Source organism: Bos grunniens, chromosome 20 (genome assembly GCF_055505025.1).
Source record: "Bos grunniens cultivar Pamir isolate PY7600 chromosome 20, Bosgru_T2T1.0, whole genome shotgun sequence".
Classification (NCBI taxonomy): Eukaryota; Metazoa; Chordata; class Mammalia; order Artiodactyla; family Bovidae; genus Bos; species Bos grunniens.
Genome location: NC_141184.1, coordinates 61,360,788 through 61,421,735, shown reverse-complemented (window position 1 = coordinate 61,421,735; position 60,948 = coordinate 61,360,788). Strand labels below are relative to the sequence as shown.

Below are 60,948 nucleotides of genomic sequence, written 5' to 3'. Positions count from 1 at the left end.
TAAAACTGGTAAAAAAAAAAACTACAAAAAATAACAGTATAAGGACATTATTGAGAATTATGACTGTAAATAGCAGATCACAGAGCTACAAAAATAGAAAATGGTTCTTTTTAGAGAGCAGGAATGGTAGACAGGGGTGTAATGATTTTGTTATCAGTTTTAAAGAACTATTTGACTTTTTAAAACAATACACTGTGTAACTTAAAAAAAAATTAAGGTTAGGGTGGTTGATATATTGACTGAAAATTGGGGACATTCACACTAAAATGTTGATAGAAACAGGAGTTGAAAAAGATGACAGTATAGGGAATCCCCTGGAAGTCCAATGGTGAGGACTCTGCATTGTCACTGCTGAGGGCTGGGGTTCAATCCCTGATCAGGGAACTAAGATCCCACGAGCTATGTGGCCAAAAAAAAAAAAAGTATACAGAAAAACACCATAAAATAATTTTCTTCAGTTGTATATTGACCATAGATTTGTAAAGCTGATGTATACTTTAACCCCTTGCCATTGTCCCTTAAATTTGTTATTTTAGGTTTTGGATACTGTGTTTAATAGTCATGGAGGTTATACAATAAAGAGTTGGTCCACCTCCACAAAGGAAAATACATTAAAAGGTTCTTGGGTATCCTTCAGGAATATTCTGTGCACATATAAGAGTACACAGGTTTTTTTTTTTGGAAATCTTAGCTCTCCGACCAGAGATTGAACCTGTGCCCTCTGCAGGGGGAACGCAGAGTCCTAACCGCCCAGACCATCAGATAAGCCCCATGTAAAAGTACATAGATTTTAAAGCTGCAAGGTACGTCTGCTCCTATTTCTATCCCACAGTGGATATGTGGGTGTGTGGCCATGGGGAACACAAAAATTGGTTTACAGAAGTAAGGGTGTTAATGAACTGGTACTTGAGAAGGAAGTGAGAAACTTGTTTTTAAACGTTTTATTTAGAATACAATTTGTTATATTTAGAATATGGTCTGTATATATTTCTTGAATTGGTCTCATGCAAAAACATGTTACAGTTGAAGCTCTATTTATTGTGATGAAATAGTGTTTACATTTTAAGGCAGGGAAAGAAAACTTAAACATAAAAGTCTCCCTCCCCATCTGTCTGGGTCTCCCCCTTCCCTAATATCCAGTGTTCATCTGCATTACACATTAACTAGACCTTCTTAAATACAGAAGTGTTTGCTTAACTGTGAAGATCAATTTGTTCTTTCTTCTGATGCTAGCAATGTACTGTCAAAAAGGAACAGCATTCTTTCCCAACTCTGTAGGAGGTCACGGTGACTTGCTGTTCACTTTGTACAAGTTTGTATGTGTGTGTACTTAGTCACTCAGTCGTGTCTGACTCTTTGTGACCCCATGGACTGTAGCCCACGAGGCCCCTATGTCAGGGGATTCTCCAGGCAAGAATACTGGAGTGGGTTGCCATGCCCTCCTCCAGGGGGTCTTCCCAACCCAGGGATTGAACCCAGGTCTCCCGTATTGTGGGCAGATTCTTTACCAACTGAGCCTCCAGGGAAGCCCTTGTACAGGCTTATCTAGTCTATGTATCTTTGGTGAACTTTGTGCAAAATATCTGTATGTCATTTTGATGTATAATCTGTTGTCCTGAAAATGTATATGACTGTGCCTTCAACTTCTAACTTTGAAACAGTTCTAGGAGCTGAGAGTCTTATCTCCCAGGTTATGATCCTTAGTTTGACTTGAATAACATTCCCTTTTTTCTTCTTGATTATTAATTGAATTTTTGTTGAAACTTGTGATTAGTTATAGCAGTGTCCAGTAAGGGAAATATTAATACATTTGTTTTTTCCTATAGACATTACTCTGGGAATAAGTTATGCCCTGTGTGGTGGTTTAGTTGCTAAGTTGTGTCCATCTCTTGTGACCCTGTGAACTGCAGCCTGCCAGGCTCCTCTGTCCATGGGATTCTCCAGGCAAGAATACTGGAGTGGGTTGCCATTTCCTTCTTCAGGGCATCTTCCTGACCCAGGAATCAAACTCAAGTCTCCTGCATTGCAGGCAGATTCTTTACCAACTGAGCTACAAGGGAAGAGCTAGCAAAGTGAGGTGAAGTATTTTACAGCTAAATGTCTCACACATTTGAGAAATCTGTTGTAAAGTCAAACTTCACACCTCGTAGGGCCTTCAGTTTGTTAGGTTAAGTTGTGGTAAGGAGATGGACTTCCCTCATACCTCAGTTGGTAAAGAATCTACCTGCAATGCAGGAGACCTTGGTTGGATTCCTGGGTCAGCAAGATCCCCTGGACAAGGGATAGGCTACTCACTCCAGTATTCTTGGGCTTCCCTTGTGGCTCAGCTGGTAAACAATCCATCTGCAATGTGGGAGGCCTGGGTTTGATCCCTGGGTTGGGAAGATCCCCTGGAGAATGGAAAGGCTACCCACTCCAGTATTCTGGCCTGGAGAATTCCATGGACTGTATAGTCCATGGGGTCACAAAAAGTCCGACATGACTGAGCAACTTTCACTTTCAAGGAGATGGAGGAAAATAAAAGGGAATGAAGAAGAAAGGCAAGTAATAAAAGAAGCCCAAGAAAAAACGGATGGAGAATGAGAGGACAGTCTACTGGTCCTGGAAATTGAAGAAAGGATTCTCTTCTGCAAACCACTCCTGCTATATCTGTTCTTACTCTGTTTGCACAGTAATGAGTCTTTGCACAGTGAGTAGTCTTTCTAGAAGGCTGAGTAGCCTGAGACTCTTAAGACTGGGGCTGAGTAACATGGGGTACAGTACAGAGCGAAATTAAAGCACAATTTAATAGTCTTTTGTTGGTGCTCAGCTATACTTTACAGTGGCTGTTTCATGAGGTCAGAAGTGGGAGTAGGTGAAAGTTGCCGCTGATCACCCCAGAACTCACTGGTGATCCTAGCTGATGAACCTAAGGCTCAGAGTTTACGCAGATTCAAATATTTACATAGCCAAGATATGGACAAGTCAAACTTCAAAATCATAACGAAGTGCACTGATCTTCCCTGATTATTGAAAATGTATGCCCTCTCCTCCATAACGGTTTTTGCAATCTTCCAAGAGGAATGGTTCTCTTCCTCCTCTGAACTCGGAGCAGTGTTAAACTTACCTTTCTCTCAGCATGTATCTCTTTGATGCTTTTACATATTTTTATATTTTTATAAACTGTTTTGTTCCTATGAGGGCACAGACTGTATTACTTCTTTGTATCATGCACCCTGCTTTGTACACTTTAGGCTTTTAATGCATTTGTTGCCTTTAACAAAAATGGTTCCTGTAGATGAATTTAGGACTATTACCCTGATTGCACAGGACTGCAAGGGCTTGATCACCTTATATTCACTGGATCCAAACCCTATCATTTTAGGTCAGAGATTAAGTGACAGACACTTGGATCACAGCTATGGGCAAAGTCTGATTCCTAGGCCCGCCAGTGTCCAGCCCACTATCAGTCTACAGTCTTTCATATTAGGCATTCCTGTCCTGCTCCTGTGAGAAACCAAGGCAACCAACAATGGAAAACCCTACTTGAAATAAGGCATAAGTCACTGTAACTTAGCCCTTTTTACAGGGCTAGCGATGAACACCTATATGATTACCTTATCCTGGAGGAGGGCATGACAACCCACTCCAGTACTCTTGCCTGCAGAATCCCATGGACAGAGGAGCCTGGTGGGCTACAATCCATGTGGTTGAAGAGTCAGACACGATTGAAGCGACTTATCATGCATGCATGCGTGATTACCTAACAGGTCTGTGGTTAGCTGTAACCTGGTTTTCAGATATCCTCAATGCTGTGCTCCTAACCTTCCTAATCGTAGGACTGCTAACCCCACACCCACACCCACAAGCCGTGATTGCACAAAAGGGAACCCCTAATGGGATTATACACTTTACTCCAGAGGAAATTAATCCCCTTGCCTTCTGTCTCCAATCCTATTGGTCCTTTTGATCTATCAAATGCCACCTCCTTTGTGAAGACTCACCCTTGTCCCTTCAGCTAAAAGTAACTTCCATTTTCTGAACTTTGCCACTCCCTCATGGCACCAAATTTCTCTAAATCTTGAATTACCCTTATGTACACCTTATTTTCCTTGTGTAACAAACAGTGAAGGCAGGGTTTGTGTCTGATTTATTTTTTACCTTAAACAGCGAGCTTATGAATAAGGGGCAATGAACATGCTGTTTAGTCCGCCCAAATCTCTCATTTGGGCTTTGGCAAAGGCCACTGTTCCCTGGATTCCACTCTGGTTTTCCTGTCCTGATCCTTTTGAAACTAATCAGCTCAAGTTGCCCCTTACTCAAAGCCCTCCACAGATTTTCCATGTCCTCACTATACTGCTGCTACTGCTAAGTCGCTTCAGTTGTGTCCAACTCTGTGCGACCCCTGAGACGGCAGCCCACTAGGCTCCCCTGTCCCTGGGATTCTCCAGGCAAGAACACTGGAGTGGGTTGCCATTTCCTTCTCCAATGCATGCAAGTGAAAAGTGAAAGTGAAGTCGCTCAGTCGTGTCCAACTCTGAGCGACCCCATAGACTGCAGCCTACCAGGCTCCTCTGTCCATGGGATTTCCCAGGCAAGAGTACTGGAGTGGGATGCCACATGCTAACCACCGCCTGCCTCAAATGCCGTGCATTTGATGTTCTTTCAGGGTAGAATAGGGGCTATTAATAGAATACAGTTTAGGATACTAATATTGTTTGGTTCCTTATTCAAATCTGGTTCTGTTCCCTGCCATGGAGATCCTCTTTGGCTAGCTCTAGCACCTCTCTTGAGTGAAACCAGACTGCCTGGTTTGGAAAGTTGGCTTTACAACTTATTAGGTGTATGATTTGGGGCAATTAACCTTTTGCTTCCTCAGTTTCCTCATCAGTAAAATGCGAATAACAATTAAGACATATCGATTGCTTAGAACAGTGCCCACGTAGTACATAACAAGGGTTCAGTAAGTTATTGCTCTTCCTCATACTGCTTATCACAAACTGGTATTTTTACATATTGGTCTGTCTTCTACATGTAGAAGTAAGTTCCTCTAGGGCAGGACTGTTTTATTGGTGATTTTACCCCTAGCTTCTAGAGCAGTGTCTTGCTATAAAGAACTTCAGTGAGTTTTGTTAAGAATGAATGGATTTATTCAATGTTAAAAAAAACATAAACTACTAAATTGTATTATTTCTTAAATGGGCTTTCCATAACTGTGTGAATACTGACAGATCTATGTACTGTACTTTGCTTCGGGGGAAACCTCCTTAGCCTTTATATTCAAGAGGAATACAGCCACAAAGAGGAACAGTGTATCTGGAAAAAAATCTAGTCCATTATACTGTGTTATTGAACTAGATCAGTTAAAGCTAACTTATTATATGGTAACACTAGAGTACTAAAAAAAAAACTGGATAATTGTGTGCCTACCATATAGTTGCTTTGAGTAATTACTAGCAAATTAGTAATATAAAAGCACTTGAAAAAAATGCAGTAACAGAAGTTAAATTATAACTAAGATTCTGACTCCTGTATATACCTGTGTAACCACCACTGTGCTCTAGGTATAGAACACTTCTACCACTCCAAAAAGATCTCCCTGCCCTTTTGGAACAATTCCCTGTCTTCCCAAGGCAACCGTGTGGCAGGCAAAATAACAACTCCCTGAAAGATGTCCTTGTCCTCATGCCCAGAACCTGTGAATATGAACATACCTGTGACCATGTTACATAGCAAAAGGGACTTTGAGATAGGGGATTATTTTGGATTACCTGGGTGGGCCCAATGTAACCACAAGAGTCCTTAAAAATAGAAGAGGAAGACAGAAGAGTGGGTCAGAGAAAGATGCTACAGTGAAAAAAGAGGCAGGAGAGATCTCAAGTGTAAGAAGCACATGACCTACTCTTGTTGGCTTTGAGGATGGAGGAAGGGGGTGGTCAAAAAATATAGGTGGTCTCTAGAATCTGGGAATAGCAGCAAAGAAACAGTGACCTCAATCACAACTATAGGACTGAATTCAGCCAGCAACTTGAAATGAATGAGGTAATGGATTCTGAGAGCCTCCATAAAGAAATGCAGCCTTGTGGCAACTTGATTTTAGGCCACTAAGTCCCATCTTCAGCTTCTGACTGCAGAAGTATAAGATAAGTTTGTGTTAAGTAATCTTCTCTGTTGTTGGACTTTACATGTATGGAACCATATAGACCTCTTTTGTGCTGTGCTTAGTCGCCCAGTCGTATCTCTGACTCTTTCAGACCCCAAGGACTGTAGCCCACCAGGCTGCTCTGTCCATGGGGATTTTCTAGGCAAGAATACTGGAGCAGGTTGCCACGCCCTCCTTTAGGGGATCTTCCCAACCCAGGGATTGAACCCAGGTCTCCTGCATTGCAGGCGGATTCTTTACCAGCTGAGCCAGCAGGGAAACCCAGCCTTCTTTTGTAGCTGGTTTCTTTCACTTATTCTTTTTTTGGCTGCACCCTGTGGCATGTAGGAATCTAAGTTCCTGGACGAGGGACTGAACTCTCACCCCCTGCACTGAGAGCACAGTCATAACCACTGGACTTTCAGGGAAGTCCCTCACTTATGTTTTTGAGATTCACCTATATAGTTTCTAACAGTAATTTAAAAAACTGCTGAGTAGTAGTCTATTGTAAATATACCATAATTTACTTATCTATTGAGGATGGACATTTAGATTCTTTTAGTTTCTGGCTGTCACAAACATGTACATTCTTGTTCCACTCTTTTTATAGACATGTTTCCATTTCTCTTGGGTAAAGACCTAGGAGTGGAACTGCTGGGTCACAGGACAGATGTATGTTCAACATTAAAAGAAACTGTTGAACAGTTCTCCGAAGTGGCTGCATCATTTCATATTCCTACTAGTAGTGTCTGGGTTCCAGTTGCTCCGGAATTTAAGCAGACTGTATTCTGATTTTATGTATGAGGAAAAAAAAAAATACAAACCAGAAGCTGATTTGCCTAAGTCATATCTTCATGCTGCCTTCTCTTTCATCTTGATAGTTGTCAATCACATTAGCTTAATTTTCTTGCTATTTTTATGCCTTCTAAGGGAGATGACAATTTTATTTTTAAAGGGAAATACAACTTAAAAAAATGATGTAATATTGTACCTATCTAAATTTTTTAATGTATAAAAATTACATTAAAACATCCATATGCAATTATTTTCCCACCACTCCAAAGTTTTAATATGTATTGAAGAATCTGGACCAGAAAATGTGTAAAGAGAAGACAAGGAATATCAAAATAACTTATAACAAATTTCTAAAACCTCTCACATATTAAAATTTGTAAGACAAAAATATGATTTACAATACAAGTTTGCCATTATGGTATAGATAAGAAAATAGTACCCATACTAAAATTAATCCATCCTACTCATCAAAATTCCTAGTATAAGAGAGAAAATATTCAGATGCTTATAAATAGGTATTCAAAAGTTCTTTTGGACAACATTCTTTGGTGTTCATAGAACTGCATATATTATTACGTATCTATTTATCATACAGTCTTTTCAGACTATACATTCAGTTTAAATCGTAAATGAAAAAATATAAATTAGATATTATTACAGAAAGTACTTATAGGGTATTTTGATTTCATAGTGCCCAGGGGTTTATGAACAAGATTTACTTATTAAACTTTAAAATAACCACCTAATTCTTTGATGTTTCTTTTATAGCGATATGTTTCAGAAATTTTTTTTTTTTTTAAGTTACATTTTTAGGCAGAAAATTCAACTCTGAGTTGACAGTTATCTATGACTCTCTCCACTGGCTCTTCCACAGTATATGGAGCTAAATGAAAAGATGAAAAGCCTAGCACTGCTTGGATACCAGCTTAATAAGCAACTTGGAATGCCAGATGCATAACAAGGAGTGGAATATTCTACTTTAGAAGAAGACAAGTGAGTGAATAACATGGACACAACTTAGTCTAAGTTCTTTACCCTAATAAAGCAATTATTCATTTGCAAATATTACCAAAAGTAAAAAAAAAAAATTTATTTTACAGAGTGGTTGACTTCTGTAACGCATCAAAATCTGTCATGCTGTCCTTCACATCCCCACTGCTGCCTCCTATCAATGGCTGAGGTCTCTCCCAAGTAATTCAGTTTACATTTAAAGTGGCAACAAGGTTTTACTTAATGGATTTAAGTTATAATTAGAAACCAGTTTTATATACAGAAAGTCCATAAATATAGATCTTTTATTCCTATTTTATCCTAGGGCTATGCAAAAAAGTGACTAAATTTTTTTCATTTGGGTATTTGTAATAAACATGTTACATACATTATTTACAGTGGAGATGCTTTCTGGAGGAAAGTAAACACACAGAAGTAATTCTGGTCTTCACTTGAATCCATCATTATATGTTCATTTTTGAAGATGATGTGATATTACATCACATTCACTCAAATTTCAGGTTTGCTATTTTACACATAATTTCAACAATTATTTTACTTGTACAATTAATGCTTCATTCTATATTTAAATTTCCTTTAAGAAAGATTCCTTGATCCAACTGTAGGGAGCTTTAAAAATTTTTTCAAAAGCAACAAAATGTTTCTGTACAATTATGTGCAATTTTCTTCCTTCTGGTGGTATTATAAATACCCGGCCTTTTAATCTTCATTGTTCAAACCCCAGCAGTAATTCCCAAGTTATCTCACATGATGTAAGTACCATCTTTGTAGTATTTCATGGACTCCATTTGTTTTGTCATAGTCAGAACATCATGAAATCCAGTACTCAGGCCAGACATATGTTGAAAGTATGCTTCTTTTTCCACTTGTATCGTTAAATTGTTTACTCCAGCATCTTTAAGTATTCCTGTAACCTGTTATAAAAATCCATACATTGAAAAGCATTTAGATTAATGCATTTAGTGCACATGGATTAAATAATGAATATCACATTTTAAAAAACAGCCAGTCAGTGATACGTCCTTAAAATAACATTTATTATTTAGCTGGTCAAATATTACATAGGATCTGTCAGGAGGCCAGTAGCTCACTGAATTGACATTCAGAGGAGTAAAGGAGAACAGCGATTGTTTTCAATTTGGTAGGTCCAGAATAGGGATACAGGACCTGTTTTCATCCTTATCGCCACCCTGCCAACTTTATTATTATTAACTTAGGACTATTTATAATAACTTATTTCTTGACCATCTGTTGGTAATCAAGGTGGATTACAAATGAACTTTTTTTACATTAACTTAAGCTTGTCCTCCACATAATAAAGACTGACTTTATTTTTACTATTTTTGGATATAAAACAAATCTAAATGTAAAAAAGAAAGCTGTCCCTGGTCAGCTGTAAGGCTGATATTTAAAAAAAATTAAGTGACAATCGAGCTGTAGAACTTATAATGTGTACAATTTAACTTATGAATTACCTCAAGTGAAATTATTTTTAAAACTTAAGAGGATTACCTGCTGTACTATTCTTTGTTCCAGCACATCAGATGTCACCTGTATATGAATTGTTCCTGCCACAATACTGGCAGAATGACGCCAAAAATGTGGGTCTCGGTATGATATTAATCCTTCAATTTTCTGTAGCTGTCAAATAAAAGGAAAGGTGATACAAATGGACTTGAAAGGCTACTTTACTGAACACAAAGCAGTCTTTCTGGTCCAGGAACCATTATTAAGCTGATTAAAAATAATAACAATAATAAGGAGAGCCTAGAATTTAGAAGGGAACAGGAGGGACAACCACAAGCAAAGGCGTCTACAGTATTGACCTGGCAGTGATGCCAGGAAGGAAGTCTGGAACAGGACGTGAGCAGGGTTACACAGGCCTTTACACACAATGGTGCACACCTATTTTTACCTATGTAACATGCACTTTCCCTGTTTTAAACTGGATATGTTTAGTGAACTACCTCTTTTCCTTTATACTGATACAAACATTCAAGTATTATTTTATATTTGAGATAACACATTCAAAAGACAGCCTTCACGTTCAACAATACAGGCTGGTTAAATTCAATGGGAAAAAATTTACAAAGCAGTACAAAACATTTTTTTGGCCGTTTTTAATATTTTTAAAGTATTTTTACATAGAAAAATAACTCTTCAAAAGTATTTCTCTCCAGGTGGTGAAACTAACTATATATATTTTTTCTTTTTTATACTTTAAAACTTTCTGTAATGGATGTATATTAGTTTTGAAGTAAAATACTTTTTTTAGTAGGACATAGTAAAAACTTTTTTGTAGTAAATACCAATTATGAGAAAGTGAGAAAACTTTACTAATTTTATTTATGAAACCAGTGTGGTTAAAATGTTATATCTTATATATTCAAGATGCCAACTGTTCATCAGCAGATAATATTAAATGGTGAACTACAAGTTGAAATATATTCTATTTGTGTCTGGTTTTTCTATGAATTGCCTGTCCATATTTTCAGTTCATTTTCTACAAGACTGTCATTTTCATTTTCATCTCGTTTGGCCAACTTAATTTCAAATACTATTTTAAAAGGAAGAAGAATAGTAAGGAAATTATACACAGTACCTTTTCTAAGGCAATATGTAGCTCTTTTTCATATTCTGGTGGCAGCCTCAGAAGTAGAACCTGACAGGCATCTTTAATCAGTGGGACAACACTGAGAAATATTAATACAGCAATAAAAAGAGAACAGAGGGGATCAGCAATGAACCATCCAAACTGCTCTATAAGAATGGTGGATACGATCACACCAATACTGCCGAGCGTGTCTGCCAAAACGTGTAGAAACACACCTACAAGTAAGGTACATAAAACATTAAAAATTAAAGCACATCTAATTTAGGTTTTTATTCATTCTACAAATGTCACAAGGTATCTATTATCCACCAGGCACTCTGCTAGGGGCTGGTACTTCCAAATGATTAAACCTCCTCACTTCATCAAGGAATTCATGGCATAGAGGTCAAAGTAAAGATTTGGGCAACTATTAACAAAGTGGTGAGTTTTACGATGGTGTAGTTTGTTTGGGAACGACTCCTAGAAATCATACATGTGCCAACTCTTGACATTACTCAAATTATTTATATTAAAATATCAGAATGGGGAATTCTCTGGGAGTCCAGAAGTTAGGACTCTGCACTTTTACCATCAAGGGTGCAGGTTCAATCACTTGTTGGGAACTAAGATCCCATAAGCTGCATGGCACGTCCAAACAAATATCAGAACAAATATCACATAAATGATAAATACTTCCCCTGTATTTTTTTTTTTACAGTACAATAAACATTTTCTAATTCTTTTACATGAAAGTGCATAATAACACAGTTTCCCTCGCAACTAATATTTATACAAGTGTTACTATGAAAGGGACTTTATAATTACAATAATTCATTTAAAAAAATGGACATTTATGAACATTTGTGGGCATTTTCGATAACAGATGATTTTAGATCTCTTAGCTACAGATTGTTCTTTTTTAAATAAAATTGTACCAGAAGCCCAATTCTTAGTACAGTATCAACTGAGAACAGTTGAAAGGTAGGGCGGTTCTTGGCCAGGACTCACCCCTCATGTTAGCGTTCATGCCTCTGCCTGCAGACCCGTGGCTGTGGCTGTGGCCGTGCCCATGGTCACTGTGGCCGTGCGCGTGGTGTGAATGGCTGTGATCAGACGAGTGACAGCTTCCTTGAGAAGCTCCATGGCTGTGGTTATGGGCATGGCTAAAGGCACAGATACCAATAAGGTTTACTATCAGCCCTCCAACTGAGACTGGCTAGCAAAAAAGAGGAAAGAAACCTTTAAATTTGTAATTAAAAAAAAAACCAAAACAAATTTGTTATCAAAAACTTACTATACAGCTATATGTTTTTTTTGGTTCACAGTTTTGAAAATATAGTAAAACTTCACTAAATTCAATGAGAAAAAATTTTAAAGTGTGAATTTTAGAATATTTTAGAAGCAGCACTTAAGTTTCAAATACCAAAGTGCTGACAAGTAAAAGGATTTAGGTTTGCTTTAATTAAATGATTAAGAATAAAAGTGTACTTGATTCAGGGTTTATGAATAAATAAATGATGCTCAAGTTTTGTCTTGTTTAAATAAGAGTTTGAAAGTACTGCTTAACTAGAGCATGTATACACTGTACCTGAAATCTCATTTATATTACTAGGTAAATTTCAATACTTTAAAAGACAATGACTGTAATTTACTAACGAGTGGACTCCAAATAAACATAGTCTTATTGTGTCTTAACTATAGTAAGATTTACCATAATAAAAAAAAGTGTAATGAAAAAGCATTTTTTTCAAAAACAAAGTAAGCGGGATTATCTTTACTTAATGGTGCCACAATAATACCTCAGAGGATAAACAAAGTTACTTACCTTCATTAACACCTCTTACAAGATGATTTGAAATAGTAGCTCATGGCACTATTTAATTTACATATATCTACAATTTCTCCTTTAGAGAAATCCATTTGTTTTATAAAAAGAACATATAAAATTAAGGGCACAGAATATTTTAATTAATTTTCAAAGCTAGTAAGAGACTAGCTTTGTAGTCTGTAGTAAACATGTATAGAACTTATTTACTTCTTCTCATGATTCAGACCATCTGTCTGTCAGATTTAAAAACTTCAGTCAGCTTTATGATCCTGAAGAGTATTAATGAATTTTGAATGAAATAAAATACTGTTTGCAGAGACTTCATTAGATCATAAATACTCTCCTCTGTTGAGAAATACTTCATTTTTCTGTATTTCATCAGAATGAAAAAAAAATAACAAAGTGAAAGGCCCCTCTAATTCTGCCCTCTAAGAGTTAGTCTCTCCTAAGAGGATGGTGTATATTCTATGCACAATACTAATATACATATATATATATATACCTTTTAAAAATCAGTAACAGGATCATATTCAATACTATTTTATGTTTTTTTCACTTAGTGCATACTGTAAATATTTTTCATGCCAGCATATATTGATACACCTTTCTTTTTAGTAAGTGTGTATTATTCTATTGGATGAGTGCCATTTAACTAGTCCTTTCATTGGTGAACACTGTTTTTCTTTTTCCCTGCCATTGTACCATTATAAACAGTGGTACAATGAATGGTGCACCCCTACACCCTTGTGTGAATATTTCTGTAGCAAATATTAAAGGTCAAAGATATAAGCATTTAAAAATCCAAAATATATATCCAAATTACAATTCAAAAACATTTACTACATGCTTCCATCAACAAGATTCATAATTGTTTTTAGTCATTTAATGATTAATAACAGACTGTAAAAAAAGAATATATATATATGTATTTTTATATATATATATATATCACTGAATCACTTTGTGGTAGATCTAAAACTAACATAACATTATAATAAAAATTCTACTATATTACAAAAAAATAATCCCTACCATAATAGTTGGCTTTCTATTGTAAGCCAGGTGCTAAAATTTAAGAGTTAATATACACAATTCAGGTCCTGAAAATACATCCTAACTGTGGAAGAATGACAAATTAAACAACAGCTTTAAGTCAGTGTTGCTGTAAGAAGACTGCACAGATACAATGGGAATATTCAGAAAGGGAAATCTAACATACTTTGTGGTGCGAAGAGAGGGATGAAGGGAAGGTATCCCACCAGAGGAGACATTAGAAGTAAAGGCTAAAAGGGCAGAATGTGGGAAAGGTACGAGAACTACAAGGAAAAGCACATGTAAAGGTTAAGGGGCACAGGGAGAACATTAAAAGTTACCATAGCACTAATTTAGAGTAATCAAGTCTTTGCAAATTTCCTCAGTTACCTAAAAACACATCTTCAAACAAAAACATTTAATAAGGCAGAAAAAAAATCTGTATTTTAGAATGTCATCTAATATTCTGACAACCAATGTACTGGAGAAAGGTGTATTAATTTCTAAGAGTCAGCAGTGTAAATGTAAATAGCACGATAGGAAGTTATGCTGAGTTAAAAAAAAATAAATAAAACCTTGTTAGGTCAATAATTACAAGTAGTTAAACATTAGTAGGGAAAAAGCTGTATGAGTAGAAACTAAATAGTAAAATGAAAAGACTTACTGTCAACATGTGTGTGTCTAATTCCGGAGGATCAATTAACCTGGCCACCGACTCCATAAACACAAAGAAAGCTATTACCACTAGAAAAAGCCCGTTAATAAATCCAGAGAGAATTTCTATTCGGCCATACCTAAAAATGGAGAATATATTTTTAGAAAAGGAAGTTAACAAATGAAGTATTTTTAAAATATAAACATTATTATGTTATAAATGAGGAAATGAGTCCAGATTTTCAACTACACAAACAGTAAGACTTGAAAATTACCAAGATTTTAAATATCATACTACTGCTGGAAGGTTTATATGTTTGTTGGGATTTTATGTGTTTATCAAAGTCCTTCTTCAGTGTCCCCTTTTATATAAAGATGTCCTAATTTCTTAGCAAGAAGTTACTTTTCTCTCTTTCAAGACTTTGATGTTCTCTGTATCTGTCACAACACACAGATTCAACTTGTATCAAGATTTTTTGTATCTTTGGCTCATTCATCTTTCAAAATATAAACAGCTGAAAATAAGCTGAATTTATTAACCTATTTACAGTAGGTCTTTATCAAAATACTCTGAACAAATCAGGGATTCTAGTATTCACCGAATGATTCACTTAATGAAAGGATACTGCATGCATAATCACTTCAAAGTTTGAATTCTCTTCCTAACAGCAAAGATGTGAATGATCATGCACATTCCATGACCTCAAAGAAACACCGCTGGCCAAATAGCTCGCTATTTAACTGATTTTTGCTACCTATCTATGAGAAGGATTTGTCAGGGAGTATGGTCTTAAGCTTACTGCCATTCAGTATTTATCAAATGCTTGGTTTATTTCCTCTTATCTACTTTAAAGAAAAATTAGGCTCTGAAAAATTAAATTTGTATTCAAGGTAGTAGAATTTTATCCCATGAGATGGAATTTGCTATTAACACAAGCCTTGATAGTCAGTGTACCTACCCATAGGAGAAAATCCGAGTTGCTTTCCATCTGCTCATCAGGGCTGCAAAAAGTCCCATGACCAAAGCAGAGCAGTCAAAGAGCATGTGAAATCCATCCGAGATCAGACCCAGACTATTGGTCAACACGCCATAGAACAATTCCACAAAGGTAAAAAGCTAAACCATGTTCCAAAACAAAACAAAAAACAACAGGGGAATAGTTTTTATTTCCCAAAAGAACAATTGGGCAATACTGTTTTAAGATAAATCTATCAGAATTTGATCATAAGGAATTTAATGCTTAATTACGCAAAGCTTACTTGAAGATATACCGCCTCTTTCATTACTTAACTGATTCTCTCACAAGAAATCTCACTTCATATAAATGGTAAGAAATCATGCTAAATCAGATATGTCCATCTTATAAACTATTTAAAAGGAGGCAGCTTTATCTACATGTCTTTAGAACTCAATAAACTAGATTAGAAAATGTTAGCAATCTGGTTGGGAGTGAGATCCCATAAGGAGTACATTAGAATCTTTATAAGCTACTCTATTGATTTGAATGGCACACAAAACCAATGTCTCTAAAATACCTCAAAAGTGTTTAAGCAGTATGAATATGATCCTGTAATCTTTCTACTAGAGAAAATATTTTGGCCCACCTCTAACTATTAAAATTTTGGGGAATAACAAAAATTACACCAGAACTGTCCAAATTAAAAGATTAAGCCTTCAAAAAGAAAAAAAAGATTAAGCTTTCAAGATATGCCATTAAAACTCTTACCAGATTCAAACACAAGAAGTAAAAGATCTGCCTAGAGTCATTTTCCTCAAGAATTTGTTTTAGTGATTCCTTAATAAACCTAGGGATGGACTGGGAACTATGCTGAAAAGCGTCACCCATGAAGTTATAAAGAGGTGTTCCTTCAGGAGAATATCCAATGAGGGTACCTTTCTGTCCTTTCTTAGAAGGAGATGATAAGATGTTGGCAGCTAAAAAAAGGAAAAAAAAAAAAATATATATATATATATACATATATTACAAAAATTTTAAAAGTTTAACCTACAGAACCCAACAGTATCTCTCAGCACTATGTAAGCACTGAACACACTCCCCAGTTGAATGAATGAGCCACTAGGGGAAATGCTCACATAAGGTGAAGAACACAGCGCTGACCACCACTCCTCCAGAAAGCACGTGCTCCGTGCCCTCCTGGAGTGCTGCTCTGTCCACAGCCCGGAGTTGGCCTGCTATCGGATGTGTCCAAAACTTTCCAAACAGTAGAGCGCTGATAAAAATGGGAAAGGATCCATAGCGGGCACATTTGGAAACTTCCATTTTGACTGAACAAATGGACTCGACATAGAAATCCAGGATCATGACAAAAAAAATAACCGTTGAGAAAGGCATAATGAGAGAAAACCAAGAATCAACTTTACTCTGGAAATTAAAAAAAAAAAAATTGTTAATACCATATGGGTATAAAGTTCACATCTTATATTTTAGTTAATCTGTTTATGTGTACACAAGTATTTCCATGATTCAATACAACTTGTAAAATAACAAAATATGAGTTATAAGATATTGGCACAGTTTCCTAGTATTCCCCAAAGTATTAAAAAAAGAAGCATTATGGTTTAATAATTTTATAAATACTTGGTGATGTACAATCCTTGGGTTTTTGGTTAAGTATTAAATTATTCTGGGTAGTATTTAACTGATTCCTTCAGGCCACAGGGATGGGAGGGGTATATAAATATAATAGTACTTGATTTGTATTTTCTATAAACAATAAAGTTAACTCTAAAAAATTTTCAAAACCTATAAAGAAAATGCAAAGAAATTTAAGCCACTTGCAGCATCAAACTGAAATAAAATATAATGTATTGAACCAAAATCTATAAGTAATAGTTATTTTACTTATTACCAATAAATTCCTGCTCTTACCTCAGTTGTCACAGAAAGAACAATGACCCATGGGCATAAGAGAAGTACAGAAACGATTTGGGATAAAGCTTGAAGACGTTTGGCTCCACCAACATCTATAGAGAGTTTTCTGGAAGCTGTATGAAAACCAACTTTACAACACAAAGCCAGTACTAGCAATAATACTCCACCCTGTGAGAAAAGTAGATAAATCTTATTAGAAACACAGAGTTCAAGAGCTAGCATGTTTTTTTCATAACCCAAATTACTGAACTACTCAAATGGTTGGCAGTATTGTAAATAATTTTAAATGCACTTTTAAAGTTATCGTTGCTTTAACTTTTCAGAATCTCTCATGTTAAGAACAAAGAAAAGAAAACATACCTTGTGATCTGCCACACCTAAGAAGGCAATGGCTGTGTAAAGCATGTGGGTTAGAGCACTGTCATGATGTCCTTCAGCTAAGTGAGTTGGAGTAAAGGAAAAAAATTTAACTCTTTGAATCTTGAAGTCCTCCTGGAATTTACCTACTATTTTGGGTTGACTATTAGTCCGAGGGCCCCAAACCTGACTATCCTCAATAATGTTTCCCTTAAAAACAAAAGAAAATAATGAAAAAATTAATTTAGGGAACATGATTCATAAATTAGAATGGCTTGTGTTATACTTCTTTTGTTGTCTCCAAGACAAGTATAATAGTGCTTAAGGCATAGTTGTTAAATTTTAGTACACAACCTCCAAAAGACATATGCATACATACTAGAACAAAGTGATGAGAACAAGGAACCTCCTTAGACCACTCCTATCTGATTCAATTAAGGTTGATCTTTTGGAATGCCATGTAAAACTCAGTCCTAAATCTGCTTCTTAGTTGTTGATAACATAAGCCTCAGCAAAATAAGCAGCAAGCAAAAGAGGGTAGGGTGGGCAACAGTTCTTTAACAGTCAACCCAAAGTTTTGCAAAAGTCATGCCATTCTCTTTCACTGTAACACAGTAAACTGGTTTTAGTTAATGAATAGGTTTTAGGGCAGTATCAATCACCAGAAGATTCAAAACTGGTGTTCTGAGCCCTGCTAAATGGAGAGGGTTAAGGGTAACTAAAGGGTATGTGGATAGGAAAGAACAAGCCATGTCTGCAGAGGAAAATGAGTAGATATATTTAATTGGAAGCTGGGTTTAGTCAGTATGAGAGAGGAGTGGGGGGCTGAGTTGGAAATAATTTAGAGCAAGAGAGTGAATACCAGATTAAGGAATTTAAACTTCTTTCAAGTAAGAAGATGCCAAAGGTTTTTTCATTTAATTTCAAAAAAGTTTATATTTAATAACTGCCACTGCCTTCTAAAGGGAGCATTTAAATTGTTAAATTACAAGGGAGCAAACAGATTGATTTTGTTGAGTGAGTAAATCATACATATATATGTATACACATACATACATTAGCACCACAACATTCTAAAATATTCTTTCATTGTCCCAAAATTGCTGAAAATTTAGGGTGCTTTAAAAGATATTTAACTTAGAATGAATTTATTCACTATTTGAATACTGATTTAGAATACCTACATTAATCTATGAAAATTTCATTCACGATTGATTAGTTTAATTCAGTTACTCCTTCTTTCCCATTCTGCCAGTCTTCTGTTTTTCTGTAAGACTAAAAAACTCCCATCTTCTGCAAAAGGATACGGTGTTCAGCCATTTTAGCCATGAGATCATCATTGTCGAAAAGCAACAGGCAAATCACAGCAATAATGAAAAAAGCAGCCCCCCTTGTCTGAAAATGAAGAGAATAATACCAAGAGTGGCTTTTTCAAGTGTTGATTTTTAAGACCATGACTATACAAATGCTAAAGAAAATTTTTTCAAATACCTATTTAAAGATAAAATAACATTTGACATTAAAATCTTTATACTATATAATGTAAATTTATAGTATTAACAGTAAGATGAAAAGTAAAGAGCTCCCATAAATTCTGCAGTATGTTTTCAGGGCACTTGAAGACACTTAATAATGACAATTTCAGTTGTGTCTTTGCTACTATGAATAGGGATATTACTATGCACAAACTGTTACATGTTCACAGAACTAATCTTCTTAAATGTTACTTTGCTTCTGTCTGAAAAGCCCAAGTAGCTAAGGAATAATTAGTAGTGACATTTTATTCTGTAACATGCAACAGTTATAGTGAAGGCAGTTGGTTTACAATAATATCAGTACTCTACTTATCATTCTTCTAGGGAAAAAGAACTAAGAGGACATGTTATGAAAATCAGCAGTCATCTCTAATATCTAGTAAAGATATAATGCACTTAAAAGCTGACACACTTCTTAAGTTCTCATTCCAGGAAAGGATTTTGATAAAAGAAAATTACAGGAAGGACATACTATCCAGATTTATGCAAATACTTCAGAATTTTTCATACACAAGCAATCTAAATAGCACTGCTGTACATTCTCTAGTTACAAATGTACAGGTATAATACCAGATACTTTCAGAAAATAAAAATGTTAAGTGCAAAATGAGGATTTTTGTTCATTACAAGATAACCACTATACTTGATAAATTCCCTATTAGTGTGGTGTGTATTTTGACAAAGTCAGTATACATAAGCCATACAATTTAAAATTTCCTAATTTTAATTCAATCAGGACATGGTAAATTAACAATACCCAAACATGGAGACTATAACTTAAGACTTTTGTTGCAAAGAGGGCACTGAGGATTCTGTAGTACTTCACAGTCAGAACTAAAAAAAAAACCACCACAGTTCTGGTTAGATGCCCAGATTCATTACCGACACTAACGAGAGGATATGTAAGATCTATACTCTCATTTTAGTGCAGTAAAATTTTTAATGTTTTAAAGTCATTTGTATTTATTTTATGAGTTGTCTTTGTCCTTAGCTTGTTTATGTTGAAGATCTTCAGCATTTTTTTAAACTATTTGAGTGATCTGAGTATATATATATATTTAATGTAAAATTTTGTGGCAATTTGTTACCATTGTTAGTTTGCACAATTATTTTTCAAATATTTTTATTTATTTATTCTTTTGTCTGTGCCACGTGGGATCCTAGTTCCCCTCCCAGGAAAGCGTCCCCTGCAGTGGGCTCAGAGTCTTAACCACCGGACTGCCAGGGAAATCCCTGCACAATGGTATCTGTTATGTAGATGTTTGTAATCATTATGAAGTCACAAGTTCGGGTTTTCTCTTTTGTGATTTTTTGACATTGATTTTGGAGTATGCTGTGAGTACACTTAAACATTTATTTTGGAATACTCTGTGAGTGAAGGAAAAAGATTAAATAGTAGCATATACTTTAACACCCATAGATCCAATCTGAAATGTACAAGCTGGGCAGACTCACTTCGCTCTATTTGGCACATTGCTTTGGTCACTTTATTTTATTCACTACTGAGCCTGAAAGTCCCTTTCAGAAAAGAGACTATTATAGCTTATTTGCCTTTATTTCTCCTTTCCTGTGTAACACAGGAAGCATTTAATTTGGTAAGTCAAAGTATTGTAGCTGCAAGAACTTTTAATTGCATATTGATAAATTTACTAAAAATAGATTAATACTTAAATTATATAAGATGAATAGGGTTGCCTACTTGGCAAATGTTCATCAAACTTTAAATATAACAAGTTTTTAGGGACATCTTTTCCAAAAATGATGTACAGGAGTTAAGAATGAAATAGGGGAGGGCTCGGGTAAAGCGTGAAGGAGATGTTTGCAGTGATTGATCAGTTCTGTATCTTTGACTATGGTGATGGTTAAACAAATCTAAACACACACACACACACACACACACACGCACACACGCGTGTATGTAAAACTGGTGAAATCTGAATACTGTCTATGGGTTGTACCGATGTCGGTTTCCTGGTTTTGACAGTGTACTTGAGCTGGTAAGAAGCTACTGCTGACACTGAGTAAAGCCACAGGGACCTCTCTGTACTGTATTTGCAGCTTCCTAGGGTCCCAGGTGGCTCAGTGGTAAAGAATATGCAGTGCAGGAGACACAGGAGATGTGGGTTCAATCCCTGGGTCAGGAAGATCCCTTGGAGGAGGAAGTAGCAACCCACTCCAGTATTCTCGCCTGGAAAATTCCATGGACAGAGCAGCCTGGCAGGCTGCAGCCCATGGGGTTTCAAGGAGTCGGACATGACTGAGTACACACACACACACATGCAGGAATTTATAATGATTTCAAAATAAACAGTAAAAAATAGAAGACTTGTGAGAAAAATTTATAATTAGCAAAAAGCCTCTGCATTCTTTTAAATGGGAAAGGATATACTATTTTATTGCCTTGGATAATATTTTACTTGTATACTTTCAATTTTCAAATAACGGAAAATTCTACCTTTGCTGGTCCTCCTCCAGAACTAGTGAACAAAACACTGAGCAGTGAGATGACAACAATATCACTGTGCTCGAATAGCAGCAAGGTCCTACAAAATAAAGCACCGTAATTCATGAAGTATGTCTGATCTGTATCAGGAAGCAGGAATTCAACCGGATTAAGAGAGAAGAAAAAACATCTTTCCCCTTGATTTCATAAACCATTATGGAAAAAATAAACATGTACAGCTGCCTTGGAAAACATTCTGTCATTATGTATCTTAGAAGGTTGTAACTATAAATATCTAACAATACTACTTGTAGGATTATATCATACATATTTCTTATATACATGTACCAGGAAACACTTATAAGATACCAGCATTGTTTGCAATATCCCTAAGCTGGAAACAACCTTACTACTCACTGATAAGAGAATGGGTAATATAATATAGAATGTATCCATTCAAAGGACTATTATACAGTGGTAAAAATGAAGGAAATTCCATGAATATACACAAATTCTAAGAAATACAGAATTGTATACTTTAGAAGTGCTGCAGACTGAATGTTTGTGTCCCCCTCCCTTCCCCAAGGTTAAACTCAATCCCCAACATGATGGTATTAGGAGGTAAGGAACACCTTTGAGAGGTGCGTAAGGTTATGAGGGTGAAACCCTCATAAATGAGATTAAAGGCTTTATAAAAAGAGACCAAAGGGAGCGCCCTTGCCCCTTCTGCTATGTCAGGTTACAGTGAAGAAACAAGACAGCTTTCTATGAACCAGGAAGAGGTCTCTCATCACATATCCAGTCACCTGTACCTTGATCCTGGCCTTCCTGGCCTCCAGAATCATAAGAAACAAATGTGCCTTTTTTTAAGTCACCCAGCCCATGGTATTTTTGTTACAGCAGCCCAAATGGACTGAGACAAAAAGAGTGAATTTTATGGTATATGAATTAGATTTCAAAAAACTAACATAAAACTCAAAGAACTATATACACATATGTATATATATACACACACACTACATGCATCAAAATGAGCAAATCTCAAACATAACACTGAATGTAAAAAGTAGGCTGCACAAAAGTACACGCAATGTAATTCTATTCATATCAAGTAAAAAATCTGCAAAAAAGAAATACTGGTTACATCCGATGGTAGCCAGAGACAGGGATTTAATCAGGAGGGGGATTCATAAGGCACCAGAAGAACTGGTAAGGTTTTATTTGGGGGAACACATGAATGTTCATATTTATTTAGATTTATTGTTTTATATGTATGAAATATTAAAAAATTATTGCCAGCTGAAGGGAGCTTATAGGATCTACAGATCTTGAGCTTCTCATTAAGACAATTTTCATTTTTCCTCTGTACTCAAAAATCTGTAATGAAAACATGGCAGTGATTATTTCACTTCTGTTAACATTTGGGAAATTACAATTAAAAAAATAAATATATCAGCAGAATGACAGTAACTTGAAATAAGACAGGCTATGAAACACCAAAGAAGTCTATGATCAAGAAACTGAATGACAATTTTAGTAAAAGAATGAGAGGGGCAGCGCTGGCAGAGGAGCTGGTGGTACTGAGGGCTGTAAGGGCAGAAACAGATGACTAAATGAGGAGCCAAATAAGAATTAACAATTAACAACTTTCCCCCTTCCTTCCCTGACACTCAGTGATGGTGATTTAGTAACAAACAGACCACAGGCTCACTTTAGGGGTAAGAAATTATCAGTCAGTCATATTTAAACATAAACTGAAAAGGCTTTCCCCAAGCTGAGAAATTCCAGCCAGCTTTCCCACCACTCCAGGATCCTACTGCCGTCGTGGACAGCGATGTGACAGTGGAGTTCTATATATTCCTCTTTCGAAAAGTACAGGGTAAACAAGCTAAAGGGAGACAACCCAGAGCTCCTTTATTCGCTGGGAGAGGAGAAAAGCCTTTTCACAAAGCAGGTCTTACTGATCACTTTCTACTCTGTCCACTCCATCACCCTGAGAGAATTTCTTTAGAATACCCTTCGGCTTACTTGCTTCTTGTCCCCATGTTCCTCCCTCATCAATGGCAGGGTACTTTTTTCTTATAATTTTGAGAGAGAAACATTAAGACTTAGACACAGTTGCACCTATCAAATTCTTATTAAATTAGGTGGCCCTAAAGCATTATTGCCCCCTGAACTGACCAATTTACATAAAAGAATCTATATAGACTTGGGGAATATGAAACGCGAGTTAACGCATCTTAAATCTGACGACCGGCACACTATTTCCAAGGCGTTTGTTTATGACCATGCCTTTCACACATCTTCTGTGGTACTACAGGACTTTCAGAGTTGGGAGGAGAGCATTTTTAAAAGATTCTGCTCTCCTCGTTATCGGCTGATTTTATTTACCATTTTAGACTTTTCATCTCTAAAATCAGCTGCTGAAATGGATATAATCAATGAATAACAAAAAAGCCATTTATGCTAAAATTTTTCTGAAACTGTTTGGTGGACTCTAGTAAAATGTCTATGACAGATCATGAACAATAGATTAATGCTATTCAACAAAGAATGGTCCACAGACTAAACAGGTCCTCAATATACATGTATACTCACTTAGTTGTACCCAATGCTATCGAAGTGAAAGAAGCATTTGTATATAACTGACAAAAAAATTTGACATAAAACATAATGGCAAAAAACTAATATTCAAAATGAAGAAACAAAAACACTCAAAACACGCATTTCTATTTACCTTAGTGGTCCACAAAGCGTGAGGCCAAAAAACCACAAGAGTGAAATGACACACCCAGCCATCGCGTGTTTAAATATTTTGATCCACTACAAATGGAAACAAAAAATTAGAAATTTCAGTCATGTTTCGCCAGATATCTCAACATCTTAAACAAAACACATAGGGGAAGATAATGGTAACACAAATATTTTAAAGGCCAAATAATTACATATTTTGAAATGAAGCAGAAATTATTAAGACGTCTTGACTAAATCTAGATTTGCAAGATATTACTCTGTTTTGCATTTTCTATATTCTTCTCTGGTGCTAGATCCTGAAATCTTTTTCTATATAGTACAATTTTCTCCATTTTTTACATTAGTTCTCACCAGTTTGCCAGGAACATAAAATGTTTTAGTCTTCAAATTCTTCTCCAGCAGGAATACTCAATTCTCCAATTATTTGAAAAGAGGGCAGGGCAGGGCGGGGGGTGGGGAGTTAAGATGGGGTTTAAAAATTAATCCTGTTTTAAAAAATGTTCTTGGTCCTCTAAAACAGAGGTACTTAAATTTCTTTCTAATAAAAAACCACAGCACAGGTTTCTAAGTTGTGGCATAAAGCAAACATGTAGTAGGGTATAAGTGCTGTCCAAAGAGGTGGTAATGTGAGATGATTATGCAGAATGTAGGACATTTCTGGGTATGCATCCTGAACCTCAGATGCTTAAAGAAAATAATAGTGATGACAAGGGAGACGGCTAGTATGCACTGCACACTCACTGCTTGGGTTTCCCCAGGTGGCACTAGTGGTAAAGAACCCGGCTGCCAATGTAGGAGATGTAAGAAATGCAGGCTTGATCCCTGAGTTTGGAAGATGCCCTGGAGGAGGGCATGGCAACCCACTCCAGTATTCTTCCCTGGAGAATCCCCATGGACAGAGGAGCCTGGCAGGCTACAGTCCACTGGACTGCAGAGAGTCTGAAGCAACTTAGCACTCACAACATGTCCAGCACTATTTAAAGAACTTTACATATTTTAATCCATTTATTCCTCATAGCTTCATTAGGAAAGCATTACCATCTGCATTTTCAGGTGAGAAACTGAAGGTAAAGAAATTAAGTAACTTAATTTAAGTCAGAGTTAGTAACTATAACAGCCAAGAATCTGACTGACTCCAAATGCCTTGTTCTTAACCCTTATGCTTAATCTGTTCCCCAGTGACATCTATCCTAGTCTTGTGGGCATGTCTACATGCCTGATTTGTAAATCTTTTCAAAATATGGATTGTGTATTAAAGAAAATAATTATATGGATGCTTGAGACATTTTCTACTCTATACTACATTTTTAAATACTTCATTATCTTAGCACTTTATAGTTTACTCTTAAAGCCTCAGTTCTGAAAAGCTAAGTCAAGAGCAAGTTAACTCTAGAAATGTTCTGCTGTGCACCTAAAATCATTCAATAAGTAACCCTGATCAAGGAAAGAACACTGCCTCCTGGTCTACTTCTAGGACAAAAGGATTCTGCAAAAGACTTACCTGGCGTTTGGTAATACTTTTCCCAGAAGAAAAAGGCTTTTGAAACAAAACCATAAAAAATGCAGTCCTGTGAATATTGAAATATTAACAAATTAATATTAATCTTATATACAAGGTATGGTTTAAAGTAAAGACACTTAAATATATTAGAACTTGAAGGATATGTTAGCCTCTAAAGAAATTATACTAGAGAACACCACTTATTTTAATAAGGCTTCCGCCATGATGTCTTGGGAACTCTTCTTTCTTTTGTAATGGCCTTTAAAACCCAGTTTACAAGCCACAAAAGAACCCTTGATATTTTTTTATACTCTGAAATACCAAAGAAAATAATTCCTACCTTCTCAAAAATTTAGTAATAACAAATCTTGAAATAGAACTGAAGAAAGTACTAATTATATACCCTACCTTTCACATACCCAAAATAGTTATTAAAAATACATATAACTGGTGCTTAAAATTTCCTAGTCAAGAACCACTTTTCATTATTACTAAAATTATACTGCCAGGAGTGTAACAACTTGTGTTAATACAGAGGTTGGTCACCATCACTCACAAGGTCCTGCGCACTTTTACAATTTCTTACTACCTGCAGAATAATGTAAAAGGTATACTGTAAGCGGGCCCTTCCCTGGTGGCTCAGATAGTAAGGAGTCTGCCTGCAACACAGGAGACCCAGGTTAGACTGCTGGATCAGGAAGATCCTCTGGAGAAGGAAATGGCAACCCACTGCAGTATTCTTGCCTGGAAAATCCCATGGACGGAAGAGCCTGGCGGGCTACAGTCCATGAGGTTGCAGAGTCAGACATGACTGAGCGACTAATATTTTCACTTTCTTTTCAAGCCTACCCTATATTACGAAGGGACATATAGTGAACACAGACCAGTGTGGTTCAACTTGGAAAATGAGGACCATCTGTGCCCAGACAAGGCTCAGGTGACATTCCATGCCAGCTGGAAGGTTAGACTACCCCAGTAGGATGGTCTGGGAATCCCTAGGGCCCCTGAGGCCCTTTTAGGAAGCTGTGAGGTCACACTATTTTTAAAGAAGTATTTAGATATTATTTACTCTTTTTACTCTTATTCTCTCAGGGCTGTACAGGAGAGCTTTTCAGAGGCTAGTTCATGTGGGATACTGCAACCGTAAGCAGTTGAATGCTGACTGTAACCGACTGAATGCTGACTCAGATGTGGGAATCCAGCTGTGTTCTATTAAGCCAGACATTAAATTTGCAAAAACTGCATTCAGTCTAGTTCAGTTGCTCAGTCGTGTCCGACTCTTTGTGACCCCATAGACTGCAGCACGCCAGGCCTCCCTGTCCATCACCAACTCTCGGAGTTAACCCAAACTCATGTCCATTGAGTTGGTGATGCCATCCAACAATCTCATCCTCTGTCATCCACTTCTCCTCCTGCCCTCAATCTTTCCCAGCATCAAGGTTTTTTCAAATGAGTCAGCTCTTCCCATCAGGTGGCCAAAGTATTAGAGTTTCAGCTTCAACATCAGTTCAGCTCTTCCCATCAGGTGGCCAAAGTATTAGAGTTTCAGCTTCAACATCAGTTCTTCTAGTGAACACCCAGGACTGATCTCCTTTAAGATGGACCAGTTGGGTCTCCTTGCAGTCCAAGGGATTCTCAAGAGTCTTCTTCAACACCATAGTTCAAAACCATCAATTCTTTGGCACTCAGCTTTCTTTACAGTCCAACTCTCACGTCTATACATGACTACTGGAAAAGCCATAGATTTGACTAGATGGACCTTTGTTGGCAATGTCTCTGCTTTTCAATATGCTATCTAGGTTGGTCATAACTTCCCTTCCAAGGAGTTCAGTTCAGTTCAGTCGTTCAGTCATGTCCAACTCTTTGCGATCCCATGAATCGCAGCACACCAGGCCTCCCTGTCCACCACCAACTCCTGGAGTTCACTCAGACTTACGTCCATCGAGTCAGTGATGCCATCCAGCCATCTCATCCTCTGTCGTCCTCTTCTCCTCCTACCCCCAATCCCTCCCAGCATCAGAGTCTTTTCCAATGAGTCAACTCTTCGCATGAGGTGGCCAAAGTACTAGAGTTTCAGCCTTAGCATCATTCCTTCCAAAGGAATCCCAGGGCTGATCTCCTTCAGAATGGACTGGTTGGATCTCCTTGCAGTCCAAGGGACTCAAGAGTCTTCTCCAACACCACAGTTCAGAAGCATCAATTCTTCAGTGCTCAGCTTTCTTCACAGTCCAACTCTCGTAAGTGTCTTTTAATTTCATTACTGCAGTCACCATCTGCAGTGATTTTGGAGCCCAAAAAAATAAAGTCAGTCACTGTTTCCCCATCTATTTGCCATAAAGTGATGGGACTGGATGCCATGATTTTAGTTTTCTGAATGTTGAGCTTTAAGCCAACTTTTTTACTCTCCTCTTTCACTTTCATCAAGAGGCTCTTTAGTTCTTCTTCATTTTCTGCCATATGGGTGGTGTCATCTGCATATCTGAGGTGATTGATATTTCTCCCGGCAATCTTGATTCCAGCTTGTGCTTCATCCAGCCCAGCGTTTCTAATGATGTACTGTGCATATAAGTTAAATAAGCAGGGTGACAAAATACAGCCTTGCTGTACTCCTTTTCCTATTTGGAACCAGTCTGTTGTTCCATGTCCAGTTCTAACTGGACAGTTGCTTCCTGACCTGCATACAGATTTCTCAAGAGGCAGGTCAGGTGGTCTGGTATTCCCATCTCTTGAAGAATTTTCCACAGTTTGTTGTGATCCACACAGTCAAAGGCTTTGGCATAGTCAATAGAGCAGAAATAGATGTTTTTCTGGAACTTTCTTGCTTTTTTGATGATCCAGCAGATGTCGGCAATTTGATCTCTGGTTCCTCAGCCTTTTCTAAATCCAGCTTGAACATCTGGAAGTTCATGGTTCACATATTGCTGAAGCCTGGCTTGGAGAACCTTGAGCATTACTTTGCTAGCGTTGAGATGAGTGGAATTATGCAGTAGTTTGAGCATTCTTTGGCATTGCCTTTCTTTGGGATTGGAATGAAAACTGACCTTTTCTAGTCCTGTGGCCACTGCTAAGTTTTCCAAATTTTCTGGCACATTGAGTGCAGAATTTTCACAGCATCATCTTTTAGGATTTGAAATAGCTCAACTGAAATTCCATCACCTCCACTAGCTTTGTTTGTATTGATGCTTCCTAAGGCTCACTTGACTTCACATTCCAGGATGTCTGGCTCTAGGTCAGTGATCACACCATCGTGTGAAGATCTGGGTTGTGAAGATCTTTTTTGTACAGTTCTTCTGTGTATTCTTGCCACCTCTTCTTAATATCTTCTGTTTCTGTTAGGTCCATACCATTTCTGTCCTTTATCGAGCCCATCTCTGCATGAAATGTTCCCTTGGTATCTCTAATTTTCTTGAAGAGATTTCTATTCTTTCCCATTCTATTCTTTTCCTCTATTTCTTTGCACTGATCACTGAAGAAGGCTTTCTTATCTCTTCTTGCTATTCTTTGGAACTCTGCATTCAAATGGGTATCTCTTTCCTTTTCTCCTTTGCCTTTCGCTTCTCTTCTTTTCATAGCTATTTGTAAGGCCTCCTCAGACAGCCATTTTGCTTTTTTGCATTTCTTTTTCTTGGGGATGGTCTTGTTCCCTGTCTCCTGTACAATGTCACGAATCTTGGTCCATAGTTCTTCAGGCACTCTATCAGATCTAGTCTCTTAAATCTATTTGCACTCTATCAGATCTAGTCCCTTAAATCTATTTGTCACTTCCACTTTTCATAAAGGATTTGATTTAGGTCATACCTGAATAGTCTAGTGGTTTTCCCTACTTTCTTCAATTTAAGTCTGAATTGGGCAATAAGGAATTCATGATCTGAGCCACAGTCAGCTCGTGGTCTTGTTTTTTGCTGACTGTATAGAGTTTCTCCATCTTTGGCTGCAAAGAATATAATCAATCTGATTTCCCTGTTGGCCATCTAGTGATTTCCATGTGTAGAGTCTTCTCTTGTGTTGTTGGAAGAGGGTGCTTTGTATGACCAGTGCGTTCTCTTGGCAAAACGCTATTAGTCTTTGCCCTGCTTCATTCTGTACTCCAAGGCCAAATTTGCCTGTTACTTCAGGTGTTCCTTGACTTCCTAATTTTGCATTCCAGGCCCCTACAATGAAAACGACATCTTTTTTGGGCGTTAGTTCTAGACGGTCTTGTAGGTCTTCACAGAACTATTTAACTTCAGCTTCTTCAGCGTTACTGGTCAGGGCATAGACTTGGATTACTGTGATATTGAATGGTTTGCCTTGGAAACAAACAGAGACCATTCTGTCGTTTTGAGATTGCATCCAAGTCTGCATTTGGGACTGCTTTGTTGACCATGATGGCTACTCCATTTCCTTTAAGGGATTCCTGCCCACAGTAGTAGGTATAATGGTCATCTGAGTTAAATTCACCCATTCCAGTCCATTTTAGCTCGCTGATTCCTAGAATGTCGACATTCACTCTTGCCACCTTGTTTGACCACTTCCAATTTGCCTTGATTCATGGAGCTGACATTCCAGGTTCCTATGCAATATTGCTCTTTACAGCATCGGACCTTGCTTCTATCACCAGTCACATCCACAACTGGGTGTTTTTGCTTTGGTTCCGTCCCTTTATTCTTTCTGGAGTTATTTCTCCACTGATCTCCAGTAGCATATTGGGCACTTACCAACCTGGGGAGTTCATCTTTCAGTGTCCTATCTTTTTGCCTCTTCATACTGTTCATGGGGTTCTCAAGACAGGAATACTGAGGTGGCTTGCCATTCCCTTCTCCAGTGCAGCACATTTTGTCAGAACTCTCCACCATGACCCGTCTGTCTTGGGTGGCCCTACATGGCATGGTTTAGTTTCATTGAGTTAGACAAGGCTGTGGTCCATGTGATCAGATTGGCTAACTGTCTGTGACTGTGGTTTTAGTCTGTCTGCCCTCTGCTGCCCTCTCTCAGCGCCTACTGTCTTACTGGGGTTTCTCTTACCTTGGTTGTGGGGTATCCCTTCACACATTAACACAAACTAAAGTAAAAGTTGATGTTTTGGCAAGCTAATAGAGTGTGACAATTCTTTTTTTTTTTTTTTTTTTAATCCAGCCTGTTATCTCTAACCTTAGATAGTCTATCTTTAAAATATATATATGTATAACTCAAATACTTTTCAGGAGGAATAAAATGCACAAAATATTTTACATAAAACTTCCTAAAGATCCTCAGTTAACAGAATTTTCAGACATTAAAAAACATTAAGGAAAAAAAGAACTGTACACACTCACCCAAGTTTTAATATAAAAATGAACTGAACAACGTGAACGACTTTCAGGAGATCATATGATTCAAAAAGTCCAACAGCCTTCAGAAATTTAGTGAAACACAGTAACACAATATATTTCGTTAATCTGAAAAATAAAAACAGAAACAAGTTTCAGGTATCAATGAAATCACAAGGAACTCTGAAATCTTTTTCTTATTATACAACAGAGGTCATTATGAAAACCATAAATATAAACAAAAGATGAAACAAACAAACACTCAACTCACCCCCCATGTGTAACTACTACTAACACTGGTATATATACTTTCAGATTCTTTCATGTACATGAATGTATTATGGATAAGTACAGTCTATTAAAAAAAAAGGCAAACTAAAAATAAACATTTTTGATTTCCTGAGTCGCCTTGACTACTTTATAATGCACTTTTTAAAGAATTACTCCAAACAAAGAGAATAAAAACAGAAACCAAACTCTGTCATGAAATGAGATCATAATACAGGAAGGGAGAGTATGACAAATGCTGAAGTTCTCCTCTCCTCTGCTTCGTTAAGTGGCTGCAGTAGTCATAGTTGAAGTCAAGTGATCTGACCTACAGTCTTGAAAAAGCTTAGGAATGTGAAGCACCTCAGAAAGGGTGTGGAGAAGGGAATGGAACCCATTCCAGTATTCTTGCCTGGAGAATCCCATGGACAGAGGAGCCTGGGGGTTTATAGTCCATGGGGCTGCAAAGAGTTGAACATGACTGAGTGACTAACACACACACACACACACATTAGAAATGTGCCAAGTAGTTAGGTTTCCAGAATCCCACCCAGCACAGCCAGGCAACCATTTTCCCTCAATGAGGACAGAACAAGTGAAGTTTAGCCTCTGGAGAGGTCTAGACAAAAGGCAAATGGAAAAAAAAAAGCATGAGGTGTTGGACTAAAACCACAGAGATTAAAAAGAAGTTTCCCTTCTTTACCCCAAGACACCTGTCTTCCCTCATTTAGCTCTAACATCCTAACTGTCAGACTTCAATCTCCCAACAGAAGAACCCTTTTCTGGGAAGCCCATCAGGGGACAAGCCCTACACAACTCTTCTAACTAGTTTTTTATGCCTCACTCAAATATGAAAAGCCAAATCTGGATAATTATTTACAATAAGTCTATAACAACAGACCAAACTAAAATAACAAAGAAATTTAAAAGATACAGAGAGCATAGGGAATAGTAGAGAACATCAAAGAACTATATATTCTCGGACAAGAAAGAACACTGCGTCCATGAAAACCTGGTGCTTGCATAAAAAAAGGAAAAAGGAACTCCCGAAAGAGCAATCAGAAAACAGTGAAGAAATTATCTGTTTTCCAGCTTAGTAGAAGAACTGACTCTGTGAAAAGACCCTGATGCTGGGAAAGATTGAAGGCGGGAGGAGAAGGGGACGACAGAGGATGAGATGGTTGGATGGCATCACCGAGTCAATGGACTTGAGTTTGAGTTAACTCTGGGAGTTGGTGATGGACAGGGATGCCTGGCGTGCTGCGGTCTATGGGGTTGCAAAGAGTTGGACACAACTTAGCAGCTAAACTGAACTGAACCGAGTCTTCTTTGATCTAGTATTACCTCTAGTATTAAAAAAAAAAAGTACCTGAAACCCATTATTTATTTAGATATTACAAACATATACTACTATGTTGATATTATATGTTATAAAACACACACAAATTAGAAATGAAAAAGAATGAGATAAACAGATTGTCTTCACAAGTCACCCAGGAGACTACCTGCAAAGTTTACGTCTAACAGGAGTTAATACATTAAAAAGGAGGTACAGGGGATGTGCAAAGCAGCACAGCAGAGGAAGAAGTCTCTACTCATGGGAGAAAAATACAAAAAAGCAGACCCAGAAGTTTAAAGGAAACCTTAGTCATTCAAATAGTAGTGCTAAAACAGTTTGATTTGCAATGATACCAATGTACATAGGATGGTCCCCAAAATCAGAGTGTAAATCATTAAGCCTCATGGCACTAAATCAACAAACAGTAATCTGCTTCAGAAGACATCAAAATATATACTTTTGGAAGTTTTAATGCAACTGTGAAAATATATTTCAGTCCTTGAAAGAATGAATCTCAACAATTCTACCATCTTCACCGTCTGACAGCTCATTTTCTGTTTTAGACCAAGTAACATTAAAGAAAATCAGATTTAGAACAAAATGGTTTTTCTTTTCATGAACATAATCTGCGGGAACTTTTAATGGTGCCGTTTGGGAGTTTTAACAATGTGATAATTATCACCAAGAAGCTAATAAAAACAATATGCAGAATGACATAACTCAAATCCTAAACCACAGAGGTTCCTACTTAATCTACCTATAGAATAGTATAAATATTGAAATTTCTGTTTAAAAGATCAAGCAGATTTTCTGGGGTGATAAAAATGGCCTATAGCTTGATTGTGCTGAAAGATGTAATTTGTATCTCAATGAGAAAAGGAGTATTGGAAAAAATAATAAAATTACGGCTATAACAACAACAAACAACTGAGTGTATTTTGTTTTTGGATTGTTTGCAGACTGGTTGAAAACGCAGTACGACATGAAAAATCCATCACATTTCTAGCAATTATGTAGGTATGAAAGTAATGTATATGCTCTAGAAAGAACAAAACACTAACATTTAAGAGCTGAAAAACACCCTGGAGGTTCTCTAGTCCAATTCCTCTCCTGTCACAGATTGGGAAGTTGAAGCCCACAGAGTTAGCGAGGGCCCAGCCCTTGACTCTTAAGTATGCTCTTTTCCTAGGTCACACAGAAAACCCAAGTTCATCCAGAAGGCTTTGGGGATTCCCATCTTCTAAACCATTTCCAATTATATATTCACAGTGGCCCTCGCAAAGGGTAAAATCATTAAATATTACAAACAAAATGCATATTAAAACCCAAGATTAATGCAGATGTTCTCTATTTAAGCTAGGGCTTCACTGGTGGCTCAGAGGGTTAAGAGTCTGCCTGCAATGTGGGACACATGCAGGTTTGATCCCTGGGTTGGGAAGAACCCCTGGAGAAGGAAATGGCAACCCATTCTTGCCTAGAGAATCCCATGGACAGAGGAGCCCAGCGGGCTACAATCTACCTGGTTGCAGAGTCGGATACGACTGAGCAACTTCACTTAAGAGAAAAAAGTCAGATAGACTGAAGTAAATTAACTATATTAATGCTAATGATCATGGCAGCAATTTGTAATTAGCCAATAAAAATACTACTTTTGTTTATTCAGTTCTGTTTATTCTTCTGTTTATTCACTTTTTTTTTTGTTTATTCCACTTCTTAACAAGGGGACTTACATAATATGTGCTCAGCAAATGTTTCCTAAATGAAAGAATGCTAACTCTACTGTTAACATTTGTGTGATGCAGCGATGTCTAGCATAGCAATACAGATAGCACAGTAATACAGTACATAACTGGCTGTCAAGCTTCTGGCAATTTAAACTGTCATCCACTCAGGCATGAATTCAGAATAGGGAAGAGAGAGGAAAGCTCAAAGCCTCAAGCGCTTCACTCCTTCAGCTCTTAACAAGGTGTAAAAAAAAGGCAAAAAAACAAACAAAAATAAGGCAGCAGGACAGAAGCAAGGACACAAAGAACGACAGTGTCAACAAGACAGGGAGGATAAAACAAGAGACCAGGAAAAACAGACAGACATACATTAAAAACCCCGGCCATCTGTGAATTCCTGATGCCAGCAAAGAGCCTTGTACCGCCCTCAGGGAGCTTCGAAGCCATTTTTCAAATATTCCTGCTCACTTACTATGTGCCAGGTGTCACTGGAGTCCAGTGAGACCAGTCTGACAGGTTGGTTTCAGGTACGACAGCCTTCCCTCCTCCTGATAAAAGGGCCTGATGCACTTGCAACTAGTTCTGCATTCTGACTTCAAAGGAGGACTTTTATCTAAAGTTTATCTTAAAATGTTATCAAAGTCTTAACATTCTTTAAAAAAAAAGTCATCCATTTGATAATAAGCCTGAATATGAGAGCCATACTTGGAATGGCAGAGAGCAAAGGCCAAGAATCTGTCCTAGATGGTACTACGGAGGGGCTGAACCAACACTGGCAGCCTCTGGCATCTTTTATGTGAGAAGAATATATCCGTCTTTGTTTAAAGCTCTCTTAGTTTGGTTGCTGCTGCTGCTACTGCTGCTAAGTCACTTCAGTCGTGTCCGACTCTGTGGGACCCCATAGACGGCAGCCCACCAGGCTCCCCTGTCCCTGGGATTCTCCAGGCAAGAACACTGGAGTGGGTTGCCACTTCCTTCTCCAATGCACGAAAGTGAAAAGTCAAAGTGAAGTCGCTCAGTCGTGCCCGACTCTTAGCGACCCCATGGACTGCAGCCTACCAGGCTCCGCCGTCCATGAGATTTTCCAGGCAAGAGTACTGGAGTGGGGTGCCATTAGTTTGGTTACTTACAATTAAATGCATTTCTAGGTGCTATCCAAGAAACTTGTAATAGAGGCCCTCCCTTAAGGAGTTTAAGGTCTAAAGACAGGTGAGAAACAAGTGTTTATGTGACCCAGGTTAATTAGCAGAGATCTAAAGGAACAGATGTGGAAGCAATTAATTGCAACTAGGGAAACACAAGTAGTCTTCCAAGTCTCAGGTGTGTGGGTATTAAAGACTAAGTAGAAAAAATAAACAACCCAACCAAAAAATGTGGGTTTGATCCCTGGTGGGGGAACTAAGATCCCACATCCCGTGGAACAACTAAACTAAGCCCAAGAGCCACAACTAGAGAGTCTGTGCTGCAACTGGGCTTCCCAGGTGGCACGGTGGCAAAGAACGCAGGAGACACAAGAGACTTGAGTTCCGTCCCTGGGTTGGGAAGATCCCCTGGAGCAGGAAATGGTAACCCACTCCAGTGTTCTTGTCTGAAAAATTCCATGGACAGAGGAGCCTGATGGGCTATAGTCCATGCAGTCACAGTCAGATACAAATCAAGTCTTGTCATCAAGAAAAAGGTAAACTATACTTAATAGACTTGTTTTAAGATGAGGAAATATGTAAAATCATTTCTAAATAATTTTTCTTTAAATTGCTAACAAAACTTAAACATTTGGCACTTTGATGGCAAGATTCAGTCATAGGGAACATTAAACACAGAATTTCTTTTGGAAAGTATTTATTTGGCTGCATGCATCTGTTTCAGCATGAGGGCTCTTCCGTTGCAGCGCATGGACTCTTTAGTTGTGCTGCACAGTCTTAGTTGCTCCCAGGCATGTGGGACCTTAGTTCCCCGACCAGGGACTGAACCCACATCCCTGCACTGCAAGGTGGATTCTCACCCACTGGACCACCAGGGAAGTCCCTATAATACTTGCTCCCCTCTAGCTGTGGTGCGTGGGCTTCTCACTGCGGTGGTTTCTCTTGTCCTGGAGCTTGGGCTCTAGGGTGAGTGGGCGTCAGTACTTGCGGTTCCCCAGCTCTGGAGCACAAGCTCAACAGCCGTGGCTCAAGGGCTTAGTTGCTCTGGAGCATGTGAGATCCTTCTGGATCAGGGATTGAACCTGTGTCCCCTGCACTGGCAGGCAGATTTTTATCACTAAGCCACCAGGGATGCTTTTCCTTTTTAATTAAAAAAAACAAAAACAAAAAAACAGATTGTGAAAGTAATTCCTGAGTAGTTGCTTGTTATCAACATTTTAAATAAAACCATTCCTAATTTTCTGCTCACAGATGCCCAACTGGGGACATCCTTCCAAACCTTTTCCTTTGCATATCCATGTATGGACAAACATATATTTTAGATACATTCATGTATTTACCACTGTACACATATTTTGATATTTTTATGTAATTTTTCATGTAATATATATTGAAGATTTTTTTGTTGTCATTATTAATTAGAAAAACTATTTTAATATTTAGCTGAAAGGTAGATACTTTGCTTTTTAAAGTATCAACTAATGAAGTCTTCCTGTGGGGCTAACAACAAAACATTAGCTAAGGCCAGGTAACCATACACTATTAATAATAAGCACACAATCCCTAGTTCACGTTGCAAAGGGAAACATACCAAAAGGGAAATTTTCAGGAGTGAGGAAGGGAGGCACTTAAATGGGGCAGTGGCTTCTGAGCCACTCACTGGTCCTTCAGGCAACTTAGCAGGATCCAATCCACATTCCTGACTTCCTGATAATGTACATCATTATCTGCCATTAACTAGCCTCATCAAAGGTATCACTGGTATTTTCTGTGAAGGGTTAGAAAAAACCTCATTCTTCAAATCTGAAATTACTGAAATCGGAGTTTGGATTCAAACCTGCCTTTTGGGCTTCGCCCACTGTAGCAGCTCGCAGTTAAAAAGACAGAATCAGTGTATGTAAATCTACTTTGATTTATTCAATATTTAAGTGTCTACTATGTAGAGGGCAGTGTAAATGAAGTTTGGGGGCTTCACTGGTGGCTCAGTGGTAAAGAATCTGCCTGCAATGCAGGAGACATTCAATAATTATCAATCAATGCAGTAATTATAAATCGATTCAATAATTATCAGTCTGTGCAGGAGACATGGGTTCATCCAATAATCATCAATCAGTTCAATAATTATCAATTATTGCAATTATCAATTAATGCAGGAGACACGGGTTTGAACCCTGGTCTGGGAAGATCCCATATGCCGGGGACCAACTAACTGAGCAACTCACTCAGTGGTTGTGCCACAACAGCAGTGAGTCTGTGCTCTAGAGCCAGGGAGTCACCACTACTGAAGCCCGAGCGCCCCCTGCAGCCTGAGCTCCACAAGAGAAGCCACCACAATAAGCCTTCACACTGAACTAGCGAGCAGCCCCTGCTCTCTGCAACTAGAAAAAAGTCCGCACAACAAAGAGGACCCAGCACAGCCAAAAATAAATAAAAAGGAAGCTTCTAGCTTAAAAAAAAAAAAAAATGAAGTCTGAGGGAACTGACTCCCAGTTCAGTTACTAGGTGTGTGACCTTAGAAAAATTATTTTTCTATGTCCCAGTTTCCTGATCTGTGAGACAAGGACACAGCTAATGAGTCTGCAGTGCTGTTGTGAAGGCTTAAGAGAAATGCTGCATGCAAAGTCCCTGGAACATAGAAGTGCTTAACAAATGCTGGCTGTCACCCTCTGCTCTTTCCTGCCAAGAGGATTTATTGAAGCCAACATAGAAACATGTAAAACAATTCATATTTGTGAATTCAGGCATAAAAACATCCACAAAGAATCTGTCAATTAGCTTTTGTTGCAGATTATAATCAGATTTTGATTTTCAGTCTATATAAAGAAAAATTCTTTCAACCTGTAATCTATTCAAAATTCAACCAGTCCTGATTTGAATTTGATTCTGTAATGAACTATTTTTTTTAAGGATATTTATTTTTATGTATTTGGCTGCTCCAGGTCTCCGTTATGTCACTCGTGATCTCCAATCTTCCTGACAGCATGTTGGGTCTTTTAGTTGTGGCATCTGGGGATCTAGTTCCCTGATTAGGGATCAGACCCAGGCCTCCTGTCCTTGGGAGCAAGAATACTGGAGTGGGTTGCCATCCTTCTCCAGGGGATCTTCCCCACCCAGAAACTGAACCCACATTTCCTGCATTGGGAGGTGCAAAATTTTTTTTCTCAACTATTTAAGAGTAAGTTACATATATTATGCTCCTCTACCCGTAATTACTTGTATTCCTAAATCCATGGACATTCTCTTCTGAAATCAGTTATAAACTATAGGAAATTTAACATGGATATACTTTTATCTAATCTATCTTCTACAGTCCACTTTCATCAACTGACCCAGTCCTACCCTTTACTACATTTTCTCCAGTATTAAATCTACACCAGAATTGCCTATTGCATTTAGCTGTCACATCTCAGTAAATAATATTTGATATGATGTTTGTTTTTTTTTTTGAGCTTCTCTGGTGGCTCAGTCAGTAAAGAATCCACCTGCAATGCTGGAGACCCAGGTTTGATCCCTGGGTCAGGAAGACCTTTTGGAAAAGGAACTGGCAACCCACTACAGTATTCTTGCCTGGGAAATCCCATGGACAGAGGAGCCTGGAGCCGGTTACAGTCCATGGGGTTGCAAGAGTTGGACACGACTTAGCGACTACATAAAAACCACATTTTTATTTTACAAAAACGAGCTGTTCAAAATAGATCAGAAAATTAAACTTGTACTACAAAAAAATGCAGCTGATTTAAGTTGCTCAGCATTTCACAAAAAAATAGTTATTCTGGTAATGCTATTTATACAGTTCCAAAGAATTTAGCAAAACAATCTTCCAGTCTCAAAGGAGATATCCGAGAACAAGAAACACCTAACCTCATTAACCTTATTAAATATAAAGGCGATGAAAACCAGGTTCAATCAAACTGTTGAGCCGTATTTCGCGCATCCTGCGATACTACCTCAGAAATTAGCACAGGTCCAGAAAGACAAGCTGGAAAGTGGTCACTGTACTGACTTACCTTTCTGGCGTTCGTGGGAACATTACGGGGAGGGAGGGAAAGGGGAATTTTTCCTTTTCACTCTATGAATTTCTGTACTGTTTGAACTTTTTGACAATGCGCACGCATTTCTTATTTAAGGATAAAACAAAATAGGCGAAGAAAGGAAAAGAAAAACTACAGGGCGGGCTGGATTCTTAAATGTGCGGGGTTATAACCTGAACCTCAAAGTTCATCTGTTTGTACTTTGATTTCCTCGCCTGAAGAGGTGATGGTGACCCTTCCTTTAAAAGGTCAGAAAGGTTAAATATCACCAAACTACTATTTGAGGGAGGAACACCCAACAGAAATTCTTCTGACAGGTGAGAAAAACCTCTCACGTGAACTGGCCAGCAGTTGTAAGCTTAACGGACGGCTCTGAACACCAGAAACTCAGGCGGAACCTTCCCGGGTCCTAGAGCATTTTTCCCGCAGCGGGGAACGGCGGAACCAATGAGAGCTGCTGCGGGAGCGCGGACTGCACCGAGGCGGGCGTTCCGGGCTGTCGGCCGCCGGGCCCCGCGTGCACCGGGGAGGATCCGCGCAGCGGCCGGGCGGGCGCAGGGAGAGAGCGGCTCCGGAAGCGGGAGCCCGATCGGTCCCTTACCGAGCGCTGGGCACATCCACCGGCCCGAGGCCGCTGCCGCCGCCGCCGCCGTGGCCGGCTAGCACGTCCCCGCCGTATTTCTCCTCCATCCCGGGGATCAGGAGCCGTCGCCGCCGCCGCCGCTACCCCCGCGGCGGGGTCTCCTCATGTCTCTCCGCTCCGCGGAACAGCGGGCGCGGGCGCGTCACTCCCCCATGGCAACGGCCCCGTCAGGTCCCCGCAGGCCAGACGGCCGCCGCCGCCGCCGCTATTCCCGGCTCACAAGCACGCGTGCGTGGGGACTAGGCCACGGACAGTTCCGGGGGCGCCGGCTTTCCCGGAGGCTCACCGGAGCGGACGGCACCAGGCCACGTCATCAGGCCCAGCAGCACTCACTCTCGGGGCGGGAGGGCCCGGTCCTGCGCCTGCGCACTGCACAGCACTCGCCATTCCCCTCCCCTCCCCAAGGCTCCTCCTACCGCGGGGCTTTGAATGGAGTTCTGGCCCCACCCCATCTGCCCCTCCCGTAGATGAAGCCTGAGCACATACCTGTCCCTGCAGCGCCACCTATGGGCCGTAAGAACTACAAGGAGTTCTGCAGCAGAGAGGAGACAGAAAATGCCCCACTTGTGATGAAATATTAATAGACTAGAATTTCTTTTAAATTCTGGCTTTTAAACTTGTTACTTAATCCTGGCACATCAGTAAATCTGGGAAGGTAGGACAAGACTTTATTAGGGTTATTTTTCTGTTGCTAAAAAGTTAAGAAAATGGGCTTCAGTGTCTGTCTTTGAATGTCAACTCTGCCACTTACTGTGTGACTTGGTCTTTCTGTACCTCAGTTTTCTTATCCGCAAAGCAAGAATAGTAATATCTATGTCATAGGGTTGTTGGGAGGAGTGTTAATACGTGGTGTCTGTAACAGTGAATGGTATATAGTAATCAGTAAATGTTAGCTATTATTTATAGGGAAATTTGAGGACTGGGATATGGAGATAAAAATGGGGTTTTTGAGCAGTGCAAATTATGATTAGTTTACAATGTTCCACTTAATTCAAATATATTGATACATAGAGTCTTAGAAACCTTTTAGAGAATGAGGAGTCATAGTCTCTGCCTGCTGGGACTTCATAATCTATTGTGGAAAATACTTAGCAATTTGAGAGCAAGACCTGGTTGGCAACCTTACACCTTAAACGCACAAATGCTAAGAGTTCCCAATAAAGGTGTGATAGGGGTGTAACCAGAGAAGACTCACAGATAGAAGCTGATCTGGAACCTAAGTTTTGGATATGTGAGAAAAACATTGTGGGAAGATATGTCCTAAGTGTAGAACAAAGAAGAAGGCATGAACTTTACTTTTAATTTTTATTTATTTGTTTGTTTATGGCTGTGCTGGGTCTTCACTGCCGCGCAGACTTTTCTCTCGTTGGGGAGATCAGGGGCTGTTCTCTGGTTGCAGTTAATGGGCTTCTTATTGCAGGGGCCTTTCATTGCGTAGCGTGGGCTCTAGGGTGCGAGGGGAAGGCACGAACTTTAAAAGCTAAGGATGCATATTTTCCCATTTGAGGCAAAGAAGAGTGCAAAGATACAATACTCCATCAGTGAATTGGGTTTTAAATTCAGGATGTTTGTTTATTGAATTTTAGTCATTGACTCAGAGTGGAGTAGATCAGGTAAAGCTGAACAAAGAATGACTTTCTTGCTTCACTTTCTTGAAGTGACTTTTTTGTAGCATTTTTTTTCCTTGTAGCTATTTCTTTGCAGAATTGTTATTTTCTAATCCAGATGGTGGTGGTAACAACTAGCTATCTTGTTTTTCTAGAGCTGATTCCATCCCTTTGGAGTTCAGAGAACTAGGTAAAATGACATGTATACATTAAGATTAATTTTTATCCCAAGCAGAGCTTGAATTCAGTTGATATTTGATTTGGTTAGAATTAGGACATTGTTCTTTTAGGCTGATATGTTTCCTGTTGTTGTTTTTTTTTTCCTTAGTGGAAGGAAAAGCGACTCTCTTTTCTTTCTTCCTGCTCACTTCTCAGCCCAGTCCAACCTGGCTTCTACGTTCACCATTCCTTTGAAGCAGCTCTCTCATGGGTATTTTTGAGCTATGTATTACCTTACCTCTCTCTAACTTTGAACATAGTTGATCTCTCCCTCTTCTGGAAACATTCTCTTTCCTTGGTTTCCAGAGCCCCCCATTTGGTTGTCAGCGGAAGTTCATGTTCTCCCAAACTCATGCTCTCTCCACTAGACTTGATCCTCTGTTGATGCTTCTCTCTCATCGAATGGCACCATTTACTTAGTTTAGTAAACCAAAAGCTCAAGTATCATCCTTAACACCTCCCCTTCCTTACAGTCTGTATCCAACACTGAAGTCATGTCATTTTTTACCTTCTCAGTATTTCTTGAATCAATCCAAAATTTTCCATCCTCATCGCTACGCTCTAGTCTAAATGACCGTGGCGTTTTATTCAGACGGCTACCATAACCTCCTTACTAGTCTTTCCAAGTCCTCTCCCTTTTCTACAGTCTTGTTTTCCACATTCTGCCACAGTAGTAACAATCTCTTCCAGTTGCAAATCTTATTATGCACTGCCTGCCCCACCCGACCCTACTCTCCAGCCTTCCAGTGGCTTCCCATTACTCTTTTCTTAAAGGTTTTATTTATTTATTTTTGACTGTGCTGTGTCTTTGTTGCATTGTGCAGGCTTTCTCTGGTTGCGGTGAGTGGGGGCTACTCTGTTGCAGTACACAGGCTTCTCATTGCAGTGGCTTCTCTTGTTGCGGAGCGCAGGCTCTAGGCACCTAAGCTTCAGTAGTTGCGGCACGAGGGCTTAGTTGCTCCGAGGTATGTGGGGTCTTCCTGGACCTGTGGTGGAACTAATGTCCTCTGCGTTGGTAGACGGATTCCTATCCATTGTGACTTTCTATCCTTTTTAACACAAGCTCAGTGGTAAAGAATCTTCCTGCCAATGCAGGAGACCCAGGTTCGGGTTTATTCCCCGGGTCGGGAAGATCCTCTGGGGGGAGAAAATGGCAATCCACTCCAGTGTTCTTGCCTGGAAAATTCCAAGGACAGAGGAGCCTGGCGGGCTACAGTCCATGGGGTCTCAAAGAATTGGACACAACTGAGCACGCCGGTCCCATCACTTCATGGGAAATAGATGGGGAAACAGTGGAAACAGTGTCAGACTTTATTTTTCTGGGCTCCAAAATCACTACAAATGGTGACTGCGGCCATGAAATTAAAAGACGCTTACTCCTTGGAAGGAAAAACCTAGATAGCATATTCAAAAGCAGAGACATTACTTTGCCAACAAAGGTTCGTCTAGTCAAGGCTATGGTTTTTCCTGTGGTCATGTATAGATGTGAGAGTTGGACTGTGAAGAAGGCTGAGCGCCCAAGAATTGATGCTTTTGAACTGTGGTGATGGAGAAGACTCTTGAGAGTCCCTTGGACTGCAAGGAGATCCAACCAGTCCATTCTGAAGGAGATCAGCCCTGGGATTTCTTTGGAAGGACTGATGCTAAAGCTGAAACTCCAGTACTTTGGCCACCTCATGCGAAGAGTTGACTCATTGGAAAAGACTCTGATGCTGGGAGGGATCGGGGCAGGAGGAGAAGGGGACGACAGAGGATGAGATGGCTGGATGGCATCACTGACTTGATGGACGTGAGTCTCAGTGAACTCCAGGAGTTGGTGATGGACAGGGAGGCCTGGTGTGCTGCGATTCATGGGGTCACAAAGAGTCGGACATGACTGAGCGACTGATCTGATCTGATCTGATCTGAGCACGCAGGGTTTAAGACAAAATCAAGCCATTAACGTGGCCAGCAACATCCTGTATGGGCTTGACGTAATGTATCTTTTCAGCTTTATCTCATTTCAAGCTGCCCTCTAATCTCAAGATCCCAGTCATCAGTTGTGCTGTTTATTTTCTAATATAAGACTTTTCTCAGACCAGTTTTCATGTGTAGAATGCACCCCATCTCAACCTTTGATTGTTAAGATATTACTTGTTCCTTTTGCTTCAGGTTGAGTTTCTCTAGGAAACAGACTCTGAGAGATGGAGTTTAGTGTGCAAGATACTTTTTAAGGAGTGCTTTGGGGACCAACAGCTGTAAAGGGGAGGGAAAGGACACAGCTGGGCAGAAGAAGTTGAGAAGTGGTGCATACCAGCCAAAGCCACAGTAAACCTCACGGACGCATCTGGAGCTAAAATGGTTCTTGAGACGTACGTTACAGTTTTTTATTTTCCGAATAAAGTCTTTTATAGGTTCAAGATTCATCCAAGATCATGAATTGCGTTTAATTGTCATGTCTCATTAGTTTTATTTTATCTGGAACAGTTCCTGGTCTCTCCTTTTTTTCATGACCTTGACATTTTTGAAGTGAATGGGGCAGTTACTTTGCAGAATGTCTGTCAGCTTGCGTTTGTCTGATGTTTCCTCATGATTGGATTTTAGGTATGCATTTTTGGCAGGAATAGCACAGAAGTGATTCTGTATTCCTCTTGTTGCATTATATCAGAAGGGACATGATGTTGATTTGTCTCATTCACTAGTAAAAAGTTAACTTTTATCATTTGATAAGACATCTGCTAGATTTTTCAGTGTAATGTTATTGAATGAGTGTTTTGTCTGGAGATACTTTGAGACCATGTTAAAATTCTGTTTCTGATCACACTTTCAGTCATTTGTATTAGTATCCATTTTTGGTCCTCGATCAAAACAGTTTTTACTATAAAGTTTGCTACATGCTAATCATCTGTTCCATCATCTTGTCTACATTTATTATTTGACCTTCTACTGTAAGGTAAAAATTTCCTATACTGCCCCCAATGTAGCTATCTATCTTAGTATTATTAAGTTCATGGGTTCCTGTTTTATTAAATGGATTATAATCAATTGCTATGACTCTTTTGATGCTAAATTATCCCAAATTAAGCCACTGGTTTTTGTACAGTCTTGAAATATTCCTATCAATCTTTCAGAATTTCCATATTTTCTGGTATAAGAGGTTCCAGATTTATTATATACTTTCCCTAATTTAGCTCTGGAATTAGCCATTTCTCCAAGGAGCTCTGGTTCCTTTTGAGGAGAGTGGTATTTAGAAACTGAGGTCTATATGGGACTTCCCTGGCAGTCCCGTAGACTCAGTGCTTCTACTGCAGGGGGCATGGGTTCCATCCCCGGTTGGGTAACTAAGATTCGGTATGTCATGGCCAAAAAAAGAAACCAAGGTGTGAAGTGATTCCAAAGAGAAAGATAAATGCCATATGATATCACTTATATGTGGAATCTAAAATACGACACAAATGAACCTATCTGTGAAACAGAAGCAGAATCACATGGTGAATACATCTGTAGTTGCCACGGGGGATGAGGGAGGGAGAGGGATGGATCCGGAGGGATTAGCACATGCAAAGTAGTGTATATAGAATGGATAAATCTAAGGTCCTACTGTACAGCACAGAGAACTGTATTCAAAATCCTGCAATAAACTCTAATGAAAAAGACTGTAAAAAAGAATATATATTTTGCATATTCTCTCTGTATAGAATATATGGGCTTCCCAGGGGGTGCAGTGGTAAAGAATCCGCCTGCAATGCAGGAAACCCAGGTTTGACCCCTAGGTTGGAAAGATACGCTGGAAGAGGAAATGGCAACCCACTCCAGTATTCTTGCCTGGGAAATCTCATGGACAGAGGAAATTGGTGGACTACAGTCCATGGGGTTGGAAAGAGTCAGACACGACTGAGCATGCATGCAAAAATAGAGTATATGTGTATATATATATATATATCTGAGTCATTTTACAATAGTAATTAACACAATATTATAAATCCAGTATACTTCAATAAAACAAAGACCGAGGTCTAGGTGTTGGGTATCGCCTTGCTGCTGGTGCGCTTATTGCTGCTTTGACTTCTCAGTGGACAGAGTTAGGAATTATGTATGTACATATGTATACAACTAGGTGTGTGTTTGTGTACCTAAGTATATTTTTCTATTTATCATACACCGGAAACCAAAAGTTCATACCAACACTTCCAAGTGCAAGCCAACCTTAGATGTTTTTATCCTAGACTTTCCCCTTTCTATGTCTGTATCTCTCTTCCTTGAGGGTGAAAAACCTGGCTCCCAAAAAACATTATGTAAACTGTCCAAAATTATATAATGGGTAAGGCAAGACTCCCCACTAACTGGGCAAAGTGCACTCTAGTGTCAGCTGTTGGCTCCTCTCTTCTCTTCTGCTTGCACGAGTGACGACTGTTCCAGTGATGTAAGCGAACCCAATGCGGGGAGGGCCTCTTTTGTAAGCCACCTCTAGGAATCTGGATCAAAGAATATGGCGGCCATCGTCCTGCAGAGCAAATTAGTGGCTGCTTCCTTCCTTCTAATGAGTACTTGTTGAGTGCTTACTTTGTGTAGGTCCAATTCTAGGTACTTGTTGGGTTTCCCTGAAGCACACTCTGAAATGAGGATTTGTGTGAAAAGTGTTCCCAGGAAAAACTGGTAGGAGTGTGGGAAGGTGGGATGGGAAAGAAAGATGAGCAGGAAGTGACAGCAGGTTCACTTCCACTGGGGAGCTTGGATATTGTGAAGGTCCCGCTTCAGAGGGTCCTGGTTGGGGTGAGGTGTCTTAGTCCATCTGCACAGCGGTAATTAACAAAACACTGTAAATGCAGTGGTTTTATAAATAAACAATGGAATTTACTTCTCACAGTTCTGGAGGCTGGGATTTTCAAGATCAAGGTGCTGGCAGATTTGGTCTCTGGTGAAAGCCGTCCTCCCCGTTTATAGGCAGTGCGTTTTCACTGTGTCCTCAAGTGGTGGAAGGAGGGAGTAACTCTCTAGAGTCCTTTTTACAAGGATATTAACCCAAATCATGACCTAATAATCTCCCTAAAGCCCACCTCTCAATTCCATCCCCTTGGGGTTTAGGATTTCAATGTGTGTGTTCTGAGGGAGACACAACATTGAGACCATAGTATTTGGAATGAGGATATTTCAGGAGTAGTTCACCGACAAAGAGAGGAAGGTGCTGGCTGGCTGTTAGGAGTGCTCCTGGCATGTGTAAGGGTAGGAAAGGGATCAAGGGGGCATGGGCAAGGGACTTATTGATGATAATGTCCACTGCAAGACTACAAATATTTTGATCATTTCCCACATTATATGGTCTACTTTTTCAAGGTTGAAATCAGAAACCTCACATTCCCAGACTTCCTTTCACCTGGGGTTTGGGAATATGACCTGGGTTTTTCACAATCAGACTATCCAGGCATAACTTGACCTCAGCTGAGGAGGCAGGAAATCGAGAGTTGATGTTTTACTTGGGAAAAAAGACCCAGTACTTTGGAAGAGTGGTGGCGGAGCTTCTGGTGTCCATTTCTGGGTGTCCTTGGTGCCCAGTGGCCATGCCATTGGTGTTTTGGGCAGAATGGCCTTCATGATATGGTTGGACCTTGTTTTTGGCTGCCTAGCTTCAGAGCCTGGCTCTCTGGTCCTCCAAGAAGTTCTGTGATTTACCCAATACCCCTCAATAAATTCCTGCCTAAACTAGTCAGAATGGAGGTTGCTGTTGGTAATTAAATCACTGAATGGTACAGGTGATAACGGCAGCAACCCTTTAAGAACAGTAATCAGCTCACAGATTTTGTGAGTGCATTTTATTTCACTCACAGTGTGAGTGGGGAACACTATGATGCTTATAAAAATCAACTCCTAAAATGTTGCACCATAGTGGAGAAAGCTTCCCCAAACTCATCAGATGACTTCATTTGATGTCAAATATATTCTTGTCATCTATTTGAAAGTGGAAAAAGGAAATGAGACAATGTTCACTAATTCCTTATCCTTCCTGACAAGGTAGAAAGAAGAAGGAAAGTGTGTGTGTGCCCTGGAATTGTAAGGGAGACACTGAGTTTGCAATACAAATGCTAAGCTATAGAAGGAAGCGCTGGATTTTTTTAAGGGTTTGAGGTGCTACCAGTTAGGCACATTAGTGTGTAATCTCTTTAGCAGACATTAAATGTGGGCAGCTAAAAATGAAAAACCCTATCTATAGGAATGATCGGGAGGGTGCAAATGAGGAGACGGAGGGAAATAATTGCTATTTTGACATTTTCAACTAGCAGAACAGTGGATCTAGAAGTTTCGTCATAATTATGTCCCAAGTTTTTCAAGAATTTATCCTGCCATTCACCCACACATATACCCAGTAATCATAAAGGAAATATTCACTCAAGGCCTCCTATGTGCCAGTACCAATTATATCCCAGAATGGAGAAAAATACGGTGTTACCCTTCTTCTCAAACTGATTGGAAATTTAACTGGTAGAAACACGCTGTGGAAAAAAAACTTAAAAAAAGAAATTTGTTGGAAGGCAATTCTTCATGGGTCTGTTGTGTTTTGCATGTCTTCTGAGCAGGAGCGTGGATAGCTTTTGCCCCAGACTGTTTTCAAGGATGTTTGTATAGCAAACAACCTTGGAAGATAGAGATAATATCTCCTTCTGAAACAGAGGGAAGATTTGTTTGCTGCCTGGATGGCTCAGATAGTAAAGAATCTGCTTGCAATGCAAGAGACCTGGGTTTGATCCCTGGGTCGGGAAGATAACTGGAGAATGGAATGGCAACTCACTCCAGTATTCTTGCTTGGAGAATTCCATGGATAGAAGAGCCTGGCGGGCTACAGTCCATGGGGTCATATAGAGTTGGACATGACTGAAGGACTAACACATAACAAAGGTATCACTTCCCTCTAGGACAAGGTTGGGCTAGCAGCTCTATTAAAAGACGGGGGTTTCCCCAACCCTCACTTGCATGTTAGCATCCATCTAGGCTAACATGCATCATCTCCATGGGATTTGGGGGTGGAGGAAACAAGACAACGTGATGCAAACCTGAGGTTCATGCTCCCAGCATTTTTGGATACCCCCAAAGAAAAAGGACAAAGATTTTGGACAATTTTATGGGTTAAAATATTGTATATCACTGGTATTTTAATTAAAGCAAAACTTTTTTTCACCATTGAGTTTGAACATCTGTTGACATATTTCTTGACTCTTCTGCTTCATTTTCAAGTGTATGGAAATTGTTTACCGATCTTTCTCATTTTTCTCTTAAGGGACTTATCTTTTGTTCATACAAAAAAATAAATTTATACACTAAGGAAATTCCTTTGACTCTAATTTCAGTTTGGATTCTTTGCCTGGGCCATGTTGAGGTATAATTTCTACACTGTCTTCTGTATTTTCTGAACCACTGCTTGTTGATGCCACATTAGTCTTTGATCTTACCTTATTCATGATGGGTGGGTGGTTGGCCAGTGAAAACTAGGTAAGGAAGAAGTCAGAAAGGTCAAACTTGAAAGATGGCTGGAGAAAGCTCATCTGTTGTTAGCTGTGCTGACATATTCTGGTGGAATCCCTGTGCTAGATGCCCATGTCATCACACCATTCCCCTATTCTGGAACATTCAGTGACTGACTCCTGTGTTCCCAGACTATGTAAAGTTTCAACCTCCCTTCTCTCTCCTTAATTTGGTTCTGTCCTTCCTTTCCCATCCAACTTCATCCCTATCTTTTCCATTCCACTGCATCCGGGCTCAAAGGTGCTTCAAGACACCAAAGCCTTCAGTGGCTCCTTATTTGGAGACACGATTGCACATTAACTTGGAAATGTCTTAGAGCATGGTTAGATTTGCACTTTAATCAATTTTAAAAAGCGTCATTAATTATGAAAGAAGCACAAATTAAAACAGGAAATATGCTGTGGCGGGCACAGACATGTGTGTCCCAGATCCCACTTCAAGGCGGGACGTGCTGTCCAGCTGGCAGCTTGCAGTCCTCAGCTGTGACTCCTTTTGGGTGCCCTCATTCTACGGGTGGTCTGCAATCATGCTGACCAAGGCCGGGTTCCAGGGCTTGGCCATTGTGTCTCAGTGCTCTTCAACTCTGATCGATCATACGCACCCCAGAGCACATCTTGGGGTTGAGGTTCCTAGCAGGTTGGATTGAAGTTCCACTTTTCTCTCTGCCCAGTCCTACTTCCCTCCCACTCTTTCCCATAGGTGTCGATGCTTCATAAATACTTTGTGTGCAAATTTCAAACCAGTGTCTGCACCTGGAGAACCCAACCTGCGTCAGACCCTTTTAAAACATTCACATCGGCAATTAAAAGGGGGGCAAATCCAGGCCTTTCCTAAATTCTTCAGCATGTTTATTATTATTTAAAATTTTTATGTTTATTTATGGCTGTGCTGAGTCTTTGCTATTGTGTGTGGACTTTCTCTAGTTCCAGCAAGTGGGGGCTTCTCATTTGCCATGGCTTCTCTAGTTGTGGAGCACAGGCTCTGGGACCTATGGACTCAGTAGTTGGCGGCTAATGGGCTTAAGTGCCTTGTGGCATGTATGATCTTCCCAGGCCAGAGGCTGAACCTGTGTCCCCTGCATTGCAAGCTGGATTCTTAACCACTAGATCACCAGGGAAGCCTAGCATGTTTCAATATTTGCTTACCAGTTTTTTCTTTTGATATAAAATTTATGTACAATGAAATGCACACATTAACTGTACATTTGCTGAGTTTTGACAAATATTTGTAACCTACACCTCTATGGAGTTATGGGCTGTTCCCGTCACCCCTCAAAGTCCCTTCATGTCCCTTCTCAATCAATCTGACTTCCAACAGAGGAAACAGCTACTTTCATTTCTTTCCCACCATCCAGTAGCCTATTAGCCTATTCTAGAACAACACATAAGTGGAATCCTGCCACAGTTCTCTTTTGAGAAAGGCTTTTTCACTCAGCATAATGTTTTTAAAAGTCATCATAGTTGCTTCATAGATTGGTAGTTTATTATTTTTTCTTGCTGTGTGTTTTGGTACTTCTGGTTCAGTGCATGAATTAACACAGTTTATTCATTCTCTTACTGATGGATACCTGGGTTGTTCCAGTTTTGGGGTATGGTGAATAAAACTGCTTTAAACATACTTGTACAGGTCTTTGTGTAGAAAGGTGTTTTTTTTTTCCTTGGGAGTAGAATTGCCAAGTCACAGAGTAGGTGTATGTTCTAGTTTATTAAGAACATGCCAGCCGTTATTCCAAAGTAGCTGTTTTATTTTCCAGGCTTCCTGCAACATATGAGTTCTGGTTGCTACACATCCTCATTGTGGTTGGTGGAATCAATCATTCAATTGTAACTGTTTACAATTCTGATAGGTATATAGTGATATCTCATTTAATTTACATTTCCCCAATGACTAATAAGAAGTTGAGTGCTTTTTCATTTGCTTATTGGCCATTTTTCTGTTGAGAAGTGTCTATTTGAGTATTTCACCCAATTTTTCATTGGGTGATTTGTATTTTTAAACTGAGTTGTAGGAATTTTTTTGTATTCTGATTATACCATTCCTTTGTCAATAAATGTTTTGCAGTATTTTCTTCAAGCAAAAAAGATAAGCCTAAAAAAAACAATCTCAATACTAACCCCTGGATATTTATAAAATGCTTTTATATTTTTATTTATTTGATTTTTTTTATATACAAAATATTTTGACAGAACAAAGGGAAAAAAAGCTGAGCTTTGAGAGTCGTTCAGAGGATCTCTGCTCTGACACACTGTGTAACTGTTAATCCTGAGCAGGTTTCCCATGATGTGATGAATTCTCTCAGGGCAGAGTGAATATCTTAGCTATTTTTGGTTTTCATTTCAGTACCTGGTTAAAGTATTTTAAAGCTGGAAATTTCTGAGTGAGTATTTTCTCCTGGGTTGAAATCCAGTGGCATTTTTGTTATCTGAAGAACAGGAGTGGGATTTTTTTGTCCTTAGTCACAGTTTGAATATAGATGATAATATCAGCTCTTGGTTATTATTGATTTGCTGTGGTTTGTTGGCTGTTGAGCGGTCTTCAATCAGGATTGAAAGATATGTGCCAGACATTCAGAAAGAATTATTTCAGAGGGGACCTCGTCCTTCCTTGAACTCCTAAAATTCCTTTTCTATCTCTCTTAGTGTGTACTCTGCTTTCTCTCTACAGGGTAAGCAGTTTGAAAGGAAGGATGAATCTCATTTGTGTCTCTAGCTCCTCCCGGAACTAACATCAGGATGCCTTGCACAGAGCAGAACAACAAACACCTACAGAATGGATACATAAAGTACAAACAAAACAAACCCAACCCAACCACACAATACAGCAAGCTGACACAAAAGAAAGATTAAGGAGGGACTAGTCTATGGTTCGCATGTTGCGAATTGCAATTTCTCTGCTATTTCCAAACAAATTCATTTTGCTTGGTTAAAAAAATTAATAAGCCATAAACTTATATGGTTTCCTTATTCGGTGAGGTGTTATTAAGATTCAGATATGACTGAGAAGTGAAGCCTCACTCCAAAGTACCTTGTGGTACAATATTCTGGAATGGAGACCAACTTCAAACATTTTGCTTGTAGTTATCATTTTGGGAATTTTTGTACTCTCAGGCTGTTGTACTTCCCAAAGTTACATGGGAATTTCTTGAAACTATGCAAGCATTATGTACTTTAAAGGAAAGCCTGGGATGGCATAAGTGACCTGAGCCTGAAATACTCCTGCTTGGGAGAATACTCATTCTCCCAGGAATGCTGAGGTAGGTTGTCTTATTTGTTTGCAGTCACCTGTAGGATCTCTGTTAGTCGTTTCCATCCATTTAAAGACCTATGTTAAGCATCATGTATGTGTATGGCCCTGTGATAAATACTGTCCTTAAAAATGGGAGATAAGAAATTTTTGAAACCACTAGAGGACGATATAACACAACACAATCCATGGTGAATTTAGGCAGTGAATGCTTCAGGAAAGTTAGAGAAGGACAGAGACAGCACTGCAACCTGGACTAGAGAAAGAGACAAGTCTGTTGCCAGATCTTCTGGGGTTCTCCTGTCAGGGAAAAATAGTATAAACTATTCTTCACAGCACCCACTTTTCAGGCTGGTTAAATGTGACCTTTTCTAAAACCTGTATATTATGTGGCTTTTTCCTGCCCCAAGCAGATCTGCTGCTGATACATCTTCTCCTTTTAAGATGTGCTTCAGTTCAGTTCAGTTGCTCAGTCGTGTCTGACTCTTTGCGACCCCACGAATTGCAGCACGCCAGGCCTCCCTGTCCATCACCAACTCCTAGAGTTTACCCAAACTCCTGTCCATTGAGTCAGTGATGCCATCCAGCCATCTCATCCTCTGTCGTGCCGTTCTCCTCCTGCCCCCAATCCCTCCCAGCATCAGAGTCTTTTCCAATGAGTCAACTCTTCGCATGAGGTGGCCAAAGTATTGGAGTTTCAGCTTCAGCATCCGTCCTTCCAAAGAACACCCTGGACTGATCTTCTTTAGGATGGACTGGTTGGATCTCCTTGCAGTCCAAGGGATTCTCAAGAGTCTTCTCCAACACCACAGTTCAAAAGATCAATTCTTCGGCCCTCAGCTTTCTTCACAGTCCAACTCTCACATCCATACATGACCACTGGAAAAACCATAACCTTGACTAAATGGACCTTTGTTGGCAAAGTAATGTCTCTGCTTTTGAGTATGCTATCTAGGTTGGTCATAACTTTTCTTCCAAGAAGTAAGCGTCTTTTAATTTCATGGCTGTAATCACCATCTGCTTACTTGACTCTTTTGCATGCAACTTGGATTTGAAAGCACAGAGCCTAATTTGTTTCCATTATAATATACTTCAAAAATTATTTATTATTTATCTATTTGGATGCTGCTCTAGGTCTTAGCTGTGACATGAGGGATCTAGTTCCCTGACTAGGGATTGAACTCTGGGCCCCCTGTGTTGGGAGCTCAGAGTCTTAGTCGGACCAGGCAAGTCCCCATCAAAATATACTTTGGTTTTACTCAGAGTTAGAAATTGAGTCACTTGTAATGTATTCTTTCTTTCTTTTTAAAAAACATTTATTTATTTTTGGCTGTGCTGGCTTTTCTAGTTGTAGTGGTCAGGGGCTTTGTGGTATGTGGGCTTCTCACTGCAGTGGCTTCTTCTGCCACAGAGAACAGGCTCTAGGCGAGGGGGGTTCAGTATTCGCAGTATGTGGGCTCAGTGGTTGCAGCTCTCCAGTTCTAGTTGTGGCTCATGGGTTTAGTCACTCCAAGGCATGTGGGATCTTCCCAAAGCAGGGATTGAACCCATGTCCCCTGCATTGGCAGGCAGGTTCTCAACTACTGTACTAACAGGGAAGCCCCCTATCTTTTTTTTTTTTTTTTTAATAAATCTTGTTTATTTATTTATTTTTGCTACGCTGCGTCTTTGTTGCTGTACTGGCTTTTCTCTAGTTACAGCGAGTGGGGGCTACTCTTCATTGCATTGCTGCTGCTGCTGCTAAGTCGCTTCAGTTGTGTCCAACTCTGTGCGACCCCATAGACGGCAGCCCACCAGGCTCCGCCGTCTCTGGGATTCTCCAGGCAAGAACACTGGAGTGGGTTGCCATTTCCTTCTCCATCATTGCATTGCACAGGCTGCTTATTGCAGTGGCTTCTTCTGTTGCCGAGCACAGGCTCCAGGGCACCGAGCTTCAGTAGTTGGGGCACGTGGGCTCAGTAGTTGCGGTTCCCGAGCTCTAGAGCACAGGCTCAATAATTGTGGCCAGTGGGCTGAGTTGCTCCACAGCATGTGGGATCTTCCTGGATCAGGGATCGAATTCCAGTCTCCTACCCTGGTGGGCAGATTCTTTACCACTGAGCCACCAGGGAAGGCCCAGGAAGCCCCCTATCTTAATTAACTTTTTTGAATGTGCTTTTCCTGCTTATGCACTTTTTTCTGTTTCTATCACAGTATGATTGGAAAGGAAACGAGGATTTCTGTAGTTTTCTTTTGATGTGTCTTTATATTCAAAAGGGAATGCAAACATTTATCTTGATTTTTATGTTATTAAAATGCTTTAGCTGAGTCCCTGGTGATAATTTATTATCATCTGGTTTGGTATTTCCAATGCTTAGTACGTTAAAGGTGTGGCACATAAAAGACACTCATTGAATGCTGTAGAACCTCACTTAGAAGAAGAGTAGACAGGAATATGTCAGAGCGTGCCTATCCATAGACCATATTAAGGCTTTTCTGTTCAGAGTCTCCTGCTGAGGAAACTGGCACTGGTAAGGTCCTTATTTGTAGGTGGCCATATATTCTAAATCATATCATTTATCCCCTGCCGACACATGAAGGACCATCAGCTGCAGCTACAGCAGAGACTTTTAATTAAAGTGTAATCTCTAGATCAGAAGCATCAGAGTCACTTGGGGGTTCTGTTAGAATTGGATTGGATCCCACTACAGATCTACTGAATCAGAAACCCTAGGGGTGGGCCATTTGTGTTTCAATAAATCTTCCTGGTGATTTTATGCCCTAATTCGAGAACCACTGGGCTAGAGGCCTATGAGGTAGCCTATGTTGTGGCTTGTTGTTGTTTAGTTGCTTTGTCGTGTCCAGCTCTTTTGTGACCCCATGGGTTGTAGCCTTCCAGGCTCCTCTGTCCATGGGATTCTCCAGGCAAGAACACTGGAGTGGTTACCATTTCCTTCTGTAGGGGATCTTCCCGACCCAGGGATTGAAACTGCGTCTCCTGCATTGGCAGGTGGATTTTTTTTTTTTAAACTACTGAGCCACCAGGGAAGCCCTGAGGTAGCCTACAGTTACGAAGTCAAGCAGTTTTCTCTTTCAAGAATTTGTGCTGGCAATAAAGGGCAAGAGACAACCAAGTGATAATGCAAGCGGGTGTGGATTCCCCCCACGGAAGGCAGTACATCGATGCCAAGAGGACACAGAACCATGAACTAGCAGAAGCCATGAGTGATGTAAGCCCTGAGGGAGAGAAAAGATGTTTGGCGTGGGGTGGTTGGTTCTGGAGGTGAGGAGGTTGTCTCAGCCTGACAAGCTGAAGAAAGAGAGTTGCTGAATCAGCGTGAGGATGGAGAGGCAGAGAACCCAGCGGCCGAGGCTGGCAGCCTGGGTGCCTCGTCACTGCCACTGCACCAGTGCCTTTTAGTTCTGGGAACCGCCCTTCAGGCCCCGTAACACCTACTGTCCTGCTCCACCGAGCCCCACGATGCCTGGCCATGTAGCCCATATTCCTATTTTATTAACCCTGTGTGCAACACACAGTAAATCCCCTAGTACTCAAACTGAAGTTGCCTTGACATCAAAAACCCTAAACACACACAAACATACAGACATTCTCATACGCTTTGCATGTTCTAACTTTATGTACCATTCATGAGTCAGTTCCTTCTCATGATGGGTATGAACATGGAAAAGCTTCTGTAAATTGAAGTAAAGCAAGCTGAATTTTGGCTTCTCATAGAAACAAGAGTGAAATAGGGAGGTGATAGTCTTGCTTTGGAGCTTGAATTCTTTTTAGAGAGGTGACTCGAGGAACTGATTTTGCACAGTATTAAGCTTTCCAGGGACTGCCCTGGTGGTCCAGGGGCTAAGAGTCTGCACTCCAATGCTGGGGTCACAGGTTCTATCCCTGGTGGGGGTGGGGGGGACTAGATCTCACATGCCCCAACTGAAGATTCTGCATGTCACAACTGAGACTAGTGCAATCAAACAAATAGATATTAAAAGATGCTTTCCAAATTATTTCTTAATTGATCAAGCAGGCCAAGTGTATATAAAATTACACTTCACATGAGATAATGTTATAAAACCCTAGTCAAAAGTTCTTATCTTCATATTTCTAGCCTTATTTTTGCTATAAACATCAGGAGACAAACACCAGAACAGCCACAGAGTGGAGAATCTTTGTTGGACTTTTTGAGTAGACTTTTAGAGACCTAGTACCCCTCCACGTGCCCTAGTGAGAAACTAATTCTGGAGCATTTATTAAGCTGTTTTCATTTGTTATTTGTTTGTTTTAATTTTCACTGCAGATTTTCTTGAAGCAAGTATAGGCTCAAGTTGTTGATTTTTTTTTTTTTTTGCCTTTGAAACTAAGACCTTTTATGCTTTCTTGAGCAGCTCTTTCATCAGCTTTAGAAGCTTCTCCCACATCCTGGTTTGATGCAAGCCACAGCTATATTTAAAATGCATGAACAGAGATGCTGGTTTGTTTCATCCTTAGGGTCTCCCAGCACACAGTTTTAACACAACATTAATGAATTTGGCTCAAATGGGGACTTGAATGCTTAATTTGAATCCATAAAGTTTAAATTCTTCTCTTTTCAATACACTGTAATTTGCCTTATAGCAGTAGATTACAAGGATCACTAGAGCACTACCCCCCCCCCCTTCATAAGCCATTTAAGGGCTTAAGTATGAGCTATGAACATGATAAGATCATAAGAAATTTAAAACAAATTTGTATGCCTTGGACGTCCCTGGTGGTCTAGTGGTTAAGAATCTGCCTATCAGTGAAGGGGACACAGGTTCGATCCCCGGTCTGGGAAGATCCCACATGCAGTTAGGTCCTGTGCGCCACAACTGCTGAGCCTGCGTGCCTATAGCCCATGCTCCACAAGAAGTCACTGCAATGAGAAGCCCACTCACCACAGCTAGAGAGTAGCCCCTGTTCTCTGCAACCAGAGAAAGCCCATGCACAGCACCGAGGACCCAGAGCAGCCAAAATATAATAAATAATTTTTAAAAGTATGCCCCAATGCACAGCACTCCTTTCAAAGTTTTCCATTTTGTGATATAGAGGTGGAGGGGTACTCACTTGCACAAATGATGCTGGCAATGCTAAGAATATTTTTGAAACAATAGAAATGATTTAGTTGGAGGACTAACTAACCAGGTGCTACCCTTCCTTCTGTGAGACAAACAATTCACAGATGTTTCTGTAAGTCCTTACTAATTGGTCTAAATAGGACATAAATTATTTCTGTTATCTTCAGAGAAAGAAAGATCAAGTCTAGAAAGTTGGTATAAGAATTAGGACAGATGGTGGATGTCGTGAGCTACTACATCATAGTCTTTGGTTTAGATCAAATTAGTAGAAAGGACAGTTCAGAAAACAAACAGAACAACCTGAGTCAATCAGATATTGAGGGCCTGGAACTATAAAGGACCAAGGTAATTAGGATAAATACTTGGAACAGGTGACAAGGATGCCATTACAATGGAAAATCTAGTCATAAAAGAATGAGTATGAGGTTTCTTTCTTTTTTTTTTTTTTGCATTTGGTAATCACATACTTTTTTTGTTAATTGAAATATAGTTGGATAAAATTTTATACAATTTACAGGTGTACAGGAGAGTGAAAAAGTTGGCTTAAAGCTCAACATTCAGAAAACAAAGATCATGGCATCTGGTCCCATCACTTCATGGGAAATAGATGGGGAAACAGTGGAAGCAGTGTCAGACTTTATTTTGGGGGGCTCCAAAATCACTGCAGATGGTGACTGCAGCCATGAAATTAAAAGACGCTTACTCCTTGGAAGAAAAGTTATGACCAACCTAGATAGCATATTCAAAAGCAGAGACATTACTTTGCCAACAAAGGTCTGTCTAGTCAAGGCTATGGTTTTTCCAGTGGTCATGTATGGATGTGAGAGTTGGACTGTGAAGAAAGCTGAGTGCCAAAGAATTGATGCTTTTGAACTGTGGTGTTGGAGAAGCCTCTTGAGAGTCCCTTGGACTGCAAGGAGATCCAACCAGTCCATTCTGAAGGAGATCAGCCCTGGGATTTATTTGGAGGGAATGATGCTGAAGCTGAAACTCCAGTACTTTGGCCACCTCATGCGAAGAGCTGACTCATTGGAAAAGACTCTGATGCTGGGAGGAATTGGGGGCAGGAGGAGAAGGGGACGACAGAGGATGAGATGGCTGGATGGCATCACTGACTCGATGGACGTGAGTCTGAGTGAACTCCGGGAGTTGGTGATGGACAGGGAGGCCTGGCGTGCTGCGATTCATGGGGTCACAAAGAGTCGGACACGACTGAGCGACTGGACTGAACTGAGCTGAACAGGTGTACAATATAGTCATTGTTGTAAAATGTATTTTACTTAGTTATTTTTGGCTGTGCTGGTTCTTTGTTGCTGGGAGCGGGCTTTTCTCTAGTTGCAGTGAGTGGGGCAGCTCCCTAGTTGTGGTGTGTGTGCTGCTCATGGCGGTGGCTTCTCTTGTTGCAGCGCACACACTCTGGGTGCATGGGCTCGGTAGTTGTGGCACACGGGCTTAGTTGCTCTGAGGCTAGGATGTAGGATCTTCCTGGACCAGGGATCAAACCTGTGTCTCCTGCATTGGCAGGCAGATTCTTTACCTCTGAGCCACCAGGGAAGCCCCAATACAGTGATTACTTTTAAAGGTTATACTCCGTTTATATTAATAGTTATTATAAAATACTGGCTATATTCCCTGTGTTGTACAATATGTTCTCATAGCTTATATCATATGTAATAGTTTGTACCGCTCACACCCTTGCCCCTATCACTTATACCTGGAATCTGAAAAAGACAACAAAGTAGTGACGATAACAGAAAAGAAGTATGAGATTTTTTTTCTCACTCGACTAGATTCAACATAAAGAAGGAAGGCAGTCTGGGCTTTTGGTTAGACTAATGACATTTGGCACTCCCCTACGCTACTTAGCGACTAAACAACAACAATCACTCCCATCAGTGGGTTGGAAGAGGCTAGTTTTTCCAAAAGTGAGTGGATTTAACAGTTTTATAGATTCCAAGTGGTAAGAAGTTTTCCTCTAATTGAGATCTGAATGGAGGAGCCTTTTGAATCTATGGAATTGATGGAGTTGTTGGAGACGTTCCTTGGTGAGAAGCAGAAATTCCCCAAAGACCTTGTAAATCTGAAGCCGATAAGAGAAATAAACCAAATTTTACAGTATTGATGAGTGGCAAAATTTGTCAGGAAGAGCTGGATATTAAGTAAATAGCTTTTAGAAAGCAGAGTATAAATCTTTAGCTATGGAAAAGGGAAGAGGAGCAGAGACATCATATTTGAGTTACTGGCCTAAACTTAAACTTGAAAAAATACAGTGTTTGTTTTGTTCTTCTTGTTTTTTAAAACAAGGGGGATAAAGCTTGTAGAGTCCCACACTCCCAGGAGCCCTGAGATAAAGGGCAGGACAGATAGCGAAGCAGGACATTTGGGATGTGAAAGAACAGTTGCTTTGGTGTATGACTTATTTTGTTGTCCCTGAATGACAAATATGGTGAAGTTTCACAACTGCGATATGAATGAGGCAGAAGGCTTGAACCGAGAAGGGTGATCAAACTAATACACTCAAAGGCTTATGCGTCACTACAACTATTGCTTCAGCATCAGTCCTTCCAATGAATATTCAGGCTTGATTTCCTTTAGGATTGATTGGTTTGATCTTGTAGTCCAAGGGACTCTCAAGAATTTTCTCCAGCACCACAGTTAAAAAGCATCCATTCAGGGCGTAGCCTTCTTTATGGTCCAACTCTCATATCCATACATGACTACCGGAAAAACCAAAGCTTTGACTATACGGACCTGCTTTTTTAGCCAATAGAATAGCCCAGAAGAATCAGGTAGGAGCCATTGCCTATTCTCGTCTTAAACCACAGCGCCACCTATAGAACTCTTGTCGGAACTACATGCATAAAGTTGAATCTGTGGGAGTCCTGTCTACAGTTCAGTTCTGCTGTTCAGTCCAGCCGGACTCTTTGCGACCCCATGGACTGCAGCACGCCAGGCTTCCCTGTCCATCACCAACTCCTTGAGCTTGCTCAAACTCATGTCTATCCAGTTGGTGATGCCATCCAACCATCTCATCCTCTGTTGTCCCCTTCTCCTCCTGCCTCCAATCTTTCCCAGCATCAGGGTCTTTTCCAATGAGTCAGTTCTTTGGATCAGGTGGCCAAAGCATTGGAGCTTTTGCTTCAGCATCAGTCCTTCCATTGAATATTCAGAACTAATTTCCTTAGGATTGACTGTTTTGATCTTGCAGTCCAAGGGACTTTCAAGCGTCTTCTTCAACATCACAGTTCACAGGATTAGAATCACAGGATTTCAGAGGTCATGGGACTTTAAAGGTTATCAGAGACAGGTTTCTATCCAAATCTTGAATCACTTTTATAGTATATTTGATTA

General features: G+C 39.6%; 1 protein-coding gene across 2 annotated transcripts; it reads right to left on the bottom strand.

Moving 5' to 3' along the window:
- Positions 1-7,981: 7,981 nt before the first annotated feature.
- On the bottom strand, positions 7,982-40,264 carry SLC30A5 (solute carrier family 30 member 5). 2 transcript variants are annotated; one of them, XM_086362045.1, is made up of 16 exons: positions 39,911-40,264; positions 30,813-30,935; positions 25,519-25,585; positions 24,001-24,086; positions 21,276-21,363; positions 18,470-18,680; positions 17,289-17,495; positions 16,926-17,096; positions 16,130-16,418; positions 15,762-15,970; positions 14,994-15,151; positions 14,045-14,174; positions 11,529-11,736; positions 10,530-10,756; positions 9,440-9,568; positions 7,982-8,841 (listed from the first exon to the last, which is right to left on the bottom strand). In XM_086362045.1, exons 7-16 carry the CDS (start codon positions 17,331-17,333, stop codon positions 8,671-8,673), a joined length of 1,737 nt encoding a protein of 578 aa, XP_086218171.1. In that variant the 5' UTR covers positions 17,334-17,495; positions 18,470-18,680; positions 21,276-21,363; positions 24,001-24,086; positions 25,519-25,585; positions 30,813-30,935; positions 39,911-40,264; the 3' UTR covers positions 7,982-8,670. The 2 variants fall into 2 exon arrangements, with proteins under 2 accessions (XP_086218171.1, XP_086218170.1); XM_086362044.1 differs by having other exon boundaries at positions 17,289-17,365; positions 18,593-18,680.
- Between the last annotated feature and the right edge of the window lie 20,684 nt (positions 40,265-60,948).

What these genes read in the sequence shown, in the direction of transcription:
- SLC30A5 (XM_086362044.1), bottom strand. Translation starts at nt 39,999, where the DNA reads ATGGAGGAGAAATACGGCGGGGACGTGCTAGCCGGCCACGGCGGCGGC. An exon ending in ACGCTTTGTGGACCACTAAG is followed by an intron (nt 21,364 to 24,000) that starts GTAAATAGAAAT and finishes TTTATTTTGTAG; the next exon opens with GACCTTGCTGCTATTCGAGC. An exon ending in GGCTAAAATGGCTGAACACC is followed by an intron (nt 17,366 to 18,592) that starts GTATCCTTTTGC and finishes CAACTCACTTAG; the next exon opens with CTGAAGGACATCATGACAGT.